At 33.0% G+C, this 59909-nt stretch overlaps 8 protein-coding genes across 12 annotated transcripts; 2 read left to right on the top strand and 6 right to left on the bottom strand.

Annotated features, from left to right (window-relative positions):
• Positions 1-5447: 5447 nt before the first annotated feature.
• Positions 5448-11109, bottom strand: LOC114712795 (putative pumilio homolog 7, chloroplastic). Of its 2 annotated transcripts, XM_028897337.1 has the most exons (6): positions 10850-11109; positions 9085-10697; positions 8833-8995; positions 7117-7280; positions 6263-6521; positions 5448-5963 (listed from the first exon to the last, which is right to left on the bottom strand). In XM_028897337.1, exons 2-6 carry the CDS (start codon positions 10674-10676, stop codon positions 5856-5858), a joined length of 2286 nt encoding a protein of 761 aa, XP_028753170.1. In that variant the 5' UTR covers positions 10677-10697; positions 10850-11109; the 3' UTR covers positions 5448-5855. The 2 variants fall into 2 exon arrangements, with proteins under 2 accessions (XP_028753170.1, XP_028753168.1); XM_028897335.1 differs by having other exon boundaries at positions 9085-11109.
• A 13026-nt stretch (positions 11110-24135) lies between these two features.
• Positions 24136-26658, bottom strand: LOC114712796 (pentatricopeptide repeat-containing protein At5g18390, mitochondrial). The gene has a single exon (XM_028897338.1). It carries the CDS (start codon positions 25975-25977, stop codon positions 24610-24612), a length of 1368 nt encoding a protein of 455 aa, XP_028753171.1. The 5' UTR covers positions 25978-26658; the 3' UTR covers positions 24136-24609.
• An 885-nt stretch (positions 26659-27543) lies between these two features.
• LOC114712797 (uncharacterized) lies at positions 27544-32942 on the top strand. Its single transcript, XM_028897339.1, has 4 exons — positions 27544-27775; positions 29433-29589; positions 30212-30370; positions 32772-32942. The coding sequence occupies exons 1-3, from the start codon at positions 27602-27604 to the stop codon at positions 30343-30345; spliced, it is 465 nt and encodes a 154-aa protein (XP_028753172.1). The 5' UTR covers positions 27544-27601; the 3' UTR covers positions 30346-30370; positions 32772-32942.
• Positions 32943-33799: 857 nt separating this feature from the next.
• On the top strand, positions 33800-42294 carry LOC114712714 (potassium transporter 7). 2 transcript variants are annotated; one of them, XM_028897261.1, is made up of 10 exons: positions 33800-34417; positions 35375-35603; positions 35699-35947; positions 36873-36923; positions 37206-37466; positions 39235-39287; positions 39422-39536; positions 39647-39901; positions 40953-41475; positions 41760-42294. In XM_028897261.1, exons 1-10 carry the CDS (start codon positions 34154-34156, stop codon positions 42292-42294), a joined length of 2535 nt encoding a protein of 844 aa, XP_028753094.1. In that variant the 5' UTR covers positions 33800-34153. The 2 variants fall into 2 exon arrangements, with proteins under 2 accessions (XP_028753094.1, XP_028753095.1); XM_028897262.1 differs by having other exon boundaries at positions 33801-34414.
• Positions 42295-43102: 808 nt separating this feature from the next.
• On the bottom strand, positions 43103-45828 carry LOC114712719 (uncharacterized). 3 transcript variants are annotated; one of them, XR_003737269.1, is made up of 6 exons: positions 45513-45828; positions 45363-45416; positions 44829-44982; positions 43845-43908; positions 43523-43707; positions 43103-43434 (listed from the first exon to the last, which is right to left on the bottom strand). XR_003737269.1 is itself a non-coding variant. In XM_028897266.1 (5 exons), exons 1-4 carry the CDS (start codon positions 45783-45785, stop codon positions 43889-43891), a joined length of 501 nt encoding a protein of 166 aa, XP_028753099.1. In that variant the 5' UTR covers positions 45786-45828; the 3' UTR covers positions 43103-43434; positions 43845-43888. The 3 variants fall into 3 exon arrangements, 2 of the variants coding, with proteins under 2 accessions (XP_028753099.1, XP_028753100.1); XM_028897266.1 differs by lacking the exon at positions 43523-43707; XM_028897267.1 differs by lacking the exon at positions 43523-43707 and having other exon boundaries at positions 43865-43908.
• A 2301-nt stretch (positions 45829-48129) lies between these two features.
• On the bottom strand, positions 48130-51119 carry LOC114712716 (uncharacterized). The gene is made up of 3 exons (XM_028897263.1): positions 51025-51119; positions 49709-49822; positions 48130-49120 (listed from the first exon to the last, which is right to left on the bottom strand). The coding sequence occupies exons 1-3, from the start codon at positions 51064-51066 to the stop codon at positions 48341-48343; spliced, it is 936 nt and encodes a 311-aa protein (XP_028753096.1). The 5' UTR covers positions 51067-51119; the 3' UTR covers positions 48130-48340.
• A 46-nt stretch (positions 51120-51165) lies between these two features.
• On the bottom strand, positions 51166-54174 carry LOC114712746 (uncharacterized). Its single transcript, XM_028897289.1, has 6 exons — positions 53979-54174; positions 52739-53395; positions 52042-52648; positions 51848-51942; positions 51638-51721; positions 51166-51387 (listed from the first exon to the last, which is right to left on the bottom strand). Exons 1-6 carry the CDS (start codon positions 54123-54125, stop codon positions 51166-51168), a joined length of 1812 nt encoding a protein of 603 aa, XP_028753122.1. The 5' UTR covers positions 54126-54174.
• Positions 54175-55039: 865 nt separating this feature from the next.
• Positions 55040-57630, bottom strand: LOC114712745 (probable disease resistance protein At4g27220). Its single transcript, XM_028897288.1, has 2 exons — positions 55188-57630; positions 55040-55104 (listed from the first exon to the last, which is right to left on the bottom strand). Exons 1-2 carry the CDS (start codon positions 57628-57630, stop codon positions 55040-55042), a joined length of 2508 nt encoding a protein of 835 aa, XP_028753121.1.
• Positions 57631-59909: the final 2279 nt, after the last annotated feature.

Here is a 59909-nt window from a genome sequence, read left to right as displayed (position 1 = left end):
AAAGTACTTGATGTGCTTTAAAATATTTTAGAATGCTAAATATATCCGAAAAAATATTTTACAATACTGAATGTACCTTAATCTTATGTGTTAAATCAATAAAGTTTTTCAAGTTTGCCGCTATTTCTTTCTTTATATTTACAAATCATTCTTATATTTCTTTTTCTTCACTCTTTCCAACATAGATTAAACAGGATTAAAAGTGCAAAAAATAATAATTAATAACTCTATAAGTAACTTATATTGGGAACCAAACTTCTTTCCCATAAATGACTTATAATGGGACCACGACTAGTATAGAAATTAGCTGGGAAGTTGATTTTAGTCTTAAAATCTTATTTCACTTTTTTATATTATATTTATCAATTTTTTCAAATTAATTTATTTAACTTGCAAAACTCATACTTCCTGTAGTCTTTATTACATGAACCGACTAATTAATTCACAGATACTAATAAAAACCGATAAACTAAGAAAAAACAAGTACACTGACAATAACACAATGGAGAGATAGGAAAAGGAAAAAAACGAAGGCTAGACGGTGGAGATGGGATGAGGCAGCGGAACAAATAGGGAAAATGTAAGAGGGATTAAGGTAATGGAAACTAAGGACCCATTTAGAATAATTTATAGATAATTTTTAAATTATAATTTACGAAATACGAAGTAAGTATATGAAAAAAAATGTGTTTTAACTTATATAAAACGTACTCATGAGTGAGTTCTATCGTGATCCCAAATAAGACCTACGAAAAGAAAAGACGGAAAACAAAGTTGAGAAACAAATAAGGTGAAAGTTGGTAAAGATGGAAGGCAGTAAGAAAGAACAATAGAAAAATAGACCAATTACAATAAAATTCAAAAAAAATAATAATTATAAAATAAGTATCAAAAGTTATCATTTTTTATTTTAAAACTTGTCATTACACATAATACTTATATTATTATTAGAAATTTTTAATAATTATTTTTTTAAAAACTTGATTGTAATTCTCCCTCATTTAAAAACAGAGATGCAGAAAACTAAGAAGACTAACTAAGATCAAGAGACGCTAAAAGGGCCCTTTTTTTTCCAAAAGTACTTTCATCCTAAGAGAAAACTCTTCCCATTTACCAATATGGTTTTTAATATAAATTACTTGTAGCATATTTCAGAATACCAAAAAAAAACTAAATTGTTAAAAAATTTTAATTTTATCTTTATTAAAGATTTTTCCCCCTCTCTATTTACAAATCATCCGCTTGTCTTTTTATTTTTTCTCTCTTTCTAATAAAAATTAAATAAGAATAAAATATAAAATAAACATTAAATATCCTATAAATGATTTAGGTGTAGAATCAAAACTTCCTTTAAAAAAAATGACTGATGTTTAGAATGATACTTACTTGGAAGATCCTCAAATGATGACTAAAGCAGTGGAAACCAAAAACAGTGACAAGAGACAAAGAACGAGGAGGCGGTGAAGACGATGGGGAATTAGATGCGGGTGTGAAGCAAGGGACAACAATTGAAGTCAATACGAACAGAAGGTGAAGGAATCATGAAGTTAGAGCCACATGAACTAAACGTGGTAACTTCAATGTCAAGTTAAAACTTTTAATTAGAGTTTAATTCCGGAAATAAAATTTGAGGAACACACTTTCATTAGTCAATCATTGGCCATACGTTCCCAAATTTTATGATATTCTCCAATAGAATCCGAATCTAATGAAGTTTTATCTTGTAAAATTTATAAAATTCTAATACTTCCAATTATATATATATATTCTAAATATAAAATTCTAATATAATCTGTTACTTACATTCATTTTTCCCCCTAAAGTAATATCATGATAATTGCATGTGTTAAATAGTTTCTATTCTAATACATATAATTAGAAGTATATTTTAGAAAAGACAATATTCATTTATAACAAATAAATAATTTAAATATTTTTTAAATATTTATAAATTAGTTATCTAGCTTTTATATTTAAAATCAGAGGTAGTATATATCTTTCTGACTAAAGTATTTTGATTTTTGAACATATTTCATGGAAATTACAAAGAAGAGCGTGAAATTTCATTAACTGTCTTAAATTTTAATAAATTGGGGGTCAAAATGTACATACAATGTGATTTATATTAAGAGCAAAAAATATTTTCCCTGCCAAATTACCAAAAAACCATATTTGCCCTCCCTCATAATAAGAGGAATAAACTTTTAATCAAACTACGTAATATCCATAAGTCACATTAAAATATAATTTATCTAGGTCAACTTAAGCAAACTAATGTGAATAATAAAACTCTCCTAATAAATATTGACATAATTGCAGATATGAATTTTATCGTGTGTGCAATAATACAAAAGAAAAACTTATCAAAAAAATAATAGAACAAAAAACATTTTACACTGATCCTAAACATATCCAATGTAAAGAGTAATCTAATGTCTTGAAAAATATTTCAAACTCCAGTTAGCTTTGTAATAAAGTAGTAAAAAGAGATAAATATGTAAATAAGTTTAATAATTTAAATAACCATCTATACTAGTTGTTTTGTTAACGGGTGTAGAAAGTGTTTTAAAGTCTATAATATCTGTACAACAACGACTGTAAAAATACTTTTTTTATGAGTTATAATATAAATTTTGACATAACTATATATATAAATTTTACTTTGTATTCTACACAAGTCATCATGAATATAATTGGTGTATAGGAGGTAATTTATTTTTTAGAAAAATATTTAAAAATTTTTACGCAAATCAAAAGGTAAATTAGTCTCATATTTTATTTATGAAAATATCGTCAATTACATTATTTATACTGTCCCATATATAACAAGTTAAAACCCATCGTGAAAGGCCTTTTCTCCCTTCTCAAATAGCAGTGATATAATATATATATATATACTACCTCCGGTCCTAATTATAAGAGCCATTTGACTAATTTGAAGAGATTAAAGAAGTAAGTTGAGTTAGTTATTTGTCCTAAATAGGTGTTATCTTTCCTAAAATATCCTTGCTAATCAAGTGTATTGACTAGAACTATTATTGTTAGAATGGCTACTTTGGAAAAATATATATATAAATATGAGAGACAAAGTGGATTGGGGTCTTATATTTAGGACCAAGATAAAAGTCAAACAGGATCTTATATTAAGGACCGGAGGTAGTATATATATATGTATGTATGTATGTATATGTAAACATAGGATATAAACAATTTGATACCCACTTTACAGTAGACAGAGGACCATGTATGAGGATTCTTTCCAACATTAGTTACGTGGAATTCCACCAAGTAAAAATATCTACCCACGAAAAGGCAATTGTGGAAACAACATTTTTTCTTTGTTAAAAAAAAAAATCTCAATGGCTTATTAGCAGTCCGAATCATATGAGAAACTTTTTTATTTATCTTGTACAAAAAAAAGTTCGTTCCTAAATATAAATTACTTATAGAGTAATTAATGAGTTTTTTTAATTTTACCCCTATTGATTTAATAAACACAAAGAGAGATAAAGTAAATAGGTGAGGGGAAATATAAAATATATTTTTATTACTCTTTCTCTAATAAGGAAAAATATGAAAAAAAAAATTATCTATTTAATGCAAATCTTTTACTGTTTTGAGGTACACGTGACTTATAAATAAAAATAGAATGGTACAAATAAGCTAATCTAGTTTACTGGAGTAAATACAAGCCTTTTTAGCTTAAAAGGAAAATTTTCTTTTATTTATTAATTTAAAATGTTAGTGAGGGGTTATTTGCTTTTTTCTGTCTTCTTTTTTTGTTTTTGTAGAAAGTGATATTTATTTAATGGGGAGATAAATGAAATCATTTTTGTCCACGTTGCCATGACACAGCAACTTTAATATGAGTAATCAGCAAGCAAGGGAGGAATCTGTACAAATCCCTCACTTGTTTTAAATAAAACCATTTTGTTTTAATCTCAAATCTCATGCCATTTTATGATCCTTTTATTAATAACATGCCTTGAATTCGATGAAGTGCTAATTCGTGCGTGCAATCGACTCCTTTCTCCGCTTATATGAAAACGGCTTCGTGGTCCCTCTCATTATTTTAAATAGAGAAAACACCTTTTTTTTATTTTTAATTTGGTATATATGTTTTTCTCTATTAATTAAATTATTTAATTTTGCTTTATTAATGCCGTTAGCTTGTATAACTTGGTGCTAGCAAAGTAAAGATTTAATTAAAATACAAAAAAATATAGGTACTAAATTAAAAATTAAGAAAAAGTATAAGTACTCTTAAAATGGTTTTTCGAGAATATTATATCATATGATCCTTATATTTTACTCCTCTAGTCCTATTTATAGAGTAAAGAGAGAAGATTTTTTTTTTATCTTATTTATAAGTCACTTCATTAAATTTTTACGATGAATGTACTATATTGTTTTTTATTTATTATAGTATAGATAGTTATTTTTTTTAAAAGTGTATATATTAAATAGGGGTAAAGTTGAAAATTTACTATATTTTAATGAAGAGTTAATGTAGTTTAAGATTTTTCTTAATTTACGTGAAACAAATTGAAAATATCTTATAAATAGGACTATAGGAGTACTTATGTATCAAATGTGAATTTGATAAAACTTAAGAAGTATGTGCTCTTAGAATCATTTCAAATATCGTACTTGGAAGTCATGTGACTACCAAAGCACCAACGTGAAAATGTTCAATTTTTTTTCTACCTAATCCAACCACTTAATAAATTATAATTAAGGTTATGTGCAAACTACAATGCACTTAACTTTTTTTTTTTTTTAAATCTAACTTCACGACCAAGTTACCTCAAAAGCAACACAATGAACCCCACAGATGAGTTGCGTGATCGGTCTCATCACTTAACTAATTAATAGGTTTAGTGGTTTACGCATTGCTGGGATGAGAGGCAAAGTCTCTGTCTAATCACATGCTACCAAATTATTAGGTTTCTTATAATTCTTGCAGCATTTTTCCTCTTCTCAACTTCGATAGAATCTTCATCTCATAAAAGAAACAATCACACACGCGCGCGCAATATTTTTATAATAAAAATGATAATATAAATATTACAGACATCAAATATATCTTTTTGTTTTTTCAATGGCAAAAATATAAAAATTCACGTGGATCACCAAACAAGGTCTTAGAAATGTCAATTCTTCAAACCTTAACAATTTATATAAAACATTAATAGTAGTCTATAGAAAGTAGTCTCTCTACTTAAAAAAAGATTGACTTTCTAGAAAAGAAACATATCTTCATACAAAGAAAAATTATGGAATGGTCATGTGAGACCAATTCATGATAAGAATAAAATAAAACATGAATTATAAGCACAGAACTTCATGAAATTGGTCCTACATCTCTAAGCAAAATGGGGAACTACATGAGATTTTGAGGGGGGAAAAACAAGGAAAGAACTTTGCTCCATGATCCATGGATCACCTTGACCACAAAACAGAGTTATTCTGAGAGAGGCATCTCATAGTACTTTATACAGTAACAGCAAAAACATCCTAACATTCTATACACTGTACAGTCTCAATAAAGTGAGAATATCATAATTAACAGGATGATCATATCCAAGATGTTAAAATACAAGATCATAGAAATAGTACAGAAGCATGTCTAGAAACTTTAAGAGCAAAATTGTCTTAACCTTTTCTTTCCAGATTCAGCTGACCAGAAGGATAAACACTTCTTTACAGAGTTAATCCTTTGTATGGTTATGAGCAGCACCAACTTACAGTTAAATAACCATAGAATCCATATATTATAATTGTAGTGGCAGGATGCAGCTTTAGTAATGTAGAACAACAACAACAACACTTCGAGCCTTACGGGAGAATGTACATCACTTCTTCCAAAGCTTCTGTGAGAAAATCTTTTTTGAGTATGGACTATTTCTCGAAACAGCTTTGTGGGATTCTATCGCTTCGACTAGTGCATTATGCACATGACCCTAGTTCAGAAGAAAATTCAAACGTAAGAAAAGGAAAAGAAAAGAAGAGTCAAAGGAGGATTAAAGTCCATTAATGAAGCTTGATAAATGCTAATGAGTTAGAAAATGCATTTGCACTTGCAGAAATATATAAAGGATGTAACGAGCTTATTTTTTAACTGAAAAAAAAATGAGGCAAGCTGATAGTTTGATCTGATTAATCAGTCGTGATTTTGTCAAACCGCGTCATTGCTATGTCCTCAAGATATTGGCATCAGGGAAACAAGAGGGAACAAATAAATAACGCTTGTGTTACAAACCGCAGAATTTCGAAGAGCTGATTGAACAACATAGTTTGCGTGGGGATCTTGAAGCAACTGCTCAAAGTGTGGAGCAGAGAGCAGTTCGCAGATGATTCTTGACCGGTTCTCACCACTGAATACAGCAAGACATTTTTCAACCACATGGCTGCTGAATTTCTCCATTGACAGGTGAACATAGTGACCCTCAAATTGTGAAATTATACAAGCAGTGGCATATGGATTCCTTAAGTCCAAGATATACTGGACAACATAATTTCTGCAGGGAAAACAAAAGTAATAGATGAAACTTGAAAAGAGAAATCCGAAAGTGCAGAGGACAATATGTCTCATGCTCTTAGTAAATTTCTAAATGCAACAAGTCAATGAAGAATCAGTGGCAAAGATTTGTTGGAAATAGTGAGGCTGGATCAATTTGGTGACTATATATCACTTGCAGAGAGCAAACATGTGCTGAGAAAGAAAAGGGCTTAGAATGAACTAGACATTACAGTTCAGGGATGTTTCATCCTTTGACAGTTTCTACAGCCTAGGATGAAATGGACAATCATTGTATATGTTCTTCTATTCAAAGTTTTGATCTGATGATCATTCTATCATTACGATGGTCATACATATGCAGAAAAGTTCTGGCACAGAAACTAAAGCCTTTTGTTCGAAAATCAAATGTCCCCATGATTACCAAATTGGTATGCAGGTACGTTGAAAAGTTCCATGCAAATCGCCCAAGAAGATGATTCGATATAGTAAAGATTGTGGCCTTGACAGCAAAAATTAAAAAAAGGTTTCTACATTGAAAATGACACAAGATAAACGTGATCTTAAAAGGACTTGAGCTCAAAAAGAATAAATACCCATATTGGTCTTGAGCTAGCAGAAGAGCATTAGCAGATATTTCAGCAATCAGTCTGTCACGATCCTCCCCACTTGAATGACTAATGCATCTTTGCAGAACACAACATCCATGTTGATGAGTTGCAATCTCGATGCAATACTTTGCGGCAGCAACAAATATAAACTGTTCAATATTTGACAGGAAAAATTTAATACTTCCACAAGGAATCCCAGATTTTTCACACCGCAATAATGAGTGCAACAGAAATTGCATTAATGACCAATGCTTGGCCTAGTTCAATTACAATGCAACAATAACAAGTTTTATCTCACTAAGTGAGGTTGGCAACATGAATCACACTGCGACATTGTGCTCTAATTCAATTAGCATGCATTCCCATTAAAGTATTGAACTCAGAAACAATAAAAATATCTGTGCATCAACCTACAAAGTTCACTAAGAGTATGTTAATAATGTAATAGAGATATGAACCAGCAACAACTCTTACACTGCAATAGACCTATGCCTTTTTGTTATTATTGTCACTACATACACCTGGCGATGCACTAAGGAGTATGTGCCAAATCCCAAAGTAAACTTCAATTCAATCACAAATTACGTGCCCTTCACCTGATATTGAGATAATCACCAAAGTTTCACTGGAATCTAGATCAACATTGTTGTTACGAAGTATTAATCTGATTGGGACTACTTTTACAAAAATAAAAAATAAGGTAAAGGCCACACAAATCCGGTTTACTAATTTTCTTAAAAAAATTAATCAATTAATGTTCTTGGACTCTAACTATCAGTTCATGATCCTTCACAAACTATGACTGCGATACAATAGACATCTAAGTGTTGTAGACTACCTTTAAGAAATCATGATCCTATCAGCTTATGGATGTGCCTTACAGTTTAAAAACTTTATCTTCCCATAAATATATTCAAGATTAGAATTGTTGAAAAAGAAAACCTCATTAAGGTCCATCTAATACGTCTCCATTTCTAACGCTTTTACTCAAACTGTGGGCTCAGGTAATATCTACGTCAAATTTTCCTATCATGGATTCTAGAACATAGTCTCTAGCAATCAAAGCCAGAGAAAATGATAAGGTGAACTTGATACTAGCAAATTTAAAGGTGACATCCACAACAGAAGGGAAATTTTAAGGGAAACCATAACATCTATATTAATTGTATCCATTATTCAGTCCCAGCAATGCAGAACTGTTGACACCTCTCGTTACAGAAAACAGAAACCCAGCTGCTGAAAATGCCCAAATGTCTTTTCCATTTCATGCAAGAAAGACGCTGAACATAGAACCTGCACATTCTGATGGAAAATACGTAGGCATACAAAAGTTTTGCATCTTACGAAATAAGTTAAAAAACCATTGAGAATAGAATGAAACTTACAGAAAACAACAAACTTTTACTATTTTACATGAGATCATCAGTGAATATACAAAGGTTTTTAGTACATCAGCAATGTCATAAAAAATGTTACATTGAAAGGACTAATTGTAAAAGCTGAGAATAGAATGAAACTTGAAGAAAACAAGAAGGAAGTAATATTTCACTTGAGATGTTCGATGAACAAAATTGATGCATAAAAGGCTTTTTAGTGTATCAACAAGAGTCAGGCATACGGATTTTTGTTCATCATTGCAATATCATGCATATATATAGTACCATCCAAATAATAAAATACTTGCAAAGACAGAAGTCATACTTTGTTATCTTCATTGCTCAGGAACTGCAAACATCGCTGAATCACATGATTTCCATTTAGATCTTTAATAAGTTCCAAGAATCCAGGTTCAAGGGCTGACACAACTAGGGAAATTTGCTGTCTTATTTTGAGAGTCTCAATTAGCTTCTGTACCACACGGGTGCTGGCAAAAGAAAAGTAGATATTGTCAAATTAAAACTAAGACACCGACCAAATATTGAAGAACTTGCGTAAGTGGCATAGCATCACTACCCATGAGTGTTTAAAGAGATTCTGACAAGCTGCCCTCGTTCTAGAGTAACCATGAGTATGATCCGCATCCTCTGTTCTTCAGTGCACACATCCAACAACTTCTGCATAAGGTAATTTCCGAAAGGATTCACCATAAGTTCAACAACATGATTGATGATCTCATTAAATATTACTTGAACATCTTCTGGGGTACCCTCATCAAACATTCTTTGCAAAAATCTACACCCTTGCTGATCTTTGGCAATTAAACATATGTACCCCCTAGCTCCTGCTAGGGAATGACACTTGGACAGTGAGGGGAATGAGCAATCAGTCCTAGCAACCTGATGGATTACATGATTTCCCAAAACTTGGCGCTGGATTTCAGGCTCTGACTTGCGCAGATTCTTCTTATAGCCAGTTTCACGCAATGAACCCTTACTCTGACCCCTTGGATGATCAAAACCATTGCTAATGACATAATTTAAACCTTCACCTTGGATGATGAAGCTCCCTTCACTTGTAATAGCATCTAGGCCTGCTTGTGGAATTCTTGTGTTTGAAAGGGGGGAAGCTCTTGCATTAGACGTAGGAAGGTTACACTGCTGTAAGTGTTTAGCGCTCAAATATGGCCTTAAATTAGAACGAATGGGAGAATTCGGAAATGTTGACATGTTCCTTTCTCGCATCAAACTCATTCCATTTTGATGTGGATGAGGTGAAGTATCAACTATAGGATGTCCACTCAAAGAAGCAGTAAGCTCTGGTGCCATATTTCCTCCGTAACAGAAGTTATTTATCAGCTGCCCTCTGCAGGCAGAAGAATCTATTGAACTTCTAAAGTCATTTGATTGCAACATCATAGTTTCAAGCCTTCTGGAACAGTGTCGTGCTCCAAATAAACCAGCCATCTTATTGCCCCGGGGAAATCCTGGAAATGCTACGCCTGCTTCAGAATCGGGACTCACAGGACTTACAGGAATACTAGGAAAAGGGGATTCAACTCCCCTACGGTTAAGAAATGCTCTCTTGAAATTGCGATATTCCTCTTGTTTACAATCATTGATGGGGTTATTTCCATCCAAACAGACACAAGAAGGAAGCCCATTCATGCCTATTGACGCATCTTCCACATTACAAGGCTTATCATGTTGGTTGTTAAAATGCATTCTTCTCAAAGCGGAGCAGAGTTCTAATTCATCAACCAAGTTTCCATTATCCTTCTTCCTGACAGTTAAATCAGGCATTTTGGAGTCCAAGCAGAAACTTTTTGGGCAGTTAAAACTCCCAGAAGACATGGGAGATTTAAGCTCCTCCAATGGGAGTGGCGTTGGCGATCCATTGTCAGAAGAGGGATACCTACCAGAGAACGGGCTTGAGGAAGACCCATCCGATAGCAGAGACAAACCGCTGACAGGGGATGAAATACACGGATACTTAGTCATATGAGTAAACGGATCATCATCAAACATACCATACATTCCATGGATAGCCTGTCTGTCATCCCCACCATAACCATGTGGATGCTGATGAAGAAGATTGTATGAAGTTATCTGAGGGATCTCATCTAACAGCTTCTCAACTTCTTCGTCATGCTCCACGTTTTCTCTCATCTTGTCCCCCTATCTCAACGCCTTCGGACACCGACAAAAAAAAAACAAGCCAACCGATACCGCCGGAAAAATTAAAAAGCTGACCCCAAGCAATCAGAGCAATCCCAGAAACAGAAAACTCATTACAGATATCGATTAAAACAGTTCAATAACACATCCCATTACGAGATTACCATTATCAGTCATTCGGGTGTCGCTCAGAAGTTTAAATAGAGATGGCTTTTGTTGATGGAGATTTCAATTTCATCAATAACCTCCACATTTGGATTTTATCAGTGAACTATTGGTAAGGCATGCAAAGATTGAAGGATTTCAGACGATGACTGGGTAGCGTAGATGTGCAGTTCGCGTAATTTCTAACGCCATTAAAGCCGAAGAGGAAGAGTCGCTCCGGGCTATATGAACACACTCACCCACGAAACCAGAGAGGAATTGAACACACACTATATTGCGAGTCTTAACAGTGGGTTGCGAGCTTTCCCCTTTATATTTCTTCTATAAAAAGTTATTTTTATTTTCTCATTTTGTTTATTTGTTTAATGTTTAATTTCATATTATATAGTAATAAATAAATAATAATAATTTGAAATGCATAAATTAAATTTTAGTGTAGTCTGTTATCAAATTTTTATTGGGCTTTTGTTAATTATGCAATTAATTTAACTTGTTTAATTGTAGTAATAGTCATAAATTATCAAATTATCATAATATTACTTATAATCATTACCAACGTGAAAGAACTATTGTTAAAATATTAGCCAGAACTCTAACAATTTGATATAAAATTTTAAATTATAAAAATATGAAATTAATTAAAAAAATGAGCGAGGCTTTTGTGAGCATTGACCTTGAAAAAGAGGGGTATAATTTATTATTAATAGTGTGATATTTATACATTATATTAATATTGATACAATACTTATCATGAAATATATATATATATGTTTTCGGACCAATACAATTTTATTTTTATTTTTATTTTTACAAAAAATATTTTTAATCATTTAATTTTATTCAATTATTAAGTTTTCTCTCCCATTAGTTTTAAATATTTCTTTTTTATATAAATCATTATTATTTTAGAAAATTGAATTTAATATGTAAATATTTTAGAATATTTTATTAATATTTAAAACATCAATATAAAGTTAAAATGTTGAAGGGTACTACTATCTTTTCCATGAAAAGGCAAAATTCATTAAAAACTGGCAACGTTAAAAGTTAATACAGCCAGCCAGACAATTTTCACCTTGACTAATTATTAATATTCAAACATTAAAAACAAAATAAAACATCTAATCATATAATTTCAAACGTAATTTCATTCTAATTTTGCCACAATTTCATTCTGATTCTTAATTTTATCATTGCTCAACTTCTAAGGAATTTTCATTTTAGTTGTATTGAAATAGCTACTTTTCTTAATCCTCTTGTTTTACTAATTTTCAATATAAGAGCTTATTTAACTTTTAATTGTATCATAAATATAAGATTAAAAATTAGATATTTCAATGCTATTAAAATGAAAATTCCTAAGAAGTTGAGAAATGATAAGATTAGGAATCAGAATGAAATTCTAGCAAAATCAGAATGAAATTATGTTTGAAATTATATGATTAGATGTTTTATTTTGTTTTTAATGTTTGAAAATTAATAATTAGTCAAGGTGAAACTCCTTTTTCATGCGTGTCATACACGCTCAGCGATGATGATGGGACCCATCACATAATCAGCACTTTGTCATCGAGTTCGGATCCGGCAAGGCGCGTGAAGCCAAATAGACAAAATTTCAATTTATAATAAAACAATATATATATTACATTTTTGTAAAAGTTTTGTGAATTTCCATGATTTTTCTGTTCCTGATATTCCCCGAGATTGCAACAACCCTCCAAATGCTTCCATCGGCCAGCATGTAAAGTTGCGACGAATTTAATTTTTAAAATATTCGGAAGTTCCATATTGCCCTCGCTCTGGTTTCATTTTCCTTTCCTTTCCTATCCTATCCTCCAAAACCACGCATGACCATCTGAGGGGTAAATATGATATTTAATTATATTCTACAATTAATATCCACATTTAATTGAAGTGATTAACACAGGGGACCTTGTTAATCGCGGTGCATCGCACCTTAATGACCTTATTTTGGTCTTATCTTGTGGTAAGCCATCAGTTAATATCATGAGTTAGTTCTAATTAGGTGGAAAAAAATATTGAATGAAATCTTACTTAAAGAAAAATTAACAATTAAGTCATGATTTAAAATCAATTTGTTTACATGTCTCAAATTCGAGTACTAAAGAAAACACCTTTGTAGGGAGGAAAAGTCACGAACTCCAAATCAGATTAGCCAGATGATAATATCAAAGGGAAAAAAAAGAGAGAATAGATTTGATAAGTAGTAATACGAAAATGTTGCATTAAATACTCCTCCGGTCCTTAATATAAGACTTATTAAACTAATTTGATTAGATTAAAAAAGTTGAGTAAGTTAGTTAATTATGAGAAATATGACATATTTTTCCTAAAATGCTATAATCATCTTCTTTAATATCATTCCTCCCTCTTCTATTTGATCATCATTGAGAAAGTATCCATAAGAGTAATTTAGAAAAATTGATAAAATTAAAATTAATTCAACAATTAGGTCCTATACTAAGGATTAGAGGAGTATTATTTTCTTTATTTTAACGTGTTTAAATTTGAAAACTTTTCCTTTTAATTTAACTATTAAATCCGGATTATACGGTTTTGAATTTGTTTTAATACTTCTCATAAATTACTTAGTAAATTATACCGTAATACGCACACACACGTGTACATATGAAGACCGATATAAAATTGCCTTTTTGGGGCGAAATATAACTCCCTATTTCATTATACTTATTTTTCTGTCATAATTTAATCATTGTAGTTGTTTGACATAATGATAAGTATAAAATATATTTGACATCAATCTTTCCAACAAATTGAGAAAATTGTGAACTAAAATCAACGGTCCATATATTTTGTTAAACACTTTTTTTAACGGGCACCTTACGAGATATTCTTTAAGAATCCTTCTTCTTCTTCTTGTTTTTTTTTGGGGTAAAAGAATCCATCAGACCATCTTAATTTACAATCCATGTCCATCAATTACATATTACTACTATTAAATAAATTAAATTAATTTTATTAAGAATCTAACAATAATTGAAAATGGAATCTTACTCAAATAATTATAAACCACCCGTTCTATTAAAAATAACTAAAAATTTAATAATATATCTAATATTTAGGATTAAACATTTTGATATACAAAATTGTTATACAACACTCTTTTGATTCTAAATATAAGAACTAATTGATAAATAATCTGCTCTGGTTATAAACTCTCAATTAATTTACCTTCCAAATTTATAATTTTTTCTTAAAATACTCTTAAAAATCACATATATTAAAGAATGTTTTCCATGAATATGGGTAATGATTAAATGAATGTATTTTCAAAAAATAACAGATATTTATTATAAATAATTAAATAATTTAATTTTTTTAATATTTATAAATTAACTATCTAACTCTTACATGTAAAACTACAGAAGTATCAAATCATAATTTCTTTTTGTGGCAATTATAATGTGAGTCTAAATCAACAAAATACATATATAAAAATAATTTTTTTTTGGTCTAGCAACCTAAATTGGTGTGAGGGACAGATATTCTGAATTCTCTTGCTTAAACAAGTAACGAGAGATTTAAATCCTAACTTCTTTATTAGGTGGGGTTTATCCTAATTTTACTCTCACTTGAGCATATAATTGTTATGTCTCATCCAAAAAAAATATTTTTGTCTTATTTATTTTAATAATTGTTTTAAAATTTTCAAATTCGTTTGGCATCATTTTTTGTAGTGTTAAAAATAAGGAAATGAAAAGGTGACGAAGTGATAAGTAACCTCACAAAGAAGAGTGATTAAGCAACGAACCAAAAAAAAAAAAAAGGTAAGGCGGCAAAATGAAAAGAAAGGCCAATTTCATTTGACTTGTTGGCTGGCTTTATATCACCCACCGGGCGTTTGGCTTACTTGCTTGGTCTCCAAGAAAAGGACACGTTCGTCATTTCGTTGTTTCCAAGGGGCCAAATATTTGCCCCAACCAGGCGGACCAAATTTCTTAATATTCCTTGTCCGTTTCATTCGTTTCCTTCGTCGGAAAGCGAGAAACCGCAGGGCCCCACGTGTAACCTCTCAGCTTCCATCCTTTGAATGGGTCCACTTGTACCTTCTTCCAATTACCTCTGTACCCGTGGATAACTAATTACCCGCCAAGCACAGGATTTTCTTTCTCTGGGGTAATTCAGTGCAAATTAATAGTCACAAACCCTAATTTTATTTTTGAGTAACATAAAATCCAACCGTTTTGAAGTTTTCAGCACATGCGTGCTTCAATTACGTAAGATTATAATTGGTTTTTTGTATTGGTTCCTATAACTTAATATGTAAATATTTTTAATTTTATTTATTAACGTTTATTCACTATTTTACTAGCTCTGGTTCTAAATATAAGCATTAGTGACTAATTTGAGTAGATTAAAAAAATTTAAGTTAGTTATTTGTAATAAATAGATGTTGTCTTTCCTAAAATATCCTTACTAATCAAATTTATTGGTTAGAACTACTATTATTAGAAGAACTATCTTAAAAAAAAAATAAATATAAAAGATAGAGTGGATTGGGGTCTTATATTTATGATAAAAAATTAAATGAGGTCTTATATTAAGGACCGCATGTAGTATCATACTAAAAATTTAATGAAGTGATTTATAAATAAGACAAAAAAGTCTTCTCTTTCCGCTTTATAAATAGGACCAGAAGGGTATGCTATAATTTTTATAAAAATAAAAATATATTGATAATGTTAATATTAATATTTATTTGAACTTTAGAACAGAAAATAAAATCAAAAGATAAAGTGGGGGGAATACACTTCCACTAGGGTAAATCCAAAAGTAAATTGAAGAAGCCCGCTCCTTTAATTATCTTTATGGTTTTGTTTGCTATGTAGAAAAATACTTGGGGAAAAAACTCATATTGACGTTTTTGGAAATGAATTATGATTTAATGCAACAATAAAGCTAGATGTGTGTGTGTGATTCAACAAGAAATAATGTTGAAATAGAAAAAAGACAACGTTGTTAAATTTGAGTGGTCTTAGTAAAAATCATCATAAAATTAAATTAAATCTTAAAATGTATCAAAACGACTAGTATATAATATAAATTAGACAAAATTTGACAATATGGTTCATTGTATTTTCCCCCTCTTGGTATGATGCCCCAGGAAACACGTTTTAATTAGAAAAACGGGGTCACTACTTTAGTTAAGATGTGATTTTTGACAATCAATCGGAGAGAATTTGTTCCCTATTAACTAACATAATATTGTTTTTGTTTCAGAAATAAAGTTTAATTAATATTATTAAAGGTTTAAAAGGGTGACGAGTTTATAATGCTCCCTCATGACCTAGCTAGCTAGCTACCCCCTAAGTTGAAAAGGAAAATACTGTTTAATATCCATGTTTTAATCATTTGGTACATATTTCAAGGAGAATCTCACCCAAAAAAAAATGAAATTGTTAAATCCCAAATAATGAATTGCAAATTTGAAAAAAAATGTGATGCGTGAAAACTCAAAATTTATTAAAATGTTATTAGCAGATCTATAATTTAATAATTTCATTTTTTTTTTGAGTTCTTCGTATATTATACCAATCAATTATATTTGACGATTGATGATAAGACTCTAAATGAAAATAACCCTCCCAACATCGATTTTATTTAAAATAAATAAATAAATAAACATCATTTTTATTTATACACAAGACGTATACCCAAGTCCTTTGTTGTATGAAGTTCCGTCTATTATTTGATCCAATCGTTTTCGGTTGATAATCATCATTTATAAATAAAATCTAGAAAACTATTAATCGTTATGAGTAAGTTTGAATATCATAATTAATTTTTCTTAATGTATTTACATAGTGCACAGTTTCATGTAAAAAAAAAAACCCAAAGCTAATTGCTGACATTAAAATCAACATAATTTTGATCTTCTTTCCCGTCCTAACTAAATCAAGTCACTTATTGATGACAAAAATATTTTCTTAATTATTTACTTTGAAAACTACTCCCTTGATTAAAAACAAAAAATCTTCTTAACATGCATGTGCAGCTAATAGATAGTTTAAAAAAAATTATAAATTTGTGAGGCAAAATAAATTAATATACTCCTCCAATCCTTAATATATGACCTTCAACTAATTTGATTAAATTTTAAAAAAAACTAGATAAATTAATTAATTATAAGAAATATGACATGTTTTTTTAAAATACTATAATCATCTTCTTTAATATCCTCTATTTCTCTCCTACTTGATTATGACTGGGAAAGTTTTAATAGGAGTAATTTAGAAAATTTTGATCAATATGAGAAACAAGTCTTATATTTAAAATAAAGATTAATTCAATAACTAAGTCCTATGTTAATGACTGAAAAAATACTATATTTAGAATCAAAACAAACTGTTTTATATATTATTATATCTAGGATCAGAGGAGGGTGTAGCTCTCAATGTAAAACAAAACACACTGTGAATCTCTCTCTCCCGATTGAAAGAGGAATTAAAAATAGACCAAAAGCCATGAAATTAGTTGGCGTGATGGTCCAAATATTAGAGCAAGTCTGAGATTGCTTGCCATAATAAGAAGAGGAACACTTTGATTGCTGCTTACATTTACAATGACCATAGACTCAGATACATCACCAACCAAACCACTTTAAGTTTGGAGTACAAAGAAAGTGTCCATTGCCCATTTTTATCATATATGCAATATCTGACTGTGTCATATACATATCAAGCAGATTCAAACAAAGTCTCAGTTTCCATGAACAAACAATGGAAACCTATTTGGTTTATTAGCTTTTCCTTTTCTTGTTTCTTTTTTAATGAAAAGAATCTCAGGTTATGGCACTTCATGCTGAAACCTTTGTCAAGTCATTGTCAAGTCGTGAATCTTTGCCATACCCTACTAGCTATAGCAATGCGACGAAGGTTCTTGGAAGGCACATCATGATATCCAAGAAGGTAATCTTTTGATAGTGACATAAAGCTCAAGAATTTTGTTTAGTCCAATGAAAAGAATAGTGTTGTCAATATATAATTTTTTATACTAAGTATGTGATTGGAATAACTTATAAGTAGTTTTTTAATTGTGATTTATAAAATACGAGATAAATATATAAAAAGAGTTTTGTCTCAATTTACGTAAAACGTACTTATAAGCGATTTTAATCGTGATAACAAACATGGTTTAAAAACATAAAAACTTTTTATAAGTGAGAGATTGTAGTATAAATGCAAAGTTATAAATCTGACATCCCTTGTAATTTCAGAGTTTATGATTGTTAGCATCTGCCTCTATAATTAGAAAAAAGAAAGGCGATGTTATGAACCAAAAATATTTCTCTTTTGTTTAGTTTGTATTTTTTTTATTTACCTTGATTTTTTGTCAAAGTTTTATTTACATTGATTTAGTTTATTTAATAGAAAGCATTTAAAAATTTATATTCCTGAGCTTGTGTGCGTTACCACTATTAATAAAATAATTATCTTAAAGTTAATAGGTACAAACTAAACGCTGCATCACAACTATTGTCATTCATAAAGCTATTAGCTTCCGATAAAAACTATATAATGATGATTGATGATTATAAGATGAATTACAAATACGGAAATACCATGTTTAATGATGAGTTATCTGAAATGCCATTAAATTCATGTGTTAACTGAGTAATGAAATCCAAACTATTGGTGCGAAGAGTGAGTAATGAAGTGGTAAATATTAATTCTATTTTATAATTGAACTTTCGTGTGTTTTTTTCCTGTAATCTAACTTTTACCTTTTGGAAAATTGCTAAATTTCTAACCAAATAGAGGCATTTTCTTTCAAAGAATTATTCTTTCATTAGATGAGCACTTTGGTCTTTTAGTGTCATTTTGAAAATTTAAAGTCTTTAAATGTTGTTATATAATTTTACGATCCTCAAGTGTCATTTTTTTCTACCAAATAATTGATGAGATTAGAGGGGATCATTTACAAAAACTGAAGGTTGAATGAAAAGGATTTAAATTATTCTTAGTAATAGTTAAGGATTCAATTTTAAACATTATAAATAGAAAAAATTGCCTCCAAGAACTACTTTATCTAAGTTTAAGAATAGTTAAATCTATATTAGTTAATAATACCGATGTCTAGATGATAATGAGAAAAATGAAGTCGGATATGGAAGGGGGGGGGGGGAAACACAATAAAAGCCACCGGTGAGATTAAGTAAATTTATTTTTATTTTGCCACTTAAATAGCTGAACAGAGAATATATATTTACTATCTTCTGTTTTTAATATAAAAGTCAAATAATTAATTTAAAAATATTAAAAAAATAAAATTGGTTAATTGTAACAAATGTTTATATGTATTAATTTTTCTAAACTATCATTTTTAATCATATGTACTAGAATTATTCTTGGGTGAAAACAATTTAGAATCGATAGGGATATTCAAAAAAAATTTATAAATTTAAAAGGCAAAATGGACCGAGATTTTATATTTAAAAACAAATTCAATCATTAAACTATTTCTTATATTAATAAGAATAGAAAGTAGTATTACCTAAACTTAAATCACTTAATTTTTTTTTAAAAAGAGAGTTCTTGCTAATTATTTCTGGACTTGTGCACAACTCTTAACTATTTGTGAGATCAAAACACACACACACGCACCATCTCTAATTAAAACTAATTTTTATCTATGAAAGAACCAACTTCATTAGCTGCCCGTAATTGTTTGTGATGATAGGTTTCTTGTTTTTGAAGCCCATTATTAATGGGATCTTTCTTTTTCACATAAAAGAGACGGTGGGTGTGCTTACAAAGAACAATATTATCATCATAATTCTTAATCATTCTTCTTTGCTTCCAATCAACATAATGTAGCCACCGTCCCTTATTAATAATTAATTATAAATATTTATTGAGATTATCATCTTATTTTGCTCTTTCTTTCTGAACTTCATTCTTAACAGATTATTTTTTTGGTAGCTTATCTTAAATTTCAACCAAATTAATCCTATTTCTTGTGAGTCATTAGTTTGCAAACTTGTCTAATAATTTCACACTGGCTTTGCATCTAACAAAAATATAAAGTTATGTCAATATTGTAAAGGGAAAATTGGCTTAAAACACTTGTTTAGAAATTTTATTGGTCATAAAAACCTAAATTTTAGTGGGTACAACTAACTTTAATAAATTTAACTTTTCTCCAGTTATATAAAACATATTTTTAACTATGTGCAAATAACTTATGCTTTAAAAAATTTTGCACAGGTTGCACATAGCTGAATATGAGTTACGCTTGTTTGCCTAATAAAATTTTCAAACACTACTTTTCACTAATTTTTTCTGCTGCAAATGGCTTTATCATTTTCTTAATACACCCATTTTTTCCGGTTTTAGACATTGGGCAAGGGAGTCCAGAAGTCGTTTTCTTCGTCGGGTCTGCTACTACGTAGTCAAATGTGATTTAGCAACTAACAAGAGTTAGGTCTAATAAAAAAATTAATTTTTTATAATGTAATGAGTTAAGATTCAAATTCTTATAAGAAGATATGGCTATACTTAGTGTCGACAGTATTTTAAATAGAATTACCTCCCTTGTAAAAATACCTGTGCCTAACAGGGGGAAAAAACCTAGGCCAAAAACCAGGAAAAAAAAAGGTCACGTACGAAATCAATAATTTACATTAAAATAGATGATTATTTTGACTTCTTAAATTATTATTTCAACATGATTTCATGCCATCCAACTTCTCAGTATACTACACCCCATAGATCATCTATAGATCTAACCAAAGATATCTTCTTCTTTTTTAAATAAGTTCAAATTTTGAATATCACATTTTCTCTCTCTGTAATTATTATTCCTTTTTTCTTGTGCATAAATACCCTCTTATTAAATAATCATTATAATCTTGTATTTAAGAACTTTTTAAAGAATGATTTATTTATATTTATAAGAGATACTAACCCCACGTTTTGTATGAAGAAAATGAAGGAGAGGAGAAGGGAAATTTTTTTTAATAAACTTGATGAAAAAAAATTAGAGAAGTGGGGTTTTAAAATTTTAATAGAGAGAAGATATAAGATAAAAGAGTAATAAAATTTAATTAAAAGCTTTTAACCCTACTTCTTTAATTTTTTAAATCAAGCCCATTAAAATTTTTTCCCCTCCCATTCCTTTTATTTTCCCCGTATCAAACGGATCCTAATAGCTTGTGTAAATATTTTAGATTTTTACCTTTATTAATTATTGGTTAATCTCGCTGCATTAGTTATCCATTCATTCTCTCTTCCTCTATTAACCAATTTAAATCAATTTTTTATTTTTGCAATTCGATTATTTGTATGTTATAAAAAAAGGCATGAATGAGTCTTTGTATGTTAATCTCACTACATTATATGTATGTTATAATTCACTCTGAAATATTTGTGATATTTAGTTCTCTGCATTATTAGATATTAACTCTTTTTGTTGGATTCAACACCTATTGCTTCTCTCTCTTTCTTTTCTTCTAATTTGTAAGAAGAAAAATATACTGTAAATAATTTGCTTCGTATATGAGCCAATCACAACTTTATCGGTTTATTATTTATTAACTTCATTGGTTTAATTGATTATTTGGCTTTCGATTTAGAGGGAGTTAGACAATCCTCATAAGCACTTATAGAAGTGTTTTCATGCAAATTAAGTCAAAATTTCTCTCACATACTGATGTCGAACTCAGTAAAATTACCTATAAGTATGTACGCGAACACATGTTTAATGATGTTGGCCATAATAAACAAATTTGACAATATCTAGTCCGTATAAAATGAATGAATATCAATATAAACACGTAGGTTTAACAGTAAAAAAGGGAGGAGGGTAGATGTGCTTCTTCAATGTTGTGGCCATTTCTCATCGTCACAGGTAAGTTGTTGCAGAGAAAAAGCAATGGACCTAACAATATAGGAAGAAGCTTTATATTTCATAAAGATATGAAATCTTGTCTGCCAAAACACCCCATGAATGATATAATAATTAAAGCCTCTTCTTAACCTTTCCCACAACTTTACTACCATCTTTAACCAACTATATAAATAAGCTCTGCCCCACTTTTTCTCATATATATATATATATATATATATATGGCATGTGAGGTGTAAAAACAATCCACATGTCATGTCTTGATTAAAAAAACATGTCAAAAAGTGCCATAAAAGAGTTGCTTGTTATTAATGCCTATTGAAATATAATTACCATCAAACTATAATAGTGGTGGGATCAGTTTCTACTTCCACCCTCTTTTCAGAAAAAATTCCTGTAATGGTTGGCACTAGAGCTCTCACCAACTCTGGCAAGAGGTTGAGAACTTTTTTCTGTTCTTTTAAATAAAGGATATTTTCTTCTTTGTGTGATTACGAAGTATTAGGTGCTCTGTTTTCGCATTTACATATTTCACGCTTTTTCCCATTTAGTAGTAAAGTTGCTCAAAAGTTAGCAGTAGATATGTAACCATCTTCAACCTTCAAATAACTATAACATAATTCTCTAAATAACTTGATTTCTTTTTATTTGAGTCCTTGTGTAGCTTTTTTTCAGAAATTTAAATACAACATACTCCTTCGGTCCTTAATATAGCACCCAATTGTTGTGTTATTTTGGTATTAAATATAAGACTCATTTCTTAGTTTTATCAATTTTTTTCAAATTACCCCTATGGATACTCCCTCAATCATAATCAAATAGAAGAGGGAGAGAGAATATTAAAAAAGATGATTATGATATTTTATAAAAAACGTGTTACATTTTTTATAATTAACTAACTTACCTAACTTCTTTAATTTAATTAAATTAGTAAATTAGTTTTATATTAAAGACCAAAAAAGTATATACACGTGTGAATACATAGATGCATCTTTCACTTTTCCGCTTCTCATTCTCTTCTTGTCTTCCTATTTCTCCCTCCAGATATAAAACAAACGGTATAACAGGATCTCCTACGTGGCACGCCTCCAAGCATTCAGGACAAACTGTTCTTCACTCAGGCATGCTCAGAAAGACACGGATCAAGAATGGTTGGGAAAAAGAAAGTTACAGCAGATGAAGAGATTTTTAACACTTGACATTTTTTTTAATAAAAAGACAAATATTATTAAGATCAAACGAATAGTTTATTAGAGTTAGCAAAAAGAGCAGGAATGCAAATTATACAAAAAACTCGGGTCCTGTTTAAAATGAACCATTAAAAATGAGAGATAGAAATTACGATTACAATTTAAAAAAATTATTAAAAAATCTTTAATATAAGTAATTGTTTATTATGTGGTATTAGACAAATCCATGAAAGTAGAATGGAGAAATACCACTTCTCTCTATAATATTCCTCAATCCTATATATATAAATTTGTCTAATTCCTTATAACAAATAATTTTTTTTCAATATCTTCGTATCCAACGGTACCTTAAGATAACCAATGCTTGGATCAGAACAGGTTGTCCTCTCAGCTTAATGAGGCTGTCTTTTCAGCTTAATCAGTGGACTTGTGTTTTGAGTCTTGGATATACAACAATACTCCTTCCGTTCCTTATTATAAGAGACATTTAATGCTTATGGCATGTTTCTATATATAAGAAACACTTACAAATTGTCTCTACTTTTTTGTGTTGATTTACTATTTTACCCATATTTATTATCTCCAACTCACACTCTCTCTCCCTCCTACTTCTCTTTCTTTTAATAATTTAATTGTTCTCTCTCATGCTCTCTCTTCTTATTAATAAGGGCATTTTTGGAAAAAAAATTATACTTTTTACACATTAATTGTTCTTAACTAATTTTAACTATTTTTTTGATCAACGTATTTCGGTTATTTGTCTCTTATAATAAGAAACGGAGGGAGTAATAATTACTCGACAGTATTGAGGATCCCTCCACTGGGGGCCTTCGTTCCCACAAACCGTTCTCGTCGGTTGCTGTTGCCTGTTATTAGGGTTGGACAGAGTCCAAAATAAAAAGAACTTAAAGGTACTCGTATTAATAAAAACCACTTTAAAAGCCTGCAGCATATTAAGAACATTCTGCCAAACCGTTCCTCGAGAGATAGAGCCAAGCGCATGGAAGGGCAATCAAGGACTTTTCGATGCAGATAATGCCAAGCTTGTTTGACTTTGATTATACGAAGCCCCAACGGTAAATCCAACTCAAAGCCGCTCTCAGGCAAAGAACATATAGAAATAATTTGAAGAAGCCCCAGAAGTGATGCAAAGGAGTTCCCTCTAGGTGATCACAACCACGACAGTAACATAACACAAGATGAATGCAGAAAGCTCATTAAGGGAAGGAATTCATGTTGGCAGAATGGAAGATAACTAATTTACGAATTTATAACTGTTTGCCCGGCTCATTTGAATAAAGTACGGAAATGCAGCGGGCAGGCAATTACAATAGCCTCCGTATTCGCTCCTAGATGCTGGTTTGTGTACAAAAACAGGAACTTTCTAAAACCAGGCAATAGCAAAATCATCCATGTCTGATACAGGCTAGAAAGAATAAATACAAACTGTGAAAGACAAAACTTGAAGTCTTCTATGTATAGTTTTTGTGTATCAAGAAAATTTTACCACCAAACTACGGCGATTTCCAAGCATTTTTCATATGCTAGGAAGCACACATCCAAAAATGGACATGGGCATTGCTTTTGAAGTTTTCATGAATGATGACCAAACACATGAACTACTTTCTTTTCCAGCACGTGTTTCTTAGGCACAATCCAACACCAGAGAAAGGCAGATCTTATCAAACACCACGACAAGAAACTTCCAGTTGTTCTATTCTCCCAGCCAAATCATGTTTACCAACATTCTTCAATCCATCAGTAACCATGTCAAAACACCGAGATATTGGTGTTAATCCCAGCTCTGTCATTTCCACCAAATAGTTTGCAGCATCAACAACTCGGCCTCCACGACCACACATGGTTATCAACATTGTATAGACGGGACGGTTGGGGGGATGCCCCTTAACCTTCATATCACTGAAGAAACAAAATGCATCGTCAAACTGACCCCTCCTGCAGAGTGCCTTAATTATGGGTGCATATAAACTGGGGAATGGCTTATGCCCTTCCTCAATTGAATTATGCAAGAGCTTAAATGCTTCATCAATCAAACCCAATTTCGAAATTGGAGGAATAAGGATCTTATAAGTGTTAATATCTGGTGCAAGACCCAATTTACACACTTCATGGTAAAGACCTACACAAAACTCAACCTCTTCAGATTTAGACAATGCTTCTACCAACGTGTTGAAGGTTTCTACATCAGGTACAGACCCTTCCTTAATCAATTTCCTCATCATTTCTTTGGCTGACTCAAAATAGCCCGCGTTTAACAAACCTTCAATCAAAAGATCACGACCTCTCACTGGGGGGTTAAACCCCTTCTTGCTCATTTCCTCCAAAAACTCCTGAGCCTCTCTCATTTTCCCTGATGAGCACCAAGCATTCACTAGAATAGCATAAGTTTTCTTATCAGGATTCACCCCTTTCCTTATCATCCTACGTATCAATGCATAAGCCCCATGAAACATTTTCACCTCACAGAGCGCAAAAAGCAGAGAATTGTGTACCTGCACATTTTGTGGACAATTGAATTTCCTGGACCTGTTGAAGACCTCAACGGCTTGGTCCGCAAGGCCATGCTTGCCATACTCTTCAATAACGAATGAGACAGTCTCGGGAGACAAACTCAGGTTCTGGGTCTTCATCTGTTGAACGATCTTCCACATGGTCTCGTATTTCTTGGCGCGAGCAAGGATCTTCACCATCTCTTCGAATTCCACAGACGTAGGTTGGTAAGAAGGGTTGTAGGATCGAGCCCAGTTGAAGAAGCGGAAGGACTCAGTGCCGGAGTTAGAGCAGGCGCGAAGAACACGAAAGACGAGTTCGGAGTTGACGGAGATGCGGAGCTTGTTGAGGGTGCGCTCCATGTAGAAATCTCGGCGGACGATATTGGAGATGTGGTGGATGGCGGCGAAGTAGTCATCTTTGCAAGGGGCATTGGCGGCGCCGGCGGAGGTGGTTAGGGTTTTGAGGTGGTGACGCCAAAAGGGGTTCGAGGTGGAGTTCGTGCGGAGAAGGTGAATGAACTTTGTAGAAAATATCATTTACTATCAGAAAGCAATATTGAATATCCTTCCGCTTTTTGAGTATTCTTTGAAATTCTTGACAGGTTGGAGCTGCTAAATTTACAGAGAAACCTCTGGCAGGTAGTTGAGGAAGGAGGAAGACATTTTTTCCCCTGCCAACTGAATCACTATTCCACTGGGGAAAAACAGAAAAAGAATTGCTGTTGAAAAATCTACCCTTCACTTCATCACTTTAATTTTCTCGAGTCTATACGTTCCGTCGCCGACCTAACTCCACCCATCGGAGACTCTTTGTACGGGTGCTTGCCGGGGAAACCACCACGGAGACACTCAGCAGTGTTTTGTTTTCTCCTCCTTTGGAGTGCTCGATGAGGCGATCGTTATCTTCCACAAAACGACCGAGTGGTCCAAAGGAAGCGGCCTTGTGCCGTTTAAGCACGTTGATGGGGCTATATTGGCTTCGAAAGAGCCCAGCGAGACTACTGACGGGAGAACGACGGTGAACCAACTAGCAGCTGCCGGATCATCGGCAAAAGGTAATGTTTTTACCGAAAATTTTTTGTGGGCAATGTGCCGTTTGATATCTCGTCGGAGAAGCTGCTGAGTTAATTCATGGAATATGGGAAATCGAGGAAAAACTATTGATGGGACATCAACTGCTTGGTGAATTGGCCATGGATAACCAAAATCAACGAAATGCCTCTTCACCTTTTTCCCCTCAAATTACAAATGCCTCTTCTAGTCTAACATTTTGATATTGCAACTTGTAAGTATGATTTTGCTAGAAATAGAAAAGGAGTTTTTTTTCCCTTTTCCTCTATACAATTTAAACCTGAGTGGCGAGCATACGCACGTTGGAGTTCGACATCTCAATTCTGATATAGCGAGGGGCCTCCTACTGGTGATTTATTTTTTATTTTTAATATCAATATAATTCTCAATTTTAACAAATCTAGCCACCTGAACAAATACATGTGATGTTAGGGTAATTTAAAAATATTTTTTAAAAGCATTTTTTTGTAAATAGAGATAAACCTCTCTGCAAATTTATTTTGTATACTATAAAAATATTTTTATACCTATAGTTTTATTTTTATTCAAACATACATGGAAACCGGGCTTTTATGGGATGGATAATAACTTCAACCTTTATTAAAAGTATACTTACTTTTTAATATTTAATGGGTAGCAAGAGTTAAATTTTTAAAATAAATTTGCATCAACTTCTCAACCTGATATTTGAGTGAAAATTTTAGAAATAAATTTGTATCTTAAACTAATTAAAAATAAAATTACAGCTATAGTGATAACTAATTTTAATATAAATTGATAAAGAAACTTTAATTTTTGGTATATATAGTTTTCATTTAATTGTGACTTAATTCCTATAATTAGTAACTCTGATGAAACCTGTTCTTAACTGTTTATAAATTAGTCCTGTATTCCCTGTGACGATTTGTTTTAACATTAAAAGAAAAAAAAAAAATTAGTCCTGTATTTTAAAAATGAAATAAATATGCTTGCTTGCGGCGAGCGGTTTGAGCCGATGGCTTCATTCTCCTGCCGGTTTCCATGTTTGCTTCTGAAGCCGAATAAAAGGCGAGCGCGGGATGAAGGGGACTCTTGAAGCACCGTTTGGAGCATGGAGGGGAGAGGCAGAGGGAGCGAGAGATGGAGCGGAGCCATAACGAATCTGACGGAGATGGCTTCCAATTTGGAGTCTCTCCAGAAGCTTCTCCTCAAGAAAGCTGTTTTCGTGGACGACGAGACTTTCGCTAAAGCCTCCCTCACTGCTGAACAAGCCCGCACCATCAAGGTCTGTGCTTTCAATGGAAATTTCTTTCTATTCTCTCATCTTGCTTTTGATTTCGGAGGTCAACGTGGTCGTAAAAGTAATTTATGAAAGAAGGAACGGATTATGCTGGGTAATTAAGGAGGATTGTTGTTTTCGCTAAAGTTGGATTTGATCGACGATTTCAGGCATCACACGACCTGGACATTTTCTTAAGTAGTTTTTGTTCAGTCACGAGGGCTATTTTCTGGGGGGCATTGGGATTTGATTTATGTGCATGGAAGTTACTGAAATTCTAATCTTTGTAAGTAGGCTTTGCAGATTTTAAGATGCATATGATATGTAATTGAGTTTTTTTTTTTTTTTTGGACTGAAGATGTGTAATTGAGTTTAACCAGCTCTTTGCTACGAATAATTATGATCGGAAATTCTTCACTTGATTGGCGCAAAATTGTTTATTCATCAAACGAAGTGATGCTATAAATTGAACCCTTTCGTGTACGTGCGAGTTTTGGGAGAATTATTGGCATCCATTCAAATCATCTTGAAGGAATTATGATTGTAGAAATATTAAAATGTTCACCTTCAGATATCACACTGAATCAGCTGCTGTTTTGACTCTTCTATATGTGAAGGCATAGGCTTATACATCTTACTCTCAGTAAGTAAAGTTCGTGTTTAGTGCAGCAGATCTTCATTTGGCACTAAGTCGTATCAATGGTTGTTTGCTTAATCTGTTCTGTCGTGGACAATCTCAAGTACTAATCCTAGTTATTGTTTCAGCATTTATATAAAAATTTGACAGAGTGAAGTTGTTTGAACAAACATTTTGATTTATATTCTGATTACAAAGGATATCAGAAGAATCTTTATATATGGTACTAATGGCCTTCAGTTAATATGGTTTATAGGAGTGCTGAACAATTTCACAGAATAAATGATTACGGAGAGTTATGTCATGGAAACTACCCTCTAAAAGTGTTTCGAAGAAAATGTTTGTAAACCTTGAACTAACTAGGATTTGAGCTTTTGTATATTCTAGAGATTCTGCATTTTTACATTTGCAATTAATTCAATGTGATCATTTGCATTCGACCTTTTATGAATGACATGATGGCTTCTTTTAATTTTTTTAGTAAATAAGTTATTATTAATTTTTTTTAAAAGATCAATCTTTGAAGATAAAACCTCTCCATTTAGTTCCCAAAGATGTTCTCAATGAAAATGATCCCTCTTCGAGAGGCAAACTAACTGTTGTAGGAATGTCAAGTGTGAGTGTATTTGGCTTGGCGTAGGGAGAAGTTCCACATCAGATATAGTTGGGCTAGAAAAGAGGTATGTAAGTGGAAAAGAACCATATGCCCAATGGCTTGCTGAGGGGAGAAGTGGAGGGTTTTTCTAAAAAAAGTTACATACGTGGAAAAGCCCATGCTGTGTTTACATTGTTAGGAAGGGAGTGGGGACATATCATTCCACCAATGCCAACACTTTCACTTCTATTTCTAACACAACAGGATGTAAATGCTATAATTTTCACCCAAATTTATCATTGAAATGACATTAAGCGAATGGTTTTTAGACTTGGCAATTACAAATGTCTTTATTTGCTGATATTCTGTTTTATGAAACCAACTATTTGTTCCTGCATAAGACTAATATATCTCGGTTAACCTTTCTCTAGGTTCTTGAACAAAGAGTGGAAACATTGGAAAGAGAGCTTGATGCTGCTATCACTGCTGCTGCTCATGCTCGTTCTGAGAAACGACAAGCTGAAGCAGCAAAGAAAGCAGCGGAGTTGCGTGCGCAAGAGGTTACAAAGGAGCTTGAGAACACCACAAGTATGTTGAATAGTTTAATTTTATCATTCTTTTCCATCAAGTCCCTTGCGTCTTGAACCAAGCTTCTGCAGTAGGCACTATACACAATGCAAGCTGCTTTGTGCAGTTACGAATGCCATAAACATCATTAGTATAACTGCTACCAAGTCAGCTATGTGTTCCTTGAAACTATTATAAATTAATTATGGCTGTTTATTTGAGCAAGTTAAATTGCTCATTTTATCTTTCATCATATTTTGATATCCTTGGGATTAAGTGGTTTGTAGGAACTTATTAATGAAATTGCTAGGTAGCTTACTTCCTCACTATTCATGCCACTTGGATTCAAAATTTTTGTTTTACTCAGTTTTAAACAAATGTTTGATAACTTTTGCTGCTCTTCTATATGGAACCTTTTTCCCTATTTCCATAAAATATGATCATCGTCATTATTTTCGAAACTTGTTCATTTCATCATGCCCGGGAAGTCCAACTTGTATTTACTAATTTCAAATTCTCTCTGGGATGGAGAGAAGGGTTGGGGGATGCAATCATAGTTACTGCGCTTTTGACTCAGCAAAAACGTGGGGCAGTTCTAATCTAAAACAAGCAAAGCTAATAGTTCTAATAACTTTGATCACAGGGGTATTTGGGCTGCACATGGAAGAGCTGCGTGCAAAGCAAGAAGAAATCTCAAAGCGTGATAAAGACATCAAACTTTTAGAAGGTGTAATCCAATCACTTGGAGGAAGAGAATCCCATTCTGCATCTGAGTAAAATCTGTTGTTATTCTGGATGGCATCTGAAACAACCACCCTAAATAAACAGATAAACTTAACTTTTTCATGGTAACTTTAAGAAATAACATTTTATAACCAAACTATGCTAAATACAAACTCAAATTATATCACAATCATCTACATTAACTAATTATATAATATTGTTATCCGTGATAGAAAAGAGCAGCACCCAATCATACATCCTATCACGGATAAAAGAATTTTTCTTAACCTATTCAAATACAAACTATATAAGAAAGGATTAATCTTATCTAATATAGTTATAATACAACATATAATATAGCTCATAAATCAAAATGTTAAGAATTAAATCTTAATTCATACTTTATAATAAATTTATAAGCAAATTACATGCGAATATGCGATCCTAGGCCTCTGGCCGCCTATCAGCACACATACCACAATAGTACACTCAAAGGACATAAGAAATAATAATGCATGAATCAATTAAAAACAATTTATCCTAAGGTGGCAATATACAGGATACAACATAGCTCATAAGCCGAGGAGACGCTACAAGTTGCTAATGTAGCTTTACTCCTCCTGAGCCTTCCCTGACATCCCTCCTTTAAAGCTTTCACCTGAAAAATGTTAAACAATAGGGATGAGACAACGTCTCAGTAACTAAATCCCTACCTATCACACACCCTAGCATGGGCTAGCGAGGTGTCAGGTGGGATACACAGAGTTAATAATAATTGATAAATATTTATTTAACATTTAAACTCACAATAATCATATAAAACAAATATTTCCACCACTCTCATACAATTTATACATTTCAAAAGAGATAACACACTTGTCATTTATTTAAAAGATATAAATATCAATGAATATCTCATGTCATATGCAATTCCTGAACCCAAATCCATCCTTATATCCTCCTTATTTCCGCCGACTGGACCCATGGGCTAAGTTCTTTCCATTTGACTGGCAACTCTGACAAGCTCACCACACGAATGATGTGGACCGGCCAAAGACCACAGAGCACTCGGTGGACCATGGGTCCCCCCTCGAAGAACTAGTGGGGTGTCGCAGTCCCTCGAAGAACTAGTGGGACAATAATAGCAGCCAACAGTAGAGCTCCGTATGGAGGCTAATACCACGTGGCAAGTATATGAATCTCAATAACTCCAATTACCTCCTTTCCCCACCCAAAATAGATGCACAGGGTTCAAAATGACATATTTATATGCATAATTAATAGAATTTCATAATAGCACATCATAATTATGATCACCAATTTCTTACAATACAAACTATGTCAATCTTTTTTAAAATAGCATCCCACAAGACAGTTCATACAAAACATAATATACTTTTATAGAATTAGTTATAAAGCCGCTCACCAACTTCATACTAGAGCATGCAACAGATAGAAATTTAGTTACCTGGTCTCCTAGCTAACAGTCAACTACAACCAGAGTCCAACCTCGAAAATGCCACAATAGAGTTTATATCTACAAACAAAATTAAAATATTATCTCTATAGTATTAGAGTAGGCTACTCACAAAATTCTAGCCTCTTACTCCTCCTCTAAAACCTTTAATTTCACTCAGAACTCTAGCCTAAAAGACATTTCTCTAAGGTTTGGAATGAGAACATATATATATGATTTAGACTCGATTCCTAAATTTTCCTTACTTAAATATCCTTTAATTATTAGATTATATTATTAGAATCATCAAATTCATAATGCAAATAGACAAACTATAAATTTATAACTTATATTCCATCTCCGAAGGATTTAGACAAATAGACTTAGTACGAACCAGGTTATTCTCACTACAGAAGTTAAACTCTTAATCTAACCGTTGAATTTAATTTCCTATCTATCATGATACTATCCTCCAAATTATAGCTCAATCTAACGGCGACTGAACTTTAAAACACTAATTTACTATTCAAGACTCTATATGCTAAATCTAAAAGATATAAGTTAAAAACGTACCTAATAACTTGCAACTCGGAGATCAAAATGATGATCCAACCGTTGAAATTAACGATTTGGATGTCTCAAATGGGCTGACCAAATTTCAGTCCGATCCAACGGTTAATAAACTCAAAACTAGCACTTTTCTAAGAGTACCTCAGATATGTGCGAAAATTATTTACTCACTTCAAGCTCCACTCACTATCTCCTATATATAGGCTCCTCAAACTCCTTCACTCTAAAGATTAGTCGATGTGGGACTTCTTAACATTGCTATTTTATCTACTTCATATCATTTAATCAATGTGGGACTTCTTGACATCGCTATTTTATTCATTTTCTCATACACTAACACACACACACATAAAATCAGAATTATTTTAATTACATATATGTATATTTAACCTCTACCTATTCTATAAAAATTTGTTTAAATATTAGATATATAAAAACTAGGATGTTACAGCATCCATGTACCTTTTTTGTTCTTTCCTTCGTGTATATTGAATGTAAGATTGGTACCCTTACAATGTAATAATTTTAGAAACCTTAGAAATCTTCCTTTTCCCATAGTTTGCTCCCTCTAGCACACGTTCATTTATTCAAGGTATAAAAAGAGAAAGGTACACGTTTTTAAGCAGTGGCGGAGACAAGGGAATATGGCCCTTCAAGGCTTTTTCTTGCAATAATTATATAGGCGTTATTCATGTCCAGCCTCTGAAATTTATGTGAACTTTATGCTATGTGTTTCTTTTAATCTTAGCCCCCCACATTCTTAATCTTAACTCCAACTCCGAAATTAAGTTCATGCGAGTGCTAATGGAAGTCGAGAGAAAATTTACAATTTTTTTTTCACCAAAGAAGAATTTACAATTAGTGATGCCTTTCTTAGTACTGTTGGGAAAAAAAAACGGATCTACAGAAAAAATTGCCTCCAACTAAATTACTCTTCCGGTCTTAAGTATAAGATCTTTTTTGTAGTGTAATTTATACTACAAAAAGAGTCTTATATTTAGGACTGAAAGAGTACCATGTTTTGAGTTATTTTCTTTAATGTAATCATTTAATCCTATATATTATTTTTCTTTCTTCTCTCGTTACATTTTATTTCTCTTAAAAATTTTTATTGCTCAGATATTGTGAGGGTTCATATAAATGAGCGATCATGCTTCTTCATGTCTTTTTTTTTTTTGTAAGAGCGATGATATTTTTTAAAATGGTCAAGTGATGATAATAAAAGGATGAATTGTTAAAAAGTGTGCAATAAAATTTGAAAGTTAACTACAAATATTTTGGATTCTTTGCTTAATGTACATTAACATATCTTGTTAAGATTTTTATGCAAAGATATGATATTACAATTTAAAGAATTTTATTACAGATTTTTAGAGTGATTCATTGCCAGTTGCCACGCGAAAACGAAATTCACGCCTTACGACAAAGGCGCCAAATGGGTCCGTGCGTCGCACGCTGTGCCCACCTTGTTCGGATATTGTCCCACCCAGGTTCCCATCTTCGGTAGTTCGATCGATAAGCAGTTACCAAGCGAAGTTTAGTACTTTTTTCAGTTGGCTCGCAGGCGCGCGCTTTCGTTCACAAACACTGACCCACATGCCGTTTTTCATTTTCTTCTGATCCGCAGCTTCTACTGAATGCTGCCATACCACTATGGCAAATCCGGTCCCAGAAATTCAATCGCTTCTCTCTCCCACTATTCTTTTCTATGGCGAACCCTAAGGTTTCCCGTTTGATTTTTGCGTACCCGCATACGTACAGTAGCTAGTTTCGCAATTGCATCGTTTGTGTGCGATTGTAAATCTTGAACTTGAGCTCTGTCTGGGTTATCTGGCGATGGCTGAGGAGAGGGATGCTGAGAGAGGTGAAATCAGTGGTGGATTTTCGATGGACTCCACCGAATCCAGGTGGGTTTTCCAGGAGGACGAGGATGATTCGGAGATAGAGGAAGATGATGCAGATTCGCGGCATCAGTACGTGTTAGATTCGGAGGATGAGGAAAATGGCGAGCAAAGGCTAATTCGTACGGGCCCGCGAATCGACTCATTCGATGTTGAAGCTCTTGAGGTTCCTGGTGCCCAGAGAAATGACTATGAGGTGGTTTGGAGTTTTTCTGAATTGCTTTAGTTTCTTTCCTTTGATGGACTTGTCATAGTTTTCTTTCATTTTCCAGTGAGACTGAACCCTCATTAATACCCTTGGGCCAAAGCTGGGATTTTTTTTTTTTTAAATTTATAGTATTATTATCTAAGCATTTCGGGAAATGGGAAGGTGGTTAAGCTGCGAACCCTGTTTTTACGTGTTCATTTTCAGGAAATGGAGTGTTAATGTCCAGTGCAAAGAGTTTTCAGATACTATAACTAGTGTTCTGTTTGGGCCAAAAAAAATTCTGTTGACATGGAAAAGATATAAGAATTTAAATATACTTGTGTATCAAGGAAATTTTCTTTTTTTGAAAAAATTATTGATAATTTATGGAAAGAAAGACAACTACTTAGAGGGGAAGGGGATATATGATTTTGAAGGCATGTAATGCTACTGTTCTGCCTCTTTCTGGAGAATTATCGTGGAGACTTGATGTAGAAAGGTATTTCTTTGCGAAAGAAGGTAAGTGAAGCCAAGCACTGACCTTGTGGAAGTGGCCTATTAATTTTGACTTTGAGGTTAGGCAATCTAATGGGCATATGCTTCATTTTTGAGGAGTTATGATAATTGTTTGCATTTGAGCTGGAAATAAGTTTACGCTGCCCTGATACGGTATCTCTGATTTTCTGATTGCTAATGAGTTCTCGGAGCGCGTCATTTTTTTTTTCCTGGTTTCTATATCTAAAGCTTTCACTTTTCAGACTTTTGGGCCTGTTAAATTTGTCTGTTGCTTTCTTAGATTGCTGGAGTTCATATAGTGATATAAATTACTTTTTTTCTGTATATGGTTTGTGCTTGCCGTTCACCCTTTAAAAACCATTATTATCTCTTCGAAAGATGGTACATATGTAAACACAATCAAAACAATCCACGCATTGTCCCTTAGTACCTGTCATTTTCATTATGTTGCAGGATATCAGTGTGGGAAGGAGAATAGTATTAGCTTTTCAGACCCTTGGTGTTGTCTTTGGTGATGTTGGGACAAGTCCATTGTATACCTTCAGCGTTATGTTTAGAAAAGCACCTATAAATGAAAATGAAGACATTCTTGGAGCATTATCACTTGTTCTGTACACCTTATTCTTGATTCCTCTCGTGAAGTATGTCCTGGTTGTTTTGTGGGCCAATGATGATGGTGAAGGTTTGTTCAATCTTGTAAATTAATAGGTCAATGTTCCATCACTCTCTTCCTCTCGTGTTTTGTACTCAATCTTTCTTGTTTCTAAACCACTGCAGGTGGTACTTTTGCTTTGTACTCTTTAATCTGTCGTCATGCTAAGGTGAGTCTTTTGCCAAATCAGTTACCGTCTGATGCCCGCATATCAAGCTTTAGGCTGAAGGTTCCGTCCCCTGAGCTTGAAAGGTCTTTAAAAATCAAGGAAAGACTGGAGACTTCACTGACTCTAAAGAAGATTCTACTTGTGTTAGTGCTTGCTGGTACTTCTATGGTGATAGCTAATGGGGTTGTTACACCAGCTATGTCAGGTTATCAAATCATTTCAAACATTTCCAATATACTCTACTTTCTTTGGTCATAGTTTCTTTGGACTGATAGCAATAACATACCTGTAATTTTATCCAGTGAAATCGAAAGTGCCAAAAGGTCTGTATCAGGCCCTGAGGCAAAGGCTTTTGAAGGGGTCTTCACCACTTAATGATTTCAGGTGAGGCCCTTTCAGCCAGGTGGACACCTTTGGTATATTCCTGATGGAGGCAAGGCACTTGCCTCTATTGCCTTAGTGAAAATTCGGAGCCTTTCATTCTTCTCAAAATCCCTTTTATTTTGATGATAACACTCTGAAAACGCATATAATGGAATTATGAATTTATTTTATAAGCTGCGCTATCCCCATTGCGGCAATTGATCCTAAGTAGAGTCTTGCTTCAGTCTATCCAAACTTGATGATGCACATTAACTTCAGAGTCCTTTTTAATGCTCAGTCAAAAGGAAGCTTGGTCAGCTGGGGGTGGGGTTGGAGGGAATTTACAATAAATCTTAAAGGTGCTCACCCCAGCACCTGAGGACTGTGGGAACTAAAACAAGTTGGGATTGCAGGGGAGAATGGAGGTCTGGGCTATGATGATGCAAGATTATCTAACGTATCCCAAAGTTTAATCTGGTATTAGAATACTATAATACGATTCAATCAATAATCAATTTCAAGGATGGGCATGCTATACAGACTTGGAAGTAAGTACTTAAAAGTGTTAATGGAAAAGTGTTGCATTTTGATAATCATTCTCTTTGTATCAGTGTTAATAATCTAGTATTAGTATTCCAATTTTAGACTATCTCGGATAAGGTTTCTTTTCCTGTTTGTATTAATGGAAAATTGTTGCATTTTGATGACCGTTTTCTTTGTTTTCTAGACATAAATTTCTTACAGTATATACATAATTCTTTCTGCAGTACTTTCGTCTGTTGGAGGATTGAAAGTTGGGGTGGATGCGATTGAACATGGTATTGTGTTAACTTGTTTATCTAATCTCTCGCACTCATGATATCTGTTAGCATTTACTTTTAGTTTTCTGCATGCACAAATATATAATTTAGACTTTTTTCTCGTCTATATTCCTTCTTTGGAATAAACGTTGTTCTTTTCATTTATGAAGAACAGAAAACATTTTTTTTTTTGGGGACAGGATTTTTCATTGTGCATATTAATATTAATATTTATGCCCATCTGCAGGGGTCAAATTATGTAGCATTAATATTTTTCTTCTTTTCCCCATGATTATGCAGATGAAGTGGTGATGATTTCTGTGGCCTGCCTCATCGTTTTGTTCAGTGTACAGAAATATGGAACAAGTAAAGTGGGCCTTGCTGTAGGACCTGCTTTATTCATATGGTTTTGTTCCCTTGCGGGCATTGGGATGTACAATCTTCTCAAATATGATACCACTGTCTTGAGGGCATTTAATCCAATTCATATTTATTACTTCTTCAAGAGGAATTCTACTAAAGCATGGTATTCTCTTGGGGGTTGTCTTCTTTGTGCTACTGGTAATGCTATACTTTTTCTTTTGTCTTGCAATGGTATTACAGATTCTGACGCCACTGTTGGGATGATTGTGACTTTTATATCTGATGCCTTATGACATTGTTTGCTACAAATGTGTTGGATAAAATATTTTAAATGTGTTTCTTTGGGTGCTTTTTCAGAGTCAAAAGTGCTTTGGAGAAGCACCTCAGGGTATGCTATTCAAAGTTTTGATTAATATGTACTTCCTGGGGGGGACTTTGATCTCATTCTGAATATCTGAGTGTCTTACTATTATCCTTTTCAAATTTGAGACTATCCTTTTGATCAAAGTAATGAAGTTTTTTAGGCTTATTTCTTGTTTTGGATGAGACGAAGTTGTAGATGCATGGTTTTCTTTGACCGTTGAAGTAAATCTAGAAATTTGGGGGGAAAAAAAATCTGATGATGTTAGATGTATATGTGTATATATTGGGAGATTTTATATTTTTATGTCTAAGTTTACTGATAAGGCTTATTAAAGAAAAAAGTGGTTTGGTGGAATTCCATTGGTTAAATTTTCATTATACCTGATATGTGTTGCATGGTCTCTAATATATGATGTACTTCTTACCACTGTTAAGTACAATTTTCTTCCTGAGGCTTTTGCAGGTAAATATATGTCAGTGCTTTTTTCTTTTTTTCTTTTTTGGGTGACAAGAAGAATAGGATATTGCAGTAGCTGCTTACCTTGAATTAGTGCTGGGATTTAGGTGTTTTACAGTTGGAGTTTTGGGGTTCAAGATAATCAAAATTTTGCAGAATCATGGTTTTAGGAATTGGCTTTTCTTCAGTATGCACATGCCAGAACTTCTAAGCAGCAGCAAATTTAAAGCAACTAGAGTTAGAACCTTAGGGTAAAACAATAAGAAATTTAGTATTCCAATGGACAGGAGGGGAGCATTGTTCCAGCTTCAGGAATGTTGGACAGCAAGAAAGATGAAGTTAAGGGGGCTGTTATGTGGCTATGAACTTAGAAAACTGCATAAAAATCACTTTCAAAGATATAGTCAAAGGCCTACTATACTAAGGTTAATATATTTCCATATTTGAACTTTATTAAATTGCAATTCTGTCCTACACCTGAAAATTCCCACATACATAAATCATAGAAATGGTTTGAGACTTTGAGTAATCTGACATGTAAGGTTCTTCTTGGTTGACTCTATGTTCTGTTGACGATTGAGTGTGGTTAGCTCTCTGAATTCTGTATAATTTTGTGTTTAGTTATAAAGTTGGGCTGTAGGTATAATGCAAGTTCATTTTCTACAGTTTCTTGCTGTATCATTGTAAGGAGAATATGCATATAGTGAATTTGCCCTGTTTTTGAAGAAACTTGTTGCCCAAGTGTGTATCCAAAACTAAAGGGGATATTGGGTAGAAACCAAATCATGTTTTTAAAAGTAATTTTATGGTATACGAGATAAGTATATGAGAGGAATTTTGTCTTGAGTTTCGTGAAAGCACTTTTTTTAGGTGCTTTTACTTGATACTAAACACCTCCTTATGGTAAAGAATAATTTTTGGAACACATATATAATTATTTCTTTAATGCTTGGAGTATATTGGTGCAATTCTTCACAATTTTTACTGATCTTCGGTATGCTTATTTTGTTAACTCTCCTGCCAGCCACCCGAACTTAATGTTTTCCTATTATGCTGTGGTGAATGAATAGCATGGATTTAGCTATTGCTGAAGTATAGATAATCTCTTCAGTTCTTGTTTGACATTTTTACTGAATAATGCTGCAGGTTCTGAGGCCATGTTTGCAGATCTTTGCTATTTCTCTGTGCGATCAGTTCAGGTATAGAAGCAGCTAAACTAATGGCTTATTAAGCATATTAGAATTACAATTGCATGCCAGTGTTTTCATTTTCATTTCTTTTGCTTTTTCTTGTCAGCCAAATTATAAATGAAATTGATAGTGGCTGTTTGCAGCTTTCTTTTGTCTTTCTTGTTTTGCCATGCCTAGTATTGGGTTATTTGGGTCAAGCAGCATACCTTATGGAAAACCATGCTGATGCTGGTCGAGCCTTTTTTTCCTCTGTTCCAAGTACGTGTTGGTATCTATTCTTATCTGTAGTGGCACCTATTGTTCCATATCCTGGGTCATGTATGATTTACTCGATCTTCACTTAACACTGCTGTCTGTCTGCGCTGCAGGTGGTGTGTTCTGGCCTGTTTTTTTCATTGCTAATATTGCTGCACTAATTGCAAGCCGTGCTATGACAACAGCCACTTTTTCATGCATAAAGCAATCAACTGCACTTGGCTGTTTCCCTCGTCTTAAAATCATTCACACTTCGCGCAAATTTATGGGCCAGATCTATATCCCTGTCATAAACTGGTTTCTTTTGGCTGTTTCGCTAGTGTTTGTCTACTCTATATCCAATATTGACGAGATTGGGAATGCATATGGTATTGTGTTGTTTCAATTCCCATATTTTTATACTTTATTTCTGGGGACAAATTGTTACTTTTCACACATCATCTGTTGAGTTTTAACTGGATGATAATGAGGAAACCAGCATTGTAAAAGAAGCTTATGTTTATGCAATTATTAAGAATTTCAGGGGTAAAGAAAGGGAAGGGAAAGGAGTTGAAAATTTAATCACCATGTTCTTGGAGTTAGATTTGAATGAGGAGAATGGATGAAAAATGTTAGCTTTATAATCTAAATAAAATCAAATAAAATATTAACATTAAAATTTCACTTTCCTTCTCAATCCAAGCACACTCTTCCTCTGCTAGTTGAGAATAATACTTCTGGACCCTTTTTAAGAGATCTCAGCTGCATGAAAACCATCATTACCCTGCTTTTCAAGTGTTGTATGCTCAGAACAACCACATCCTGTATATTTTAATAATATAAATAGCTTTTGTATTTATTTCAGATATGGAATTCTTGAGGAGTGTTTGTTATCACTTTTATCCCATATATATGCGGACAAAAATTGCTGTTGAATTCCTGTAGAAGTTTTCATTTGAAAAGGGGGGAAGAAAAAGGAACACATATCTTAGGGCCATCTTATTGTCATCTCATATGATAAGGGACATGTTGCTTTTTACTGCCTCTCTTAGGTTAAGAATCCATAGTCTTTTTTGTTTTGTTTGGTCTTTTTTTTTTTTTTTTTTAAATGGAAAACTCCTTTACATGCGGACAAGGGTTTGGTTAGCCTCGTATTTTTTTAGCATCGATTGCTCTCTTTTTTGTCCTTTTTTTGGGAGAGTGTCTAGGTGTATACCATCTTGTTTCTCAGGCAAGTTTTCCCCCCCAATTGAATTAAAATGAGAATATAATTTCTCTCTGCTAGCCCAATGGGAGGATGGGAATTTAGCTGTCTTTAGTTTCTAGCCTTTGAAAATGCCTTACTGGTGGTGTAATAATAATGGTAATAGTAATAGAAATATGTAGATCTTCTAACTGTGCATGCTTCTCGTATTTAGCATATCCAATTTCTTTTTTCAGGCATTGCTGAGATCGGGGTGATGATGATGACAACTATTTTGGTAACCCTTGTTATGCTTCTTATATGGCAGATCCACATCATCATAGTTTTGAGTTTTGTGGTAGTGTTCTTGGGATTGGAATTGACTTTCTTTTCATCAGTTTTGTGGAGTGTGGGAGACGGAAGTTGGATAATATTGGTCTTTGGCATAATAATGTTTCTTATCATGTATATATGGAATTACGGGAGCAAGCTCAAGTATGAAACCGAAGTCAAGCAAAAGCTGTCAATGGATCTAATGCGAGAATTGGGTTGCAATCTTGGGACAATTCGAGCTCCTGGGATAGGTTTATTGTATAACGAGTTGGTTAAAGGAATTCCAGCAATTCTTGGTCATTTCCTGACTACACTTCCAGCAATACACTCCATGATTATATTTGTATGCATCAAATATGTTCCTGTTCCTGTGGTGCCTCAAAGTGAAAGGTTCCTTTTCCGGCGGGTCTGCCATAAAAGCTACCATATATTTCGTTGTATTGCCAGGTAGTTCTTTTATTTTTTATTTTGTGTTTTCTTTTGCTTCCTCTGGGTATCCAGGGTATGTAAATCTGCATTACATGAGATCAGTGGGGATTAAAAATACAGAACATGCTTAACATTAGAAAAATCATCTGCATTGGCAGAATGTTGTTATGTTAGTTTAAGAAACATTGCTCGCAATAGCTTTGCTTCAACTTATGCAAGGAATGATTTGTGGGACATCTAGTGAATGATTTCACATTATCATTATTTTCTATTTTGCATCTCAACTCTTTACATGTCAACAGATATGGTTATAAAGATGTTCGCAAAGAAAATCACCAGGCCTTTGAGCAGCTGCTAATAGAGAGCCTGGAGAAGTTCATACGTCGAGAGGCTCAAGAGCGATCACTGGAAAGTGATGGGGATGATGATTCAGATGCAGAGGAAGAGAATTCTGTTTCAAGAGTTCTCGTAGCTCCCAATGGGAGTGTCTACTCACTTGGTGTTCCTCTTTTGGCTGATTTCCAGGATACACACAACTCCATGGTAGATGCAAGCACATCAGATGAGGTTAACCTGGCATCGTCAAGCCCCCCAGTGTTTGATGCTGAGCAAAGTCTTGAAAGAGAGCTGTCTTTTATACGGAAAGCAAAAGAATCCGGGGTTGTTTATCTTCTGGGGCATGGGGATATAAGGGCAAGGAAGGATTCCTGGTTTATAAAGAAGCTGGTTATTAATTATTTTTATGCTTTCTTGAGAAAGAACTGCAGGAGGGGGATCACAACTTTAAGCGTACCCCACTCAAATCTGATGCAGGTTGGCATGACTTACATGGTTTGACAGCGTTGGTTTCGCTACCAAGATAAAACATGGAAGTGAGTGGTGCTTGGAATCATCTTCTTTTGGAGTGAACAGAATTGTTTATTTGATCATTCCTCATTGTTTGGATCCCCTAAGAGGCGCATATCTTCAGAGTTCATCTCAATTTTCCGTTTGTTACGTCGCGCTCTTGGATATATAGAAAGGGAATGGACTGAGAACAAAGAGAAATAGATATTTATTTTAAAAAAAAATGGTGGTGGCCGTGAAAGAACATTTTGGATGCATCAAATTCCACATATATTTGAAGACTGTCAAGAGAACAGCTATAGAATCTTTGTTTTTGTACAGTCGCAGCTAATTATGTACTCAATTTCATTCTTCCGTGGTTTTACTATGAGTTTGTGCAAGCCTTTCAATTGCTTCTTGTTCTAGCTTTGACTTTCTTCCAAGAGATAATGTACTGATTAGACCACAAATGAAATCATAGTTTCTTTGTAACATGATGCTTTGGGATTTTTTTTTTTTTTTGGATAGATACGGAAACCGAATGGGAAGAAGTTCGGAGTATTCAAAGTTATAAGGCGATAAAAGCATAGTGATCGGAAAGATTAAAATTTTGGACTTTGACATTAAATCTGAGGATTTCAATTTAATGAAGAATTTACAGGTTGAGTTTTTTTTTTTTTTGGGCAAAAGGTTCTTATTTGGGGGAAAAGTATACAACTTTTCTGTTTTTTTTTTTAAAAATAACTTAGAAACAGTTTTTCAATCATGATTTATAAAATATAAGATAACTATTTAAAAGAAATTTTGTCCCGATTTAATATAAGTGTAAACAAACAGTAAACTTGTCTGCAAATAGCAAAGTGATGACACTCTACAGGCAGCCTCATTTTCGTTCAAAGGCTTACAATAAGGCTTTATTTATTTTGTTATAAACAAATTATTAGGGTTTCCCGATATCAAATTATAAACTACAAGTAAATTTTATTTTGAGACACACAAATATGTATGTATGGGTGTATTGGACATTGTGGATGAAATAAATCTTCATAAGAAAATACTTTAATGTTGGATTCCAGTACAAAGGAGGCTCCTAAGCCTTGGAAGTAATGGAAAGGGACCGGGATCGAACTTCTGACATCATGCTCACTTCACCTGTAAGGATTGAGACCAGATGTGAGGGCATTAGCTCATTACCGAGAAGAGAATCAATGTAGTCGCGTAAAATACATCAACTAAGTACACTAGATATTCCCATCTATCATGCCAACTATATACAATCAACTTCACATTAACTGAGTCCTTTGAAAAATCTTGATGGATTGCTTATATTGAACACCAGCAATCAGCAAATTCTTCAAGATGCAGAGCGGCCAAGAACAGATCTCTTTATCAAATACCCCACCACAAGAAGCCTCACAGACTCGCCTGCTCATGAGTGAGTCTATAAAACATCAATAATCAACAATCCTTTTGAACTCTATACATATATCTAAGAGGGAAGCTATGTTTTGAAAAACAAAAATCATAAAACCTATAGAGATACATGTCAATTGATGAAACACCCTTGACTCCGGATGACCACCTTCTCTTTTATGGTATAACTCCTTCAGTCTCCATCTTCCGGACCTGCCATTGAACCCAGCAAGCTTCGTGTGAAGCAAATTTACTGTATACGCCATGGTAACATCTAAAATCTCATTTGAGAAGAATGATTTCAAAGGTGAATTTATAATGCAAAGGCACAACCATACTTTAAATAAGTAGGATTTTTCACAAACGAAATGCCCCTGAAAAAGGAAAAATTCAAGCAAGCCACAACACCATACTGACTTGCAGTTTTTCAGTAAATATGCAACTGAGTAGCACATAAGATGGACAGCAGCACAATCAGGGATCTGAATTGATAATACAATACCAAGTATTGCCAAAAAAAAAAAAAAAAAGCACCCAAGTTTCGAGAAATATGCAAGCAACTGGATATGAAGGCTACGCTGACCAAACAGCGAACAAAGAGGGATGTTTAGAAGTTTCAGAGACCCATACAGCAGTAGTTTGGTTTGGATTGACGAAGGTGGAATATTGAAGAGGAAGGCCTGAATGAAATTATTTTCTACATGAAAACATGTTAAATAACTTGAAATAAACCAAGGTTCTCTTTGTTGAAGCAGATTTTTTCCTCTCTTGTTCACACAACTTCATTTCATACACGGGTCAATGTTCACAGCAGTCAAGCAGATAGACAGAACCATTTTTGAGGGGCCACAGAGCATCTCAATATGTATTCTAGGCTTACTCAGGAATGGAAGTTCATGGATAGAAAGGTATAGGAAAGAGCTGTCTACTTTGCGGCTTTCCTTGATACATTGAAATTAAACTTATAAGTGCCAGGCTAATAGTATTATCATAAGCTTTATGATTCTATCTCGACATTCACATGAAATTTCATAAATCAAACATATTAGCACTGCATCAACTGTGGTGAAACGGTGAAAATTGTATGGAAACCGAATGGCACGATAAAAAAGCTGATGGTCTTGAATCTCTACCTTGAAGGCTAGACTTGAAGCCGCAGTTTGTTAAATGCTCTGCAAGTCCACCTCCTAATTTATTATGCCAATTTGATCCAGTTTTTGCTTCAGGTGCTGGCCAAACTGTTGCTATTTTTTCTGCCAGATTTACGCTAGCGGATGATACTTGGGGCTGTCCATTATTGAAAAAGAAAAAAGCATAGAACAGAGCCTTAGATAGCTGAAAATACAAGATTTACATGCTTATGTATTTTAAGAAGAAATATATCGTTAATAATCTATACCACATTTTCTCTCCTTAATCTTAGTCAGAAAAAGATAAGGTTGGAAAGATATTAACATGGATGTTAATTTCTACCTACCCCCGGACTCCAGGCTTATTAACATGAATCCGCAAGAACCATCCTTTTCACATCTAGTCTATATTTCCGTACAAAAAGTCAAAAAAAATGTCATGTAGTCACCAGAATGATGGATGCTCATGGAATTATATCACTACAACAACAAAAAATCCAATTTAAACCAAGCATTAAGTAAAGCCCGTAAACTTACTCGACTCTCCAGAAGCTTTTTCACACTATCTGCACATCCCTCGCACATCATACCCTAGCTCACAGGCGCAAAAAAAATATAAGGAGAAAGAGTAAACAAGAATTAAAAAAATAGAAAAATAAACTTCCAGAAAAAACGCACAGCCCATACCTCAACATTGAGAACAACAAATTCAGGTGAGAGGGACGAAAGTTCACCAGCCCGTCGGGAATCGTCATCTCTAGAAGCAGCAGAGGCAGAAACGCGTTGCAAACGACAGCGTTTAGGAATGGCCAGCGCAGAAAATCTCCTCGGCGAGAAGGCAGAGGAGGCAGAAGAAGGAACAAGAAAGGAAGAGGAGGAGACGAGAATGGTGTAGTTGGAAGGAAAGCATTTGAGTTGTATGGATGCGAAATGGTTCAGAGCTGAAATCGAAAGCGCCATAGGCGTAATGGCGTAATTAGCAATGGTGGATGGTTCTCTTTCTCGCTAGCTCTATGCAGCCGCAGAGAGTACAAATACAGATGAATTTTGGGATACGGATGCAATAAAAGATTTTGTTGGGCCAATTTAGATGAATTAAACGAAGCCCCTAAAAGTCTAAAACGGATTAGTCACTGATCAACTGGCGGAGGCAGTGATTTAATTAAGAGTCAATGTTGTACTGAACTGTACTAAGCAGACCCTAATCACAGTCACAGTTATAATAATATAATTTAATTAAACTATATAAAAATATTTATATATAATCCTTAAAAAAATAATACTTAAATAAATTAAAGAAGATATTAATTTAAGGTTAATCTCTATAAAGCACATGATAAAACAAAATAGACAAAATATTATAAATCCAACTTACTAGTACTTCTTTTTATTCTTATTATAATGAGTAAAATAAATGGACCATCTTTCTATTTTACTTAAATTATAGAAACCTTTTTTTTATTTTAAATATATATAAATCTCTTTTAAAATTAAAATATATGTTACACAAACCTCTTTTATATTTTTGAAATTTTATTTCTATTCATCCGTCTGTCAGTTGATCATTTAGTTTGATTTTCACACTTTTATTTTGATCAAAATATCTCTCTTTAAAATAAATGCCATTTAAACATTCATGTCTATAAAAAAATAATTTTTGATACAACAAAAATAATTATAATACATATATTTTAAAAAATTTTAATATGTTATAAAATTGATTAATTTTGATCATATTATAGAGTTATATAATTTTAATTCTTCATGAAATATTGAAACTTAAGATTTTTTTTCAAATGGCTAGAAAATATTTTAAATTATTATTTTTTATCATATAATAAATTATGTGAGTTTGAAAAATTATTTCAATTTATAATTTAATTTTTTTTAAAAATTTGTTCCAAACATTTATAAGTTATTTAATTTGATTGATTATATATTTATCTAAAGAACTAATCAAATTTCTATTCAATTTTTTTATGTTTACATTAACTAAATTACTTAATTTTCTGAGTCAATATGATAAAAATATTAAACAAAAAAAATTTGTAAAAATAAAAAATTAAATTAAGGTAAATAAAGGAAAAAATCTTAAATTTTTTAAAATATTTTTGTAGTCAAAATTTAGGAATTTAGTATTATGAAGGATAAATTAGTAAAAAAAAGTATTTCAATATAAATTTTAATTAAAAAATCTTTTTAGAATGTTCTTAATGAAATTAACAGTTTGAATTTAAATGCATGTTTTCAAAATAGAAGGAAAGTCCTTATAATTAAGACGAAATGTAAGGACGGTTAGAAAATTTTACTTTATTGCAATACATCTATTACGAGTAATTTTTTGATCCTAAATAGAAGTTACTGATTAACTCATTAATTATTATTCTTTTTTCATTTTATCCTTATTATTGATTGGGGTTTAGTTTTTTCTAAATAAGCTCTTCGAACATTGTCTTTCATCTAAATAGGGGTCAATTTAGAAAAATTATTAATTTAGGACTTCAAACATTGTCTTTCATTTAAATAGGAGTCAACTTAGAAAAATTATTAATTTAAAATAAATTTGATGAATTAACTATCATTCTTTAGAAATGCCTCATAATAAGGATTAAAGATAAGGATTAAAGAGAACTTTTTTCTAATTCTTCACTCAAAACGACATCATTTCAAGATTAGTAAAAATCTAATTTAGCCAATTGGTCCAAAATTCTTGATTGAATTGACTAGGAAAGTGATTCACCAATTACATTGATGCTATCCAAGTTAGATTTTAATATCATAAATTAAAGTATTAAACAAAACATTGCATCCATGAATAAGAGCCAGTGTGTCTCTCTAGAAAGCAGGTGGTATATATATTCATTGGTGTAATGTGTGGGATTTGCATTAAATGTTAACTTTTTAATCTAAAATATTACTGGGACAAATATCTGCGGTGCACGTATTATATCACATGGAGAAAGAGGTTCTTCTAAACTCCAATCCCGACCACTATAGTCTCTCTCTGCCCAAATCTACAAGCTGAACTAAAGTTATTTGCTGACATTTATGACTACAATCAAATAATGAAGGTCCTCTTTATGTTTCTACGATTTTTTATTCTTCGAAAATTCACCTCCTGATTTAATGAAGAAAATGTAACAATTTGCTGCAAATGAAGAAGTCTCTTATGTAAAGATAGAAAATATCTCCTTGTTGCACGGTAAAGCTTAATAGGTGATTTTTCCCTCCAAAACATTACAATGGAGAAATAATGTAAATACTTTGCTGTGAATGATATCACCCAATACAGTACTCCAAAACATCAATAACAAATTAGGTTCTCAAACTTCAAACAATTTAAGTTCCAGTCAACTGATACTTATTACTGCAATAAGCCTGGGAACTACTTCCATATAAATGAACAAGTCTTTATCAAGTACTAAACCAACCCATACCTTGAACTAAGTCAAAATCCTCGGAATGCATATGACAACCTGAATGGTAATTTGGCTACACATGACAATATCCGACTATTAGAGCTTCTGTTGAAGAAGGATTCCCAACAAAAGTGCAGTTTTCCTCAATTCAGCCACACAAGAAGGCCATTGATTTTCCACCTTTTTTAGTTCTTGGCTTGCTTTTGTTTGTCCATCCACCACATAGGACTTGTCTTTCTTCACAGCCTCGTACTCTTCCATGAACCCTATGGTGTCCAAGACACATTCGTTCTTTTGCTTGTGAAGGGATGTCAGTTTGATTTCACAGTCTTGAAATTTTTTTTCTTTGCTTTTTAATTCAGCCTGCAATCTGGTGATCTGCTCCTTCAGTTCAATCATATAATCCTCAGCATTACGAATTTCAGACACAATCGTAGTAGCTGCGTCCATCCTTTGAGAATGTTCTTCACCAATCTGCTTCTCTTTTTCTTGAAGCTTGGTGAATAAGTCAAGGTTATCAGAAGCTCGCTTGAAGGATGAGAGAAATCTTTGGATTTCTTGATGAAGAAAGTCTATTTTGCCTCTAATAAGGCTGTGAGAGAAAGGTTCTTCTTCAGAAAAATGGGTGGACAAGAAGTCGAGTGCATTCTCTAGGCGATTAGTTTGTTCTTTAGAGTTAATTATCTGATGGAGATCCATTTTCAATGAGGATTCTATGTCAGCAAAGGCCTTAGCCACCTTGTCGTCTTCAAGAGCAGCAATTTTAGAAATACAAGGCAGGCCAACTTCCAAGTCAGAGCCATCCTTCATTATTTGAAGTAATCTAATAAGATCATCATCAATGGAGGTCTCTCTTTGATTAGCCATAATTTGACCCTGAAGCAAATGAAGTGAAGCATTAATGTGCAAAGTATTGTATAATGAATACACGCGGGTATTAGTTGATTACCAAATTGTACTATCCTAGCATTAGTATATGCCAGTTTTAGACTAAAATTAGATCCCAAAACTGATGCAATACAGTGAAGGTTTACTTGTGAAGATTGATCAGTAACAACAGAGCTCCCTGATTTCATTTCCATGTGAGTAGTTGAAGTTTCTATTTGAGGATTTTTGGGAGAAGAGATGGAAGAGATCTAAGAGTAGAAATAGAAAAATTAATCTGAATGGAAATCAATAATGTATCAATAGTGCAAATATATTAAAAACCAATTATTTACTCCTGAAGAGGTCATCCTAGTAACAGATGGTGAAATTATCAATGCCATTTCATTTGATATTTCTTTGGAAGAACATTCATTGGGGGGTTCTTCAACCCTTTAAGGAGCTTCATTGGAACTGCTACTTTGTCTAAGTGCTTGTTGATCACCCATCGATTCCTTTCCACATAACTCCTAAGCAAAGGAATGAATAAAGAACAAGACATGAAGTTAAAGCTAAAATTATTGAATTCAGCAAGCTTACCTCAGAAGTATCTGATGTATGAGGTTTTTCGATTTTTGGTTTTGAATAAGTTGAAGGACTTGCTTTGTCATATTTCTCTAAAGAAGGACCTTCTCTAAAAATTGCCTTTAGATTCTGCAAACACCAAATTATCCTAAATGAACAACAATATGAAAAAAGCTGCTGAAAGTTATGTCTTCTTATCATAAATTCAGCCTATACCAGGAAGCACAATATTCTGACGGGTGGAGACTCATATTCCGAAGGAATGGAAAATGTTGTTGACTCATCTAATTTAGAACCTTGGTGAACACTTAGCTCCATTGTTTCTCTAGCAATCTATTACATAGTGCAGATTAGTAAACTAGATTGCTGTTACTTTAGTGTCATCTCTTTGTTTGCTTTTACCTGCTAGATTTTGTTCTCCCTTAGGATCTACATGCAAGTCACATTCTTGAAAAAAATAACAGTCTCTTCTATAAATCAACTATAAAAAATATTGACTATTAATCAATAATTACTGTCTTTTAATTTTATCCTTTTGCAATTTTCTATGTAAGAGGTTGCATATGAGAAGGATGAGTGCTTTTGAAGATGTGCATATTTAATAAATATAAATTGCAATTTTTTTCCTTTTACAATTTGTTGGTATCTTAAATCACTTTTAATAAGTCTAATGTTAGTGTCAACTTTAATATCCAAGTCTTGCAGTAGGCTCTTACTAACTCTTGTCTACAGGACAAAATCATTACTATTATAAGACATTTCCATTTCCAAAATGCTACATAATGGAAATAAAACTCAGTATGTGTGTGTGTATATATATATATAAATGAATGTATTAATTGAAGAGTAATCCTTACCATGTCTGAATCAGGTAGTGGAGTTGTAGAGAGTTTTCTTTCAACAATTTCATTTGCTGATGTATTGGTACTCTACGTAGCACATAAAATATGAACGAGTTACTTAAAAAGGTTTAAATAATTGAGGAGCATTCCACATGATATATTAATTTTAAGAGAAACTATTTGACGGTCTGAATCCCTGTTATTAATAGCCACCATAAATCTTAGCACACAAAATAAGCCAACGTGTTAATTTATGCTATACAAATGAATAAGACAATGAGATAAGAGAGAAATCCTTAGCATCTGCTTAGTTACAGAAAGGTATAATATATGCACATTTGCAAAATTTTGGTGAACCATTATTCTGTAGGGGCATTGTTGAGTCTTTTCCAACATATTCTGGTGACCTCTCTTCTTCAATCTAAACAATAATAGAAACTATATAGTAGTTTACTATCGTGTCAACTTTGATCCCTATTAGAGGCTTACCTGTGCAGATTGATCAGTAGCAGCAGAGCTCCCTGATCCCATTTCCACATGAGTAGTTGAAGTTGCTATTTGAAGCTTTTTGGGAGAAGATATTGAAGAGATCTAAGAGCATAGAAATAGAAAAATTAATGTGAATGAATATCAATAATGTATCAATAATGCAAATATATTACAAAGCCAAATATTTACCAATGGAGAAGTCATTCCAGCAACAGATAATGGAATTGTCAACGCCATTTCGTTTGATGTTTCTTTGGAAGAATTTTCATTGGCAGGTTCTTCAACTCTTTGAGGAGTTTCATTAGAGCCTCTACTTTCTCTAAGTGCCAGTTGATCACCCATTAATTCCTTTCCACATAACTCCTAAGCAAAGGAATGAATAAGCAGCAAGACATCTATTTAAAGCAAAAACGACATAAAAATATAAAAAGAGATAAATTGAGTTGAATTGTCCGATAAACTTTGCATATCTTGGCCCACAAAGAAGAAAAACGATTCTAGATTTATTAACATTCTGCTGGAATTTGGGACAGAGGAAGAAGACGACAAGTGAGAAAAAAATTTGTTAGCTCCTTTGAAGTTTGTTGATTATAGAAAAGTATAATGCATGTACATCGGCTTGATCTTGGGTACTACTGTTCTGTTCTGATATTGTCTTGTCTCTCTCACGAGCTTCCTCTGATTCTTGTCGTTGCCTCTAAGAAATGATAATAAAGAAATTAATGAGTTGAAGTCATCAAGAAAGATAGTAATTTTAGCCCACAAAATAAGAAGGCCAGGGAAATTATTGAATTTCCACCAAAATTAGAAGTCTAGCACTAACCTCTTCAGCCCAGCCAAGAATAATAGGGCAGTAGTCGTTATCATCTATGAAGCTCATATTTTCTTGTGGTAACGGATAATTGAGATAATCAAATACTGCGCAAGCAAAACCATAATTTCCTTATTATTAATATGAGAAGAAATAATACATAGCACTTAGCAATTGTGATTAACTACGTATATGTGAATACTTACTATCAGAGGAGCTGACATTAGTAGCTAAACGGATATTGTTACAATCACGCACAAGACGGATTTTCACGGTTTGGAAGTCAATTCCTTGATAGATAGTATGAAGACTTGGAAGATTTGCCAGTCTTATTCCAAGTAGATTTGGAAGCACATCCTTCATGATCAACTCTTGTGGCGCACCCTGCTTCCATTCAAATACTTGCACAAGCTCAGGAGCATCTTCTATGTGCAACATCAAGAGACTTGGAAGTGTAGCACACATGGAGATAGAGAATAGGCATTTTAACCTCTTGCAGTGCATCACTGCAATTTGGAATAGCTTTGGGAAACATGGTTGACGCAGATCCAAAGGATGTTGCTGATTCTCTTCATCATCCTCAATTATGCTCACCAGCTCTTGGCAGTCTGATATGAATAGCCTTCTCAATTCTGGTATGCTTCTTGTGGTAGATGCAGACAGTATGAACCTTAACTGTTTGCATCCTACAAATGTTAGCCAGGAAAGGTTTTGAAAGCTCAAAGAATTTTTAGGTCCCCTGCATATATCCCTTAAATCAGGCATCTCTTGCAAGTTGGAAAGATGCTTACCTTTCCCCTTGAAAGATAATGCCTATGAGTATACAATTAAGATACGTTAGTATTAAAAACCTCTTCAGTTGATCAATTATAAACTAGAGAAACAAACTGGAAAGAGGTTTACCTTTTTCCTTGAGAGACATTCTTGTTTTTTGTGTCCACCAACAAAGAAATCTATCAAAGTTTGGGGAAGCTGTAGACATCCTTCAAAACTAATGTATTCTAGATGTAATGCCTCCACGTAATAGTTTCCTACGCAAATACTAACCATATTTGGGACATCTTCAAGGCCTATTTTTTCTAAGGCTGGGAGATTAAGTTTACCCTGGACATTATGATTCTCATCAGCATGACATTCTCCAAACACATATTTCATCTCTCCTGCCTCCTCGATGCTCACAGATTTCAAGTCCTTGAAGTCTTTTGAATAAGAAGCTGGGAATACATATTCCAAATTGTTACAGCGGCAGACATAAACTTCCTGTAATTTGGGAAAGATAGAGTGAACATTCACATGACCAAGTCTGGTAGGCCCATCGTCGGTTATTATATGCTCCAGTTTATTACAGCGCCGAACTTCCAATGTTTCCAGCAATTTCAATGATGAGGCAATGGATATGGTAAAGAGTGATGTTAGCTCAGAAAATCCAGTTATCTCAATCTTTCTCAAATTGGATTGATATAGCGGTGATGATAGATATCCATGAGCTGTACTTGGCACATGCTTTGCTGTTGAGGCCTTGCTTAAATTCAAACATGTGAATTCTTTTCTTCCTTGTTCCTGATAAACACATATGATTCTCCTTCAATAAACTAAGAGCGTTTTCATATGTTATTATATTTAAAAAAAATAGAAAGTACCTTATTTTGTTCTATATACAGAGCTTGCATAGAAAAAGAAGAATTCAAGAGAAATTTTATTTAACTTTTCTGATAATTTATATATCCATAAATATTTTTAACTTCCCCCTAATTTTTCTCATATTGTAAACAAAAGAAATGCTAGGTTTAAATATAAAATAAATCCAAACTGAAATTTCCATCTCTCGCTTTTTATTCTTTGCTATTTAAACAATTACCTGGAGGCTATAATTATATATTTTATTCTGAATGTAAATTTTCAGCATCCTAAATACTTTAGCTGATGAAAAAGTGAAATAATGAGGCAAGAGTTAACAATCTAAATGTCTTAAAAAGTAAACTGCGAGTAACACAAGACATATTTTTAGACGAGTCATCAGAATTAATAATATGTGTGTCAACACACCCACAAAAAATTATGACAAGCAGAAATCTTCACAAAATAATAAATTTTATCTATTTCGATTTTATAAACTAAAAAAACTAGCTGGAAAGAAGTTTACCTTTCCCTTCAAGAGATCTTCACTTTTTTGCACATCAACAGATAGATCTGTAACATTATTTCTGAGAAGCTGTGGACAGTTTTCCAACCGTATATTTTGTAGAGATAATGCCTTCACAGAATAGTTTCTGGTGCAAATACTAACCATATTTGGTACATCACAAAGCCATAGTATCTTTAGATCTGGAAAATTCAGTTCGATATGAACATTATTACGCCTCTGATTCGAATGACACTTTCCAAACACATATTTCAACTTTTCAGCATTGAAGACTCTGACTTTCTTTAGGTTGGAAAAGATATAACGATCATTCATATGACTGTAAACATGCCCCTCATCTGTTACTATATGCTCCAGTTTACCACAGTTTCTGATTATCAATTCTTCCAACAATTTCAACGATGAGGCAATCGATAGGGTAAGAAGTGACTTCAACTCAGAAAATCCCGCTAGTCTCATCTTCCTCAAATTCTTATATGGATATAATGGAGACGTAAGAAGTCCACTAGCTCTACCAAGATGTTTCTCCTTTGATGCCTAAATTACATTCAAGTATTTGTCAATATGTTATTACATTACAAAATTACAATCATAGCAAGAAAAACAAATGAGAGATAAGTACCTGAGTATGGTCTAGTTGATTGGCCTTGGAAACAGATGGTTCATTAATAGTTAAGGCACTGGCATTTGCAGATAAACAACATAGAGGGCCCCATGATTTCTGCACCTGGGAAGTTTGTGGAGGATAACATTCTGGATATATGTTCATGAATTTTGGTACGTTTGCAATGTCTATTTCTTGAAGTGAGGGGAGTATGATTTCCTTTTTCATTCGACCCATTCCTCCCTCCTCTAAACATTGCCAAAATATATATTTTGGCTCATTACAACCATGGATTGTCGCACTTTCTAGCTCTTTGCATGGAAAAATCGGCAATATAAATTCCAATTCATGACATTCTTCAACGTTGAGAAACTTCAATTTCGGGAACAATGAGTGATGGTTCTTTTTATTAGGATCTTGATGATCATCCACTTTCTGCTCTGCTGATCTCTCATCGTCACTTACAAGGCATTTCAGCTTTGAGCATCCCCTTATGTGCAACTTCTCCAATTGCTTTAGACTCTGAGCTGTGGACAGATGAAAAAGACATGTCATCGAACATACCTCTAACTCTATAGACTTAAGATTACTTAGCTCTAGTTTGCCGTTGAATAATGTGCCATCTAGTTCAGCACAAGAACTTAAGTATAGCTTCTCTAGTTGCTTGAGAAAGTTGCTAGGAGAATCACCATGACATAATTCCCTCACACGCATATCATGAAGTCGCAGCTCAACTAAATTGGAAAATATGGTTGCATCATATTGAATTCCACTCATATTGATGAGGCATTGTATTGCGGGCCAAGATTTCAAAGAAAGCCTAACTAAGCCATTCATGCCTTCATCTTTATTAGGATGAACCATATCAGGAACAAGATTTGTCCATCTTGTTTCATTACATTCTGTTAACTCGAGAATCTCTGCCCTTGCTGTCAGAGATTTGATTGTGCTTTCAGACAAGATTCCTTGTAACTTGGTTGAATTGAAATATTTTTTTGTCGAAGCATCCAGTTGAAAAGAACGCTTGTAGAAGTAGATGCCTTCTATATGATATAGCTCAAACTCTTGGTGAAGATCTATAATTTTAGAAGGCTTTGCATTATTTTTAAGAGTGTCATCATTTGAGACATAATACAATGCTTCAAGTTTTGAGCATCTCCCAATCACTTCAAATGGATTATTCCTTTCAATTGAACAACGTACCAAGCCCAGCAACTTCAATTTCTCTAGTAGGCTAATATCATTTGGCAGTTCAATAATGGAACAATCAGTCAATTCAAGAGTGATGAGTTTCTTTAGCTTTTGCAAAATAGATATATCACCCAACTCCCAATTTGTTAGGGACAGTGTTTGGATATTTTCAAGTGAATGAATTGATTTTGGTAGTGACAGGGCCACTGTTCTCTGAAACTTGGAACACAAAAGCAAAACTCTAAGTCCCTTCATACCTCCAAAGAATGCCTTAGGAACTTCTAAAGAACGACTAGCATTTACCCATACTAAAAGAACCTCAAGATTGTTGCCCCCAAAAAAATCAGAAAAGTCATCTATCATCCAAGATGAGTATTTTACATTCTCCTTCAATTTACTCTTAGAATCTATCATTACTTGAATCTTTTCATCTCCTATCTGATGGGCCATATCACGAATCACATCATGCATCTTTACACATCCTTGTCTAGCAGTCAACAATAAAGCAGAACGTACAAGTGTGGTTTTGATCGAAAGCACCTGACTTCTAGCTGTGTAGTAGCTGTCAACATTTTCACAAAGCCCAAAACCTATAGCAATTCTGCTCAAAAGCTCTAAAGGTATTTCATAAGCTCTTGGGAATAAAGAACATAGCAGGATGAGATCTTGGGCTCCTATATCTAGGCACTTGAAGCTTATTTTCAAAGAATTATAAAACTTTTTCTCTTCTTCATCAGTATTCTCATGCCTTAAGGATGAAGCTTTTTTTGTTACCACAAAAGCATCCTCCCATTCATTTGGATCCCAGTTTCTGTATGTTCTTGCTAATGCTACCACTATGACTGGTAAGTTTCCACACTCGTTCACAACTTTTGATGCCAACAACTTCAATTTATTAGGGCAATCCTTCCCACTTTCATGAGCATGATGTAGGAAAAGATCCACAGCATCTTCCTCAGGTAAGACCCCCAGTTTAATGGTCTCTTGGCAGCTCATTCTTCTACAAATTGTCTCATAACGTGTGGTTAGCAAAACACAACACCGGCCTTGGGTATGGATGCCACCGTAAATCCCTATGTTCTTCAGTTTGAGCTCTTCCCAGACATCATCAAGTATTATGAGTACATTTCCAATGTTAGTAATTCTTATCCATATTTGTTCTGTTAAATCCTTGCCATTCTCTAACGTCAGTTCCAATTTCTTTGCAATTTCATCTTGACTTTTCTTTTCATCAATAGGGTTGGGCACTTCAATAAAGATAACTTTGTCAAATGTCTTTGAATTTTCAAGTTCCTTCCCAACTTCCTTTGCCATTGTGGTCTTCCCGGATCCTCCCATTGCTTGCAATCCAATCCTATAATTATTGTCATCTTTCAGCTTCTCCCTAAGTTGTTCGTAGACTGAGTTTCTACTCTTAAAATGCATAAACTCTTGTGAACAGAATTCCATGCCTGGACGTTCCGCTGTGTGTGCAACTTGTGAGAAGTTCCCAGCTTTCTCCGTTATTGTTGGAATCTCTTGCATGATGCGCTCTAATTTCTTTGCCAGTGAATACTGTGAAAACCAATCAGTACAGAAACCAAACCATTTCTTTGGCCTTGTTTCTTGCTGAATAATGTTGTTGGCTTTTTTAACCCAGTACTTAACTGTCGGGTCAATTTGAGTCTCATTTCTTCTTTTGGCTTCTTCTATCTTCATGTCCACACTCTCCACTGCAGCTAACAATTCTTTTTTCCTCTCTTCAAAGTCAGCTGCATAACTCTTGTAACAACACAAATATGGAAGTTCCTTCATTACTTTATCTACCAATACCTCGGTACATTTTGTTGCAGCAGCACTACCAGCCATCTCCGCCATCTATCATGCATAATGAGATTATACAATTTCAAAAACAACAAGATCATAATGTGATACCTAAGGCACACACCTACTATTATCCAAGATTTCAATAGCATAAAAACAAATCATAATATTCAAAATCTTAGTATTCATATAGTGCGCAAAATTTCGCAGCCTCGTTATTTTGAATGAAGCATTCCATTGTAGATATGACAGGGAAGTTAAGCTCACAATCCATTACACACACAGACAAAGTGTTATGAATCTCGAATCTCACAAGAAAAATTGTATTCTTCTAACAAGTTAATATTTTAAAATACCTCCGGTCCTATTTATAAGCTTAACATTTGGAAAGGAGTGTAGTCCATTTTCCAAGCTTTAATTTTGAGTTTGTCTTAACATCTAATGTATTTTTTCCAATTTCGCCCTTAATTATTTATGTTCTCTCGTATTTTCTCTTATCACATTTTCTCACACATTCTCTTTCATCCTTTTTCTCATTTATTACAAGGGCGTATTTGGAAACAAAAATATATTTCTAACATATTTATTGTTTTTGAATAATTTTAATTAATTATTTAATATTCGTGAATTAGTTATTTGAAATTTATAATAAAGATAAGAGGAAATAATTCATAACATTAGTAGGTTGATGGGTAAAGTCATCATATAACCGTACTGCCTCCAAAATTTAACTCAAAAAAAGAAAAAAAGAAAAAAGAGACGAAGCTACTGTCTCCAAAATGACTGTACTGCCTCAAAATCTCTCTAATATAATGATGATTTCAAGAAAAATTATTTTGGTTTAGTGTCAAAATTTGAGACGGCCTTCTCTAATCTCTTTCTACCGTTTTTTTTTTTTTTTTGCTTAACAAATTTCTATAATTTTTTTAAGCTAGAGACGGGATTAAAGAGGAATAAAGTTTACAGGTTAAAGATAGAAGTTATTTGTCTCAAAACCCGTCTCTAATTTTTTTAATTTTTGTTTTTTTTTTACATTTTTAACGTTATAGATAGAAATAGAAACTGCTTGAATTACATATTTTAGAGATCCGTTTCCAAATACGCCTCTAATTCAAACTAGAGATGTATTTAAAGTCAATTTTTTTTCCAATTTTGGAGTTATCAATGTGCTTTTGATACATGTTTAAAGGTTATCAAGATGAAAATTAATAACGACGGAAGTAGAAATTTCCAATCCTCGTTAATGACCTTCACACAAAAGGAGAGCACGAGAAGTTTTTATGTTTGGGGTTAATGTGCCTTGAAATTTGAATGATGATCATGGCTAGCGACGCACAATACAAGGAAAATATACTCCCTCTGTTCTCCAATAGAAGTTGTTTTAACCAATTCATTAATATTAAAAAATGATAGTTAATTTATTACATGTGTTCTAAAATATTTTTTTTAACTTTATCCATATTAAATGAGGTTATAAATGAGGAAGAAAAATATAAGGAAAAATTCCAGAAAAAGAATCTTGAAGTTAAAGTATTTCAATTCAGGCACCTAATACTTCAAAATGACAGAAAAAGAAGATAAATTCAAATTGAAATTTTCAAATTCAAGTCAATTACAAAAATACCTCTTTCTTTTGACAAAAATTGGAACCCCTCACCGACGACTGATTGCTGGCACCATCGGTGAGTTGGCTGGGAGGCTGGGAGTTTTTTTTCCTTTTTTTTTTGGTTGGTTAAGGATAAGGATTTATTTTTAAAATGGGAAAGAAAGTGGTGTTTGTAGGATTTGATCTCTCAACCATGTGGTTACCAAAGCTAAGCGTAACACAAAAAAATTATAGATTAACTCATTTATTTTGACCCTAGCTTGTGCCAACAGTTAATCTGAGAAAAAACGAGTCTTGATTGTAAAATGATAAACCTGAAGTTGAGATTTAAAACATGTTTTGTTTCTAGATATATAACATATGAATTAATTAAAAATAATAAAAATTTATGTGAGAATAACAAGTTGTGATTATAAAATAATAAGTTTAGAATTAAGATTAACAATATTTTTATTATAATAATTATATTATTTATAATTTATAAAAACACAAAAATACTTTTTAATTACAATAGTTATATTATTTATAGTTTATAAAAATACTTTACCTCTAATTAAAAATTCCATAAGTTTTCGCACACGTTTGGTTCAAATGCAATGAGTTATATAGATATATAAATTAAAAAATATTTATAAATTATAAATAACTAATTATAAGTTATAAACAAAGCTATAATTAACCAAAAAGTATAGCTTATAAATAATTTTATATTATATATTTCTGTAAC

This window comes from Neltuma alba, unplaced genomic scaffold (genome assembly GCF_004799145.2).
Source record: "Neltuma alba isolate B1F8T4 unplaced genomic scaffold, ASM479914v2 tig00011396_pilon, whole genome shotgun sequence".
In the NCBI taxonomy this organism is placed as follows: Eukaryota; Viridiplantae; Streptophyta; class Magnoliopsida; order Fabales; family Fabaceae; genus Neltuma; species Neltuma alba.
The sequence above is the reverse complement of the archived record's forward strand: the minus strand, read 5'-3'. Positions and strand labels throughout refer to the sequence as shown.

What these genes read in the sequence shown, in the direction of transcription:
- LOC114712795 (XM_028897335.1), bottom strand. Translation starts at nt 10,676, where the DNA reads ATGAGAGAAAACGTGGAGCATGACGAAGAAGTTGAGAAGCTGTTAGAT. An exon ending in ATCTCTTTAAACACTCATGG is followed by an intron (nt 8,996 to 9,084) that starts GTAGTGATGCTA and finishes TTCTTTTGCCAG; the next exon opens with CACCCGTGTGGTACAGAAGC. An exon ending in CTAGCTCAAGACCAATATGG is followed by an intron (nt 6,522 to 7,116) that starts GTATTTATTCTT and finishes TTTTCCCTGCAG; the next exon opens with AAATTATGTTGTCCAGTATA.
- LOC114712796 (XM_028897338.1), bottom strand. Translation starts at nt 25,977, where the DNA reads ATGATATTTTCTACAAAGTTCATTCACCTTCTCCGCACGAACTCCACC.
- LOC114712797 (XM_028897339.1), top strand. Translation starts at nt 27,602, where the DNA reads ATGGAGGGGAGAGGCAGAGGGAGCGAGAGATGGAGCGGAGCCATAACG. An exon ending in AACAAGCCCGCACCATCAAG is followed by an intron (nt 27,776 to 29,432) that starts GTCTGTGCTTTC and finishes ACCTTTCTCTAG; the next exon opens with GTTCTTGAACAAAGAGTGGA. An exon ending in GGAGCTTGAGAACACCACAA is followed by an intron (nt 29,590 to 30,211) that starts GTATGTTGAATA and finishes CTTTGATCACAG; the next exon opens with GGGTATTTGGGCTGCACATG.
- LOC114712714 (XM_028897261.1), top strand. Translation starts at nt 34,154, where the DNA reads ATGGCTGAGGAGAGGGATGCTGAGAGAGGTGAAATCAGTGGTGGATTT. An exon ending in GGCCAATGATGATGGTGAAG is followed by an intron (nt 35,604 to 35,698) that starts GTTTGTTCAATC and finishes AAACCACTGCAG; the next exon opens with GTGGTACTTTTGCTTTGTAC. An exon ending in TGTTACACCAGCTATGTCAG is followed by an intron (nt 35,948 to 36,872) that starts GTTATCAAATCA and finishes TTCTTTCTGCAG; the next exon opens with TACTTTCGTCTGTTGGAGGA.
- LOC114712719 (XM_028897266.1), bottom strand. Translation starts at nt 45,785, where the DNA reads ATGGCGCTTTCGATTTCAGCTCTGAACCATTTCGCATCCATACAACTC. An exon ending in TTGTTGTTCTCAATGTTGAG is followed by an intron (nt 45,417 to 45,512) that starts GTATGGGCTGTG and finishes CCTGTGAGCTAG; the next exon opens with GGTATGATGTGCGAGGGATG. An exon ending in AAAAGCTTCTGGAGAGTCGA is followed by an intron (nt 44,983 to 45,362) that starts GTAAGTTTACGG and finishes AATAATGGACAG; the next exon opens with CCCCAAGTATCATCCGCTAG.
- LOC114712716 (XM_028897263.1), bottom strand. Translation starts at nt 51,066, where the DNA reads ATGGGATCAGGGAGCTCTGCTGCTACTGATCAATCTGCACAG. An exon ending in CTACTGATCAATCTGCACAG is followed by an intron (nt 49,823 to 51,024) that starts GTAAGCCTCTAA and finishes TGGTGTTTGCAG; the next exon opens with AATCTAAAGGCAATTTTTAG. An exon ending in ATACATCAGATACTTCTGAG is followed by an intron (nt 49,121 to 49,708) that starts GTAAGCTTGCTG and finishes CATTTGCTTCAG; the next exon opens with GGTCAAATTATGGCTAATCA.
- LOC114712746 (XM_028897289.1), bottom strand. Translation starts at nt 54,125, where the DNA reads ATGGTTAGTATTTGCACCAGAAACTATTCTGTGAAGGCATTATCTCTA. An exon ending in TTCTTGGCTGGGCTGAAGAG is followed by an intron (nt 51,722 to 51,847) that starts GTTAGTGCTAGA and finishes ATCATTTCTTAG; the next exon opens with AGGCAACGACAAGAATCAGA. An exon ending in GTACCCAAGATCAAGCCGAT is followed by an intron (nt 51,388 to 51,637) that starts GTACATGCATTA and finishes TCCTTTGCTTAG; the next exon opens with GAGTTATGTGGAAAGGAATT.
- LOC114712745 (XM_028897288.1), bottom strand. Translation starts at nt 57,630, where the DNA reads ATGGCGGAGATGGCTGGTAGTGCTGCTGCAACAAAATGTACCGAGGTA. An exon ending in AGATGGCACATTATTCAACG is followed by an intron (nt 55,105 to 55,187) that starts GCAAACTAGAGC and finishes TCCACAGCTCAG; the next exon opens with AGTCTAAAGCAATTGGAGAA.